A 65,140-nucleotide genomic window follows, 5' to 3' on the forward strand; every position below is an offset into this window, starting at 1 on the left:
CGCTATGAATAAATGACACCAACAAAGAGGTTCCTCGAGTCACAGGAAAGAGAGTTTTTTTCCTTCCTCACAGTCAGCTTTTAGAAGCAGAGTGAAATGATTTTTCCTTGATTTTGCCATAGCTGAGTGATCCTTGCCTGCTCAAACCACAATTAACCTGTCACTTTCAACCTTCCATGCAATACAAGCATGGGCTGCTAGAATGTATGGGGAAGGTGGTCAGAGCAAATTCCCTGAGGAGGGGACATTTCATCTGAGACCAAAGTTCGCTGGCAGTAGCTGGTGAAGGAAGGTAGCACAGAAGAACTTACCATCTGGTTAGGCACGGAAAGGTAAAAAGCAACTCGAGGCAGGATATGCTCAGGGATGTATGAATATGTTAGGGACTAAGTCCTGGAATTTGGGGGTAGGGGTGATTTCTAAAAAGCTTATGTTGATCTCTAAGAAGGAGAAGACTTTGAAGCTTTTACCCCAATTTTCATGTAATTGACTTTTATCGCATTCATGTCTCAGACCCAAAGTTACCTCCCCAGAGCAGCCTTCCCTGACCACCCTGTGCCATTCTTTGTCCCTTTACCATGCTTTATTTTCCATATTCCCCACTACAATGTAAGTTCCTAGAGCAGAGGGTCTGTGTTTTGATCATCACTGGATCCTCAGCACCTAGAAGGGTCCTCAGCCCATAGTAGGCACTCATTAGTGTTTGTTGAATGGACAGAAGGGGGTGGGGGCTGAATGTATTTGGAAGATGGAAATCCAGGTGACAGAAATGGCATGAGCAAAGGAATGAGGCTGGCTGAAAGCAGGCCATACTGATGGGAGGGAGTGGTTCATGTGAGTGAACAATGGGAGAGTGAGTGGTTGTTTATGAGGTAGTATGGGGCTAGATCATCGAAAACTTTAAACAGCCAGCTGCAGAGTTGCTAGAATTGGAGTTGCTAGAGTTGCAGGAGGTGTGGGCTGGGCCTGGCCCAGGCTTGTGCCAGTGAGAATGAGAAGGTGAGGAGATGTTATATAGAAGCCATCGGCAGGCTGTGGTGAGTGACAGGATGGGGAAAAAGGGAGCATCCAAAGAAGTGGTCCAGCTGTGGAACCTCCAAGAATGTCGGTGCTTCTGACAGTATCAGCAAAGTCAGAGTAGAAACCGATTTTGGAGGCAGGCAGGTGGGCTCTGTGTGAGCTAGGTGCAGCCGAGGGAACGGCAGGACATCCCAGAGAGGCCCACTGCCCTAGGCGCTGCCACATGGATGCTCCCAGAAGAGGCGAGGGCCTGTTTCCAGCCTGCCCTGAGAGCTGACTCATGAAGCCGCTGGTTCCCACTACACTCTCTCAACAGCGCCACAGGTACAGCAACCACGGGTTCACCTGGGCCTCGCCCCTGCCCCAACTACATTCTGTTTAAAGTCCTCTTGCTCAGTTCTTGTGCAAACCCTCCTCCCATCCCGATGAGGTACATGTCATGCCTAGCTAAGAGCTGATAGCCAGGCATACCAGGCCTTGACCCCATCCTTGTCGTCAATCCAAGGTGTGACCAGCTGCTCACCACCCAGGTCTTGTCTTTCCCACAGTGCCGACCATCTAGGGAAATAACGTTTTGTGCCCTTACCTCTGTCTGGATAAATGCCAGTACTCATTTAGACGGACAGAGAATTCCCTTCAAGAACCAGATCAAAGTGTAAGCACTGAAAAGTACAAGTTGTCAGGGCACCTGAGTGGCTTATGTCGGTAAAGTGTCCAACTCTTGATTTTGGCTCAGATCGTGATCTCATGGTTTGTGGGATCAAGCCCTGCGTAGGGCTCTGTTCTGACAGCATGGAGCCTGCTTAAGATTCTCTCTCTCCCTCTCTCTCTGCCCCTTCCCCACTCTTGCATGCTCTCTCAAGATAAACATTAAAACATTTAAAAAAAAAAAAAAAAAAGGAAAGCACAAGGTACCTTTAGACCCACTACCTTTATGCCAATGTCCTGTCTTGGTCATCATCTCCTTCCCTCTGTAGCAGCTCACCCAGGACTCGTCTCTAGGGTTTCCCCCACTTCCTCCCTTTTATAAGAGTCTCTGTTTAGAGAGTGATCCTATGGGCAAAGGATGGTTTTTAGAGGAAGACAGACTTGGATTATATCTAGGGTCTACTACCATCAATTGGGGGACCTTGGACAATGTACTTAATCTCTCTGAGCCTCATTTCCTCATCTGTCAAATGCAGAAAATGCCATCTCAAAGGACTGGTACGAGCACTGACCAAGCATCAGTCAATGATCTTCATCACAGAGTGCTGAACACAGTGCCAGACACCCATGGGGACGTTCCAGAAAAGTTCATTTCTCTTGTGTGTTTCCTTCTTCTGGGAAAGGATTTGGCTGAGTATGGTCTAATTCGTACTAAGGTGTTAATAGCTGAAAAAGCTGAACATTCTTGTACCCTAAGGAAGAGATCATGGTGAGATTTTAGGCACAATCAAGAATCTCTAAAACTTGTAAGAGCTGGACAGCTATGGGGCAGCCTCCAAGGCCCCTCAGACTCCTATACAGTGGCACCAGCACACTTGGCCATTCCAGGGACACTTTTCTTTTTTTTTTCCCTTTTAGGCAAACTATGGACACATACCTCTCTTTTCTTTTTTCCCTGACAAAGCCATAAATGATCTGAGTAGTATTCTCATAGCATGGCCCTCCATTTTACCTGAGATGCTTTTTAAATGTACACATCATCAAGCTTCATCCAAAACCCACTGAATCTGGCTCTCTCTGAGGGTGGGATTTGGGAATCTGCTTTGTAAGTAATCTCCCCATTGATCCACTTATATCCTTGTGCCCGAGAACCACTGGTCTAGAACCTTAAAGGGGATAGTTTTATTGAGGTTCCAGAGCAAATAAAGCAAATAAATGAATGTAAAGTGAGTAAAAGTGACCGAGTTTAGGGCTTTGGCTGCCTTAGGATTCTCAACAGAGATACCTGCATGTCCAGATGGGGTCCATCTGGCTGGGAAGACCTTCCCTCCTCTCAGATCCTCAGCTGGATCTTCAGCTTTTTCCACCTTGATTCCAGGCACCTCTAAAACTCCAGTTTGGGCTGACCCTGTGGATCCTGTCCCAGATGGATTCCCCTGCTGGAGGCAGGAACCTCTCTATCTGGCCCCCAAAGATGTGGCCTACTTCATGGTCTCATGAGACTGGACCCAGGCCTCCACCTTGATGATGCGGCTTTTGGTCCATAATCTTTCCTTCTTCTAAGCACTTTGCATCCTTTCCTTCTCCCTCATTTCTCTATCTAGATCACAAATGTGCTAACATGTGCAACTGTGCATGCACATGTGCACATGTACACGCACGCACGCACACACACGCACCGATACCATTATCCACAGGGTGCAAAGCCTCCGTAATTGAATGAGACCAATGCCTGGCATAAAGTAGGTGCCTAATAAATGCCAGTTCTCTTCCTCTGACCCCTCTCTCTCTTCCAGCTGCTCCATTCTGTGGTAGACTGTCCGGAAAAATGGGAGGGAGTTCGAGAGGGGATATGTTATGACTACATTCCAAAATCTGATCAGCGCGTGGGGCTGGCTGCTGGGTTTCCATGCCTGCATACCAATGAAGCTGCATCTGGAGCAGAATAGTTTGTGACCATAAACCATGACCTTCATTATCCACGGAGGCGGCCAGCAGTGGCAGTCCCTGTAGAAATCGTTCCCATCCCAATTGCGAGGGTGGCAGAGGCGACAAGACTATGCCATTCGTCTCAGCAGCGCTAACAAATGTTTTCTATAGTGCTGTGCAAAATACACTCTTCCGCTATTCTTTCTGGCTAGGATGGGCTTTTTTTTCCAATTAAAAATTAAAATAGATGCTGAATTTATATTCATTTCTTGGGTTTGCAATTCACGCTCCATTTCTCATAAGCAGACTGCATTATCATGGAGCTCATCTGCTTATATCACCTCTTGGAAACAACCTCTTAAATCTCTGCTTGGTTAAAGATGGTTCTCTTGTGACACAGTACCAAAGGGCAGAGACACATGGAATCAAGTCAACAGAGAACGACACAAGGCCATGCAGCCTGACCCCTTCCCAGGAAAGAATTCCCCCCAGAGCCACCCCCATGGGTCATCTTGCCTCTTCCTCAACAGCTTTAGGGTTGGGAGTCACAAGGGTGGCAACTTGAACACTTTGAAAGTCCTTCCTTATAAGTAACTACAATTTGCATCCCCGTGATCTTCACTCCCTGTTCTTAGTTTTGCCCTTTGGGCCATACGAATAAAATCCTCTGCAAGAGAATTCTTTGAACACATGAAGACAATTCTCTTGCCCTGTTATGGGCTGAATGGTGTCATCCAAAGAAAGGTATTGAAGTCTAATCCCCAGTATTCAGAATATGACCTTAATTGGAAATACAGTTGCCGTGGATGTAATTAGTTAAAATGAGGTCCTACGAGAGTAGGGTGGGCCTTAATCAAATATCACTGGTGTCCTTGTAAGACACACAGACACATAAAAGGAGAACACCACATGAAGACGGAGGCAGAGATTGGGATGAGGTAGCCATAAGCTGGGGAATGCCAGGTGTGGGGGCAGCACACCAGAAGCTGGTAAAGACAGAAAAGGCTCCTCCCTAGAGACTTCAGAGGGAGCACGGTGCTGTGAACACCTTGATTTTGGACTCTGGACTCTAAAACAGTGTGAGAATAGATTTCTGTTGGGTTAAGCCACCTAGTTTGTGGTATTTTGTTATGGCAGCCTTAGAGAACTCCTCTACCCTCTGAGACTGAACACACCCAGTTCCTTCCATTGTTTCTCATGTCATATGATCTCCATCCTTTCCCACACCTTGCTCCACTGATCATATTTCTTGTTCTAAGCCAATTACTCTCAAGGTGGTCTGAGTAGCCCATCTTGTACTGAGACCATGGCCTTCCACATTTCTGGATTCTGTGCCTCAGAGCACAGTGGCTTTCTTGGCACCTTTTTTTTTTTTTTAGCATTTCAAATTCCTACTGAGTATATGGTCAACTAAGACCCATGATTCTTCTCCAGGTGAACTGCTGCTAACTCTTGTCTCTCAACTGGTATGACAGTTTTGTTAAAATCTCTTATAATATTGATGATTGCTCTGTCTTCTTCAGATATTTTAAATCTTGAGTCAATTCACCGATGCATTCAATTCTTCCCAGCTCCATTCTTGTTTTATCTATTTCCCCCAGAAATCCCTTTGCGTTTTCACTCAATTATTAATCATATTAAGCTGAGGACAGAGAACTCTGACATTCCATCAGAGGCTTCTCTGCAGACTTGCTGTGAATCCATACATTTGCTCACTCAGTAAATATTTACCGAGTTCCTAGTGCATGCCAGATATTATTCTAGGCACTGAGGATTTGGTGATGAAGAAGACAAATCTTAGTTTTCATGGAGCTTCAATTTCCATCCTTCTACTTTTAGGGATATATCTGACCATTCGTGGAATGTATTGATATCTGGGTTCCAGCAGATCCTCTTTTTAAAATGTCAGTTTCAAACCTCCTAAGCCAGGGTCCTGGAGAAATACTATTCCTGAATGGAGGATCAAATGTCGTTCTTTCCAGCAAGCAAGAAATTTTTGCTTGTTCTTCTTTGTGACCAGGAGTTTCTGTCTCATTTTGCCACTTTTCTCTCCTTCAGACCTGCTAACGGGTAGAGCAGCATAGGGTTTGGATGGGAGGCATGGGGAAGGGCTGAGCTCCAAATAGGCAAGTGGAGACAGGAATTGGGAAAGAACCAAGTGCCCTGACTTTGGATCCTGAAGACAGGAAGCAAGATCAGCCAGAGATTTGTGCAATGGAGAAAATCGGAGTAGGGAGAGAACGCAGAGTCAGGGTCAATGAGGAAGAGTAAAGGAAGGAGGTGGTATCTAGCTTGAAGAAGGGAAGACTTGGAGGATATGGGACCTGTATCCAGATATTATGCATTTCTTTCCCTAACATCTGACCAGTTGCAAAGCAAGAGAATAGGAGTGTGCTGGTTGTGTTGGTGGCAAGGAACCTAGATGTACTTAGCTGGGTTTATGCCCAGATGCGGGCGACTCTAAGACTTTAACAGCAACCTTACTGTAGAGTGTCTGGCTCTCTAGTGGTGTCAGGGCTGCTGTTGCCTCTGGCATTGATCTCTTTTCCATAGCATCTGCACTTTGCTTTACACGTCATTCTCCTTTCTCTTCCTATTCCCAGCTGACTAATTATCTTTGCATTTTCCCCACTCAAATTCTGGAAGGAAAGTATCTGACAGTCCTAGTGAATTACCACCAATCCTATTGAACAGAGCTTTTCACACCCAGCTACTTTTTGGTAACTGAGCAGCCTCTGGATGGGCTCATCTTGGCCCAGGTGTCCACTCTGGTCCAGTTAGTTGCTGGTCTTTGCTAAAGGGCCAGTTTGCTGAGTTTCCCTTCCAAAGGGAGGGTGGGTGTTGTGGTCATCATGGTTGCCACGTAGTTTTCCATGTCCAGTGAATTATATTTCCTAAACATCTCCATTCTGTTTCCACGTTTTGCCTATTTCACCATAATTTGGATGGGCCTGTCAAAGATCCCTTCTTTTTTACTTTTAAATGTTTATTTATTTTTTTGAGAGAGAGAGAGAGAAAGACAGAGCTCTAGCTGGGGAGGGGCAGAGAGAGACACACAAATCTGAAGCAGGCTCCAGGCTCTGAGCTGTCAGCACAGAGACTGATGAGGGGCTCAGACCCATGAACCATGGGATCATGACCTGAGCTGAAGTTGGACACTTAACTGACCAAGCCACCCAAACACCCCTCAAAGATGCTTCTAACCTTAGTCTTGCTTCATTCCCCATATTGCTGTCACTATGATCTTTCTTTCTTTTTTTAAAAATATAATTTATTGTCAAATTGGCTTCCATACAAAACCTAGTACTCATCCCAACAAGTGCCTTCCTTAATGCCTATCACCCACTTTCCCCCTCCCTCCCACTCCCCATCAACCCTCAGTTTGCTCTCTGTATTTAAGAGTCCCTTATGGTTTGCCTCCCTCCCTCTCTGTTTGTAACTTTTTTCCCCTCCCCCCCCCCACGTCTTCTGTTAAGTTTCTCAAGAGCCACCTATCAGTGAAAACATATGGTATCTGTCTTTATCTGACTGACTTATTTCACTTAGCATAATACCCTCCAGCTCCATCCACATTGCTGCAACTGACAGGATTTCATTCTTTCTCATTGCCAAGTAGTATTCCATTGTATATATAAACCACATCTTGTTTATCCATTCATCAGTTGATGGACATTTAGGCTCTTTCCATAATTTGGCCATTGTTGAAAGTGCTGCTATAAACATTGGGGTACATGTGCCCCTATGCGTCAGCACTCCTGTATCCCTTGGGTAAATTCCTAGCAGTGCTATTTCTGGGTCATAGGATAGTTCTATTTTTAATTCTTTGAGGAACCTCCACACTGTTTTCCAGAGCGGCTGTACCAGTTTGCATTCCCACCAACAGTGCAAGAGGGTTCCCGTTTCTCCACATCCTCTCCAGCATCTATAGTCTCCTGATTTGTTCATTTTAGCCACTCAGACTGGCATGAGGTGGTATCTCAGTGTGGCTTTGATTTGTATTTCCCTGGTGAGGAGTGACGTTGAGCTTGAGCATCGTTTCATGTGTCTGCTGGCCATCTGGATGTCTTCTTTGGAAAAGTGTCTATTCATGTCTTCTGCCCATTTCTTCACTGGATTATTTGTTTTTCAGGTGTGGAGTTTGGTGAGTTCTTTATAGATTTTGGATACTAGCCCTTTATCTGATATGTCATTTGCAAATATCTTTTCCCATTCCATCGGTTGCCTTTTAGTTTTGTTGATTGTTTCCTTTGCAGTGCAGAAGCTTTTTATCTTCATGAGGTCCCAATAGTTCATTTTTGCTTTTAATTCCCTTGCCTTTGGAGATGTGTCAAGTAAGAAATTGCTGCAGCTGAGGCCAAAGAGGTTGTTGCCTGCTTTCTCCTCTAGGGTTTTGATGGTTTCCTGTCTCACATTCAGGACCTTTTCCATTTTGAGTTTATTTTTGCAAATGGTGTAAGAAAGTGGTCTGTTTTCATTCTTCTGCATGTTGCTCTCCAGTTCTCCCAGCACGATTTGCTAAAGAGACTGTAATCTTTCTAAAATTTTTTTAAATGTTTATTTATTTTTGAGAGACAGAAACAGAGTGTGAGCAGGGGTGGGGCAGAGAGAGAGGGAGACACAGAATCCAAAGCAGGCTCCAAGTTCTGAGCTGCCAGCACGGAGCCTGATGTGGGGCTCGAACTCACAAGCTATGAGATCATGACCTGAGCTGAAGTCAGATGCTTAACCAACTGAACCACCCAGGCACCCCTAGAGACTGTAATCTTTCTAAACACACAAGTTAATATCACTCCCCTGCCTAAAGTCTTTCAAAAACTTTCCATCATTTTGTAAGGAAAAAAGGAAACCTCCTTTGCTTACCAATTTCATCTCCGCGTCCCATCTCAGCTCATCTCCCTGCCCCGTTTGTTCTTTATACTCCATCAAGACCCAGCATGCGTTTTATTTCTCCAAGTCCCTGTGATGTTCCCTCCCTCCCTGAGTGTAAGGAAAACCCTTATTTATGTTCAAAACACATTGTAGAGATCACCTTCTCTGGGAAGTCTGCTTTGGCAACCACCTCTGCTTCTGCCTCAGAGCTAATCACTTTCTCCTCTGTGCATTGTACACGACTGTATTGTTGTACTTATCATGCTGTATTAGAATTTCTTTTTAAACATTTCTTTCTCTCCTACAAATTTGCATGCACCCTCAGAACAGGAGCTATTTGTTATGCATATTTACATCTCCAGCATTTACCGCCAGTGCCTCAATAAATGTTGAATAAATGAATGAATGAGGAAATGATTGAGAGGAAGGTAAACTCACCTGGTATCTGCCAAGCACTGTGCTAAGTGTTTTACATGCACTATCTCATTTAATTCTCAAGGTGGGATGATCAGGAAAAGGAGGGCCTCAGGGAGATCCAGTACCTTTCCCAAGGTCAAGGAGCTGATAAATGGTGGGACTGGGATTTGAGCCCAGGTTTGTCTGATTCCAAAGCCTTCACTGTTTTCACTGCATTAGCAGAGGAAGAAAGGTCTACAGAGACAGATTCTAGCTTAAAAAAAAAGAAAGAAAGAAACTTTTTTTTTTTTTAAAGGATTGGAACCATCCAATGTGGAAATGGGCCAGCTCCACAGTTCCCATGTCAACAGAATGGGAACAGCTGACTCACAGGAGACAGGTCCCAGGATATTGATAAAGTGTAATTTTCGAAAGGTTAAAAAACATCACTCTCGTACCAATATAAAATGAACATATGTCAAAGATTTTATTCTACTCATTAATTAATAAGAGAACCAGTCTAATTAACATTGGAACTGGCTTCAAGAACATTAAGAAGGTAGATATTTGTAGGAAATGCTGAGGGAAGTTTGCTGGGCTGGATCCAAAACTGATTAGTGTCTAATAGGGTCATAAATGTAAACTTTAGGGGTATCTTTTTCACTGGATAGAAATTATTTATACCACTAGTGGTCAAAATCAACAAGTTAATATGTAACTTTACTAAATCTGAGATTTTAAATCAATAGTAAATAGTGAGTTGAACCAAATACAATCCCCTAGATATTTCCTGGGTGCCCTTGACCCCTCTGTGACTTTGAAAGGGCATGCCACCCACCCTTTGTCTCCAAGTTTTGGATAATTTTTCTGACAGCTGTACTGTTCAGCCCCAGGGCCTCACCCAAGGCAGGCTGCTTTGGGGCCCGGCTGGGGATGGGATGGGAGACGGCCAGTGTGCCAAGAGAATCCTGGGTCCTTTCTCATCACATGGTGGGAATCTCTCCTCCCGCCTTCGTGGGGAGCCAAAAGGAAGGAGACTAGGCTTCGGCCAGAAGGGCTCCATGTGCTGCAGGCTGGGGTTGCTGTGATTAACCCCAGTTAGAGCACCTCCACTGGTGGGAGGTCTAAGTTACAGCCTCATCAAATTTTTAAGTTTTTATTTTGAAAATATCCCAACAGACACACACATGCAGTTGGATCTAACCCACGCCCTCATTTTCCTCAGGGTGGAGCAGATTAAAGAAAATCTGACATGTTATCACCCTCCTAAATTCCTTTATGTTGCACCTCCCCACATAAAAAATAAAAGGAAAAAAAAAAAGGAGAGGTATGTTCTTATGCCACATTGTCATTATCACATTTAACAAAATTAACAATTTCTTACTGTTATCTAATCCATAGTTAACATTCATATCTCTTTGACTGCCTAAAAAGCGCATTTTTATAGCCCTGACCACTAATATTTATTGGCTACCTCATCTGGACCAGGCTTTGTGCTAAGTGCCAGGCCCACAGGGAAGGATGCTATGGACAGGATCCTGCCTTGGTGGGGCTTGCATTCTCATGGTCCAGAGGGTGTGAAGGCTGAGCTCCCCATCTTGGAGCTGGGTCTGGCTCCATGAACTTCCTTGGGTCTGGGTGACTCCCATGGTGGTTGAGCACTCCAAACCAAAACAATCAAGCCTCGTTTGCTGGTTCAGTTTGGATGAGGAGGTAGCTGGAACAGGCTTGGGCTCTAGCTTCTAGGAGATGGATTGCAGAAGCCAGAGGCTGAGGACAATAGCATCCCTTAAGGAGAGGGAAGGGCTTTGGGCATTGTGAGACAGTATTGGCTTGCTTCCGGAAGGCCAGGGGAGAAGAATGACCCACTAGAAGAGGAATGGAAAGAAGGGCACATACAGCATGTAGAGGAGCAGAGAGCCGAGCAGTATGGCATGAATGGGAGCAGTTATGGTCTAATTTGTTTTGACCTATGGTCGACACCCTTACATTTTTCTCTAATAAGGCTCATCTAGACATGTTTGGCTTGGTGGTTCGGCCTGTGAAAATCACTCCGAATTTTGATCCTGCCAGCCCCCCTTCCCAGTTTCCCGACATCTGGTTATGTGATAATTGTGCCTTCTGTGTCCTCATTCAAGTCTGTGATGAAAATGTTGAAGAGGACAGGACAGAGAATAGAGCCCTGTGTCATCTCTCGGAGAAATTCCTCTTGGTTGACAGCAGACTTTTAATCTAGGCATTACAAACGGACATTCTTTGGACCTGCAGATGTGTCTGGGGTCATATTGGAGCCACAGATGTGTCTTGTTGGTTATGCCCAGTGTTTGTTTTTTAACTGGAATGTGCTTGCAACATTTTAAAATGGCACATCCAGATTTTTACCTTCTTTGAAAAGCCAGGGCTCTGGCTCCAACTTGCTCGAGTCTCCTCATGGCCACAGGACACTACAGCGAGGTGCTGGTGGCTTCTCCCTTTGGGCTGACTTCCTCTTTGCTGGAGTCCTCGCCACTCTCTCCACTCATGTATAGGCATCAGAGACCCTCTTCGCTTCATTAAATGATGTGTTTTGGTTATGTTGATCTACTAACCATGAACCAGGTTCACTCACTCATTCTTCAGCTTTCATCTCACCAGCTGGTCCACAGGGTCTTGTGAGACACCTAGTCAGCATCTTCTGGAAGCTCAGTTACACACTGTCTACTTGATTTCCCTGATCTGCAGATTTAATAACCCATGAAAAAGGGAAAGGATGTGAGTTGACATAGCCTGTTCTTGGTAAGCCTGCACTGGCTCCTGGCAGTCACTGCTTCATTTTTAAGTGTTTAATAATTGATCAGGAATTATTCCCAAGGAAGAATAGAAGGCGAGCTGCAGCTTGGGGGTTGGGGCTGCAGCAAACTACTCCCCCCAAAGATGATCATGCTGCTGAGAAAAAGGCAAGAGCTTTAGATCTAAAAAACAAGCCAACATTTGAGTTTGGTTCAGGCACCTATGAGATAGATGTGTGTCTTCCTTCCTCTCTCTGGGCTTCAGTCTCATCCACAAACTGGAGCTGACTTGTTCAATGAGGCTTCAAGCCATGCAATGAAGGGAATGTTTCTCAGCTAAAAAGATACCCGGCTGGAGAGGGGTAGACACCCTGGGGATGAAACTAAACTGCCTGGAAGTTTCAGAGCAGGATCATCTGCTTTGTGGGTGTCTTGGATCAGCTATACCAGATGATGATGATGCCCCCATGAAATCTCAGAGCCTGCAGGTGAAACTGAGGCTCAGGGAGGGGAAGTGACTTCTAAAATTTCAAAGTGAAAACTGGTGGCAGAATGGAGATTTTTAACCCAGGTCACCCAGATTCCAGTGAAAGATTCCATCCACTATACCAGTGTATTTCAAACTTTTCTGATTCTGGCTCAGACTAAGAAATACATTATAATTCCTGTCTGGAACATAGTCAAACACATATATGGTGTGTTTGGATAAAACATATTTGTAACAAAATATTCATAACACAGTACCTATTTCTACATGCAATAAGCTCTACATATTCTATTTATTCTATTTCATCCCATCCTAGTTCATTTAAAAACAAAAGTTCTGGTTGACACCTGAATTTTTTTTTGCTTTGCTCATTGTAAAGTAGCGGTTGGCAATCTATAGTTTGTGGTCCAAATCCTACCTACCTGTTTTTGTGAATGAAATTTTATTGGTACATAGCCACATCCGTCATTTACTATTGTCTATGGCTGCTTTTGCGCTACAAGAGAGGAAGTGAGTACTTGCAACTGAATTGCCGTGAATCTCAAAGCCAACAATACTCATAATCTGGCCATTTACAGAAAGAGTTTGGGAACCCCTGTAGTAACCTCACTTTGAGCCAGGCTGAAGCTTTTCAAACCACTTTCGTGAATAAAGTGTGACAATGGGTGGAAAGGAGAGAGGAAAGGGAAGGAAAGGGAGGGAAAGGTCTGTGGGCCCTGAGCAACTTGTGCTTTCAGAGTTTCTGGCGACAGGACAGGAGGAGCCTAGGATTCTCAATGCCATTTGCTGGCCTGTCCGTAACCTGGAGGCTTCTACAGCCCCAGTTTTGGGTTCATGGCCCCTTGGGGGAAGGGCCACCGAATACAGTTCTTCTTTATGCTGTGGGGCAGGGGGAAGGCGGAAGGAGCAGGACCGCACCTGGTTTCCAGGCCCAGATCTAGCAGCTGGGGCCCACAGAGAGGTCAGTAAGTCACTGTTCAGCAGGTCTTGCTTTGGATGCTCCTGCCTCTAGAGTTCTTAGTGGAAACGCTACGGTTTTTAGCTTCATTGGCCCCCACTTTGACAGGTGCTGGGTTGTCACCAAGTCTTTGGGCAGCCAGTCCCCCTGGCCTGCTGCCGTGCTGATACATGACAAGTGGGAGCTGCCATTTTGTATGCAGTGCAGAGACCTGGAGCCCTTCCTTGGCACCATGGAGACGTGATGATGCCTTTCTCAAATGAAACATGACAAGTAGCACCTCAGGAACTGGGGTTAGGATTGGTTACTAAGAATAAGCGAGACAGATTTTTTTGTTGTTGTTAATTAGGAACAAATGTTCATATGCCCCTTGTTCAGCTCATAGAGACAGTGGTGTTGAAACTTTTTGCGAGGTGACACAGTTCTGTTTCAGGATCATGTGTCTTTGTGCAGGACCACTTATGGAAATATATTCACTCTGTTCCTATTCTGTATATATTACCCAAACAGACTGCATAGTTCAATAACGTGTATACTTAGTGCATATATCCATGTGTGGTTGCATTTACCTATACAAAGCGTAGGTCATACATACAGATCACTAATATTAGTGATCACTAATCACTAATACAGCACAGAAATACATTTGGCAAGTGATTGAAGTATGCTACCATTAGATGGCCTGTTGCCAAGGCTTTTTGCTCATTTATTTTTAATAACAACGATAATAACAGCAACCATTTATCAAGTACCCACTATGTGCCAGGCTCTATATTAGGTGCTACAATACATCCTCTTATTTCCCCAAGCAATACTTTCAAAATAGACCTATTCATCTCCATTTATCTCAGAGCCGTGACCAGAGTTGCCCAAGGTCACAAAGACTACAACATGAACACAGTCTCTGTCCTCATGGAGTTTATATTCCAGGAGGAATGCATAATTATAAGGTGAAATAATGGTCAGGAAGAAAACATATAAGGCTCTATCCAAACATATACCAGGGCGTTATGCTATGGACCAGCACTATCCAATATAAATATAATGTGAGACACAAATACAAGCCACGTACATAACTTTTAAATTTCCTGGTAGCCACATTAGCAAAGGTAAAAAAAAAAAAAGTGAAATTATACTATAATATTTTCCTTAACCCAATATATCTAAAATATGATTTAAACATGTAATCAGTATTAAAAATTATCAATAAGATATTTTACATTCCTGTTTTTGTACCAAGTTTTCAAAAATTTGGCATGTATTTCACACTTATGCCACATCTCAATTTGGACTAGCCATTTTTCGAAGGCTCGGTAGCCACAGGTGGCTAGTGGCCACTGTATCATCACAACTCCAGACCAGGGGGTCAAGAAAAGCCTCCCTAAGAGGGGGCTGGTTAGCTGAGAGTTGAAGGATGAGCAAGGGTTAGGGAGATAAAAGGGGTCATGTCACGAGAAGGGTTCACAGGAAGGGGCCAGTCCATGCCTGAAGGCAGGGTACATTTGAACTGAAAGATAGTGTGGTTGGTCTTCGTGAGTCGGGAAGAGCCTGGTAGTCCAAGTTTAAAAATATGGCTTTTTAGGGGTGCCTGGGTGGCTCTGACAGCTCAGCTGGGTGTCTGACAGCTCAGAGCCTGGAGCCTGCTTCGGATTCTGTGTCTCCCTCTCTCTGCTCCTCCCCTGCTCACTCTCTCTCTCAAAAATGAACAAACATTTAAAAAAAATTTTTTTAATATGGCTGTTTATCTAAAGAATGGGAGACACTGAAGAATTTTAAGCTCAACATTTGATACATGGGAATGAGCCTCATGAATGCCTTGGGGCCTCACGAGGAGTGTCACTTCCTTTTCCCTGGGTTGTTGCTGAGGCCATGGTCTTCCTGCAGGTTCCAAGCTGCTCTGACTCACAGAATGGAGAGGTAGAACTCTGCCCTGATGTGTCATGTCCAGCTAGGGCTGCTAGTGTGTGGCCCATAGACAGCTGTGTCCTGGGACAATGATCCACAAATGAGTGGTAGAGGCATACTTCTCTCTTCTGAGAGAAGGTCTTGCAGTAAGGTCTCCTCCCATGCTGCAAGGACAGCCCTGGAACTGCTCTGGTTTGGAGGTGACAGAGCCATGCATTCTGGGAGAGGCCCATCCCATGATGTCTCTGGACTCCTGCCAAAGCTTTCTCCTGTCGCATGAGGCTTGGGCTCCTGCTGCTCAGTTGTCCCACCTCTCTCGGCCTCTTTACTTCTGCCTGGCATCTTCCTGCTCCTGTTCTGTTGAAGGCAGGCCTGGGAAGAGGGAAGGTGGGCTGATAGAGGCATCCCTAGTGCTTGGGCTGTTCCCTTCCTCTCTGGGAAGCCTTCCTCACCCTCCAGTCCTGAGCTGGGGCAAGGGACCAAGAGGGGAGCTGATGGAAGGTTTTTGGTACAGGCTTCAAATACACGAAGAGATGCCTTAGAAATCAGGCAGTCAACCCATTCCAGGTCAAGGCAGAACCAAGACTGAGGTGTATGAGTGCAGAAAGACAGATTTGTTTTCATAAAAGGAAGTGCCACCCTGTAATCTGAGCTGTCAGGTATGTGTGACTGCCAGGCAGTAAGGATGAGAAGATCTAAGGAGATTTCAGAGAGCATCTTGGACAGGGGCCCAAAAATCCCAGGCCCTAGGCTAGGGCTGATCCATGGTCAATTTCTACTGGTCTCTGGTGAAACAGAGAAAGTGTAGAAATTTTCCATAGAACTCAATTTTCAAATGCTGAGATTATATTCTTTACTTTTTTGGTATTAAAAAACAGTCTCTTGTTACAGCCTCTCGATACAGATTATTGTTATTTTTTATTGTCTCTTATTTGGTTGCCAACATTATAAAGTCTCTAAAAGAGTATTTTTGAAACTGTAATAGCCCATGATATCCAAATGCCTGGAATCATTGATCTACTATAACTGTCCTCTTTTTCCCAGAAAAATCGAAACCATGAGAATGCCCTCCACATCATTCAGCCAGCACCATGTACAAGGGAAGCCCCAACACTTCTCACCACTTGTGTCTTGGTCTTGAGCTCTGAACCCTAGCTTTGTGTCTTGTTGACCTGTGGTTGGATGGGGACATTGTCTAAGAAATGCCAAGCTCCTATTCCTAACTTTGGAGGGGCCTAGCTACTGAGCATACCAAGACCTCATCAACAGAGACCAAAGGAGGCTGACAGGTAGATAGCACTGGTGGGTTTGAGAACTGGAACATGGCCTGGCTGTGAGTCTGGTGGATATTCTATTGCCCAAAGGCCAAAGGTTTTCCATGCTTGTATATATACAACAGACATCCATGCCAGGGACATGGGGCTGGGCAAGTTGTTGGGCAAGGTAGTGGTCACCCAAGTGGTAGAGGTCATGAGAGTAGAGGGGCAATGCTATTCTCAGGAAACATTCCAGCTATAGGAGGCTCCCAGGAAGAAGCAGAACATCTGGATGTAGAGAACAGCCCCTGGGGAGGGAGTAGTGAGAGAAGCAAGGGTCAGGGTCCCACCAAGTGGGATAAGGTTGAGGACAGAGTTCAAGTCCAGCATAGAAATCAAGTGCTAGGCAAAGAAACTGGATAAGAGCCCGGATGTAAGGACTGAGCCCACCTGTGGTGAAGGGGAAGTTCAGAGGAAGAGAAAGAGCGTGTTATGGTCAGCAGGTGCCTGGGAGTCAGGGTGCTGCTGCTTTGCCCTCATGATCTTCTCGAGGACCTTTGTTGGGGAAGTTGAGGTCACTGAAGTCTTCCTGTGCTGCTCAGGTTGGCTGCAGAAGTGGATTGGGCATGGTTCACAGGCAGAGGTCTAGCATCTGGAGCTTTGAAAGGAGGGGAAGACCAGAGTTTCTGCTGTAGAAAACAGTTCCCACAGTGTGTTCCCTATAATACTAGTGGGCAAAGAAATTTGGTCAAATCTGCATACTCTGTCCTCTTTTTGGAGATTCATAGCCTACACAAATGTATTCAGGGCCCTGAGGAATCCTGTGGGAAATAGCTAACTTTGCTAAATCCAGCATTCCCAAAATGATCAGAGCATAGAGCCATATGTTAGGCCCAAGCCTATTAACCTTCCTCAACATGAGTGTTGACAGAACACCTGGCAAGAGATGCTATTCCAGTTACTTTAGGTTGGACCTTGAGGCCAACCAAATCCCTCATGCTCTGAGGGGTGTGTGTGTGTGTGTGTGTGTGTATGTGTGTGTGTGCATGCATGAGTGTGTGTACATGCATACTAGAGAGAAAGAGACAGAGAGGGGGAATCTCCAAACCAACCATGGGAAAATTGTGCATTAACACCACCACCTTCTGCCTGAACTGGTCACCTTAATGGGCTCTGACAAGAACACTCAGTCTTTGCTTCAGGCCTCTTCATTTTATTCTCAGGGAGGCTCTGGTTGACTCACTTTGACAGCAAAAATATGAGAAATTTTTGGGACAGAAATCTATCATGGGACAGATTTCCCATGATAATGCCTTGACTCCTCCCCTGCCCTCCCAGTGTCAGGGCAGTTATATTTCAAATTGTTTTTTCACGGTATTTATTACCAGCAGGTGCACTTGGCTAAGCATGGCAACAGCCTCCATCTGCATGCAGAGGGGGTGAGCTGTGCCCAGGAAGGCCTTCAGTGTTAGAACAAAACCTTGAACTGCTCTCCGCTCACAAGAAGAGTGTTTACCTCGCATGGGAGGTCTGACCAACCAGAAGTGACCTGGTTTCCTGGAGCCTCACTTTGGAGGAGGTAGCATGGCCTAGTGGCTTAGAGTCTATGTGCTGGTGCCCAACTGCCTGCATTTGAATTGTGGCTCCAACACCACCAGCTGTTTGACCTTGGGCAAGTGATTTAACCACTCTCAGCCCTACTTTCCTAATCTTAAGTAGCATCTACCTCCTCAGGCTGTCGTGAAGAGTAAATATATGTAAAACTCTTAAATCACAGATAAGGGTGCAATAAATGCTGGCTATTATCACTACTTCTTAGTAACATCTTCCTTTTAGTTTTGGATTCAGAAGTAGGGTTGGGGGGGTTAGCTGTTTGCCTTGAATGCTTGGCTCAGATATAGATATAAATTCCATCTTTGGTTTTAAAGAGTCTACTAAGGAAGGACAGCAGGGAAATAAACACTAAGACTACTGGCAGAAGCATCACAATCCAAAGCACACACACAACATTTACCTTCCTCCTCGAGACTTAATATGTGGATTAAACAAGATAGTGTATGCGTAGTGCTTAGCACAGTGCATTTGCAGAGTGATCTATTAACACGCTCCCAGTGCCACCAGTGGTGCGAGAGTCAGGGGAGAAATTTGCAGAGTGTTTCTGTATTTTCTAGTTTAATTCTCCCTGGAATAAGGCATTTTGATGGAGGATCAGGGGCTCCGGATATGGTCAACACCCATCTTCTCAATAGATCTACTTGTCTCATTAATGTATAATGTATCATGTATACACGGAGGAAGTCATGAGAAGTTTGGCTGTGGTCAGGGGCTGCAGGAAAGAATGGAGAAAAGGACCACAGATGACATAACCTTTGTTCGCTGCCTGACCCTTCGAATGGTGCCTGAGTCCCTAAGGTTAGGAAGGTGAGGATCAGAAGCTAAAAGAACTAACCAACTTTTATGAGACACTTTGGAGAGCTGTAGGCACAAGCAGAAACACTTTGGAGTCCCAGGAAAAAGCCAAGCACAGATGCGGGAACCTGCCATTCTCTCCAACCCTGCATGGCACCCCACACTGTCCTGGGTCCCCTGGGGCACTGAGAAATGACACCCTAGAAGCACATAGTGGACACTGTGTGATGATGGGAGGAGATATTTTTTCAGGTCTCTGTGAGTCTACTTGAGTTCTACAAGTAACCAGGAGGGCAACTTCTCTAGCAGAGGTAGCAAATCCACAACCGTCCTTCTGCCACTCTTTTTCCTCTGTCCTCAGAGCCAGGGCAGACATCACTAATCCATCACAACCTTCTTCTGATAAGTTCAGATGCAGCCTCAGAATTTTTCTGACTTAGTGTCAAGAACCCCAACCAAGCATTCAAATGTTGGAGAGATGAAAGGTTATGCAGTCTTTGGCCTGTGTCAAATCCGTGCTTCTGGGCAGAGCCTTCAAGGCCCATGACCTGGTGTCCAAGCCTCCTCTCCCAGCCACTTATCTCCTGAATACTCTGTGACTTTGACCACATTGTCCCACCTTACCCCCACTTCTTCTTCCTCCAATCAGAAATTCTCTCTACATCCTCTCAACCTACATATAGTCAATGCATCCTTCAAGATCCCTCCTCTGCAATGTTTTCTTGGGATCATCCCAGGGACTTCCAATAGCTCTGAAGACCTAAGCCACTCAGTCTTCACTGTTGGCAGGATTTATGCCAAATAGTACTAAAACAATGGAGGGAGGGGCGTAGCCCATTGCTATGGACTAAACTGTGTCCCCTGAAAATCCATAGGTTAAAGTCTTAACTCTCCACCCCCCAATCTGACTGTACTGGAGACAGGGCTTTTAAGGAGGGGATTAAGGGTAAATGAAGTCATAGAGTGGAGCCCTGATCTGATAGAACTGATTCTCTCATAAGAGAAAGACACCAGAGAGCTCAGTCACTCCATCATGTAAGGACACAGTAAAAAAGTAGGTGTTTAGAAGTCAGGAAGACAATCTTCCCCACAAACCAAACCCTGCCAGATCTTAGACTTTCCAGCATCCAGAACTGTGTGAAAATAAATTTCTGTTATTTAAGCCACCCAGTACATAGTATTTTGTTAAGGCAGCCCAAGCAGGCCAATACACTCATGTTCATTGAATCATTAACATGTAGGGCCCTGTAGTCTGCATGAGGAGTACACAAATAAGAAAGGCATAGTACCTGACTTCAAAGACCTCATTGTCTTTTCTAACAGGGGCAGGTAGAGACAAACGTGACCAGAGGCTAAGGGACACTTTGATAAATATTTTGGTAAAAGCAAGCAAAATGCTCTGTGGGGAATGGTAGCATATAGCATAGTGGTTGGGAAATCACATGGACCTTGGTTTGAAATCTGCCTTTACAGTATGACCTCAGTCAAGTTACTTATCCTCTTCGAACCTCAGCTTCCTCATTGTAAAATAGAGATAATAATTCTGAATCATAGCATGATTATGAGGATTGAGTAAAGTTAAGCAGATAAGATACTTAGTAGAGACACATGGACAGAACTGACAGTTATTTAAAATATCACCGCTAATAGCACATGTAAAAGGCATCCAAGTCATATTGCTGGAAAGATAGTCCAAAAATCTTCTCAGAGGAGATAATACTAGAATTGAGTTATTTAGGATGAGTAGCAGTTAACCAGAAAAAAGATGTGAAAGACATTCTAGGTAAAAAGAACAGAATTACTGGGGACAGGAAATAGCAAGCTACATCTGAGGGACTTCCAATAGATTGATAGAACCTGATGAATTCTGTGCAGGGGCTGTGGTAGGAAAGCACAGAGAGTGGCGGGGGATGCAGAGCAAGAAAGGTGGTCAGAATCTATGAAGGCAGAGTTTAAACTTTGTTCTGAAAACTCTGGGGAGCCATTGAAGAATGTCGAACAGTAGGGCTGGAATCATTATTGGATTTATATTTTTGAAAGCTCACTCTGGCAATAATGTGGAATGAATTGGAGAGCAATTGATGGCAGAGAGATTGGCAGAGAGATTTATGTGGATATTTTAGTGATCAGAGGAGAAGGGACAAGGGTCTGAATGAAGACAACAGCATTGGAGACGGAGAGAAGTTGACAGATCCAAGAGACTGGGAGATGAGGTGGGGAGAAGTGTGAGGAGTGAGCAGCCAGCAAGAAGAGAAAGAAGGAGAAAATGGACAGAACTGACTTCCAAGTTTCTCTCTTTGCCTCAGGATGGATGGCAGTCTCATTCTTTGAGATTGGAAAAGGCTCAGAAGTGAGACCAGGAAAGATGGAGGTGGGACACAAGCTTTTGGTGTCTCTGGGTCATCTGTATTGAAAGGTCCTTCAGTAAGGAGTTGAATATAGAATTCTGAAGAAAGGCAAAAAGATCTGGCCTGGAGAAATAGATTTGGGTTTATCTTCATACTGGAAATTGAAGCCCAAGTTTGAATGAGGTCCTTTAGGAAAGAAGTGTGTAAAGCAGAAGGCAAAAAAAAAAAAAAAAAAAAAAAAAAAAAAAAAAAGAATGTGGTGAACAGAGACATTTCAGGGAAAGAGGACCAATCAGAGCCAGTGAAATGGTGATAGAGTGATCAAAGGGTTGGGCAGAGGGACTGGTGCCACTCCATCAAATAGGAAAAAGAGCTTTAGGAAGGAGGACATGCCAGCTCTACAAATGCCACAGAGAGGCCAGACAAGGTGAGGCGTGCTGGATCTGACAATCAGTCACTGATGGCCTCGGGGGAATTGTTCAAAGCTGAGGAGCGAACGGGAATTGAAAAAGCCTGCCTGTTAAGTGAGGGCTAAGGAAAGGAGGTTACCTCAGGAAGTCTACAAGGCTACGACAGGCACTCCTTTCAAAAAAGGAAGAGACTTGTGCACATTTATAATTTGTGGGGCAGGAACCCATGGAGAGGAAAGGTTGAAGTTAGGGGGAAGAGAAGGTGTGATCGATGGGACCACACTCCTACAGGGACCTGCCCTACCTGGGAAGGGTGTGCAGACCTGGGTTGCAAGTCTAACTTTAGACAGAAGGAGGGACACTCTTTCATTGTGGAAGTGGGGGAAGAAGAATGAGATACATTCAGAGGCAGGTAAGTTTGAAAGGGACCAGAAAGGGAGTTGTCTGCATGGCTTGGCTTCCTCCGTAGGGTAAGAGGGGAGTTACCTGATGAGATGAGGAGCTTGGAAAGATGAGGAGCAGTTTGGAACAGTGGCTGGAATTGGGGAAAAAGATGCTGGGGGTGTGTAGAAGATTTCTCAGCAGCCCAGAAGCCTTAACATATGTCATAGGATCGGGGTGCCTGGGTGGCTCAGTTGGTTGGGCGTCCGACTTCGACTCAGGTCCTGATCTCATGTTTTGCAGGCCCGAGCCCTGTGTCGGGCTCTGTGCTGACAGCTCAGAGCCTAGAGCCTGTTTCGGATGCTGTGTCTCCCTCTCTCTCTGCCCTTCCCCTGCTCATGCTCTGTCTCTCTGTCAAAAATAAATAAACATTAAAAAAAATTAAGAAAAAACCATATGTCATAGGATCTATGCAGGGCAGGAGAGCTGAGCACAATGAAGACCGAAAGATTAAGGTGCTGTTGATTAAGGAAAAAGAGAGGACTCTACAAGAGGACAGATGGATGGGCAATCATGGCTGGTCTCCATTAGATATGCACCGGGCATAAGAGAATGAGAGATTTACATGTTGGTATTTGAAAATGGTCAGGGAGCAGGACAGGATGGAAAGATTAGAGAGATGGACGAATTCAAGTTTCCAGATGTGCTCATGGATGTCTGTAGTGGCTAATGTAAGTGACCAGGAGGTTTCTGGATTAAAAAGGGTGCCCTACATGTCTCATTTGGTTGAGTGTCCAACTCTTGATTTGGGTTCAGGTCATCATCTCGTAGTTTGTGAGTTTGGGCCCCAGGTCAGGTTCTGCGCTCACAGCTTGGGATTCTCTCTCTCTCCCTTTCTCTGTCTCTCCCACATGTGTGCGCACTCTTTCTCTCCCTCTCTCTCTCTAAATAAATAAATAAACATTAAAAAAAGGGGGCCAGGAATTGTGAGGGTCAGGGTCTTATATGGGTCTTCTGTATCAGTGATTCTCAAATTTTAAGATGATGCCTATAGCTTACTAAGGGATTTTGTTAAAATGCAGATTCTGATTCAAGAAGTCTGGGTTGGGCCAGAGTTCTTCATCTCAATAAACATCCCCAATGATGCTGATCCTCCTGGTCCACAGACCACACTTTGTAGCACAGTGTCGAAACGGACATTGGAATGGTCCAGGATGAAGAGAGGTCTAGGGGTGGAGAGGAAGTCCTTGCCTGCGGCCTTCCAATCAGGAATGCTCCCAAAACAGAAGAGAGGAGTAGAGCAGAGGAGTGTGAGGGGAGCCTGCTCTGCCTGGCATGTCCCACAGCAGCCTCCCTGCAATAAGAGAGAAGGCTGCTAATTGGCTAGAAACACTTGATATTAATTAACTCAATAGAATCGTTCCCTTGAAGCCTGTTTTGCATAATTAATGAATGCTTAGCTATAAGCTGATGAAAACACTGAAGCCAAAGTGTTACAATTTTCTGATCAGCTAAGCAGAAACACCGCAATCCATACGGTTTGTGGACACAGCGAAAAGCTTAACTTGTGCTAATTACTGAGATTGGCTAAAGAGCCCTTGGCTTTGCCACATCTTAATGGGGGAGGCAGGGCTAAACTAGGACACGTGGGCACCACAGGCAGGCCGATAATTTGATACCTCTTCAATGAAATATTCTTTAAATATTTGTTCAACATTTACTTAGAGGAGAAGCTGAGTGCAGCCTTGAGGGAAAGCAGAGTTGGAAAGTGCTGGGCCAGGTGCAGTTTTTCCTTTGTTGTCTCCAGCAATTCAGCTCTGGCCCAAACTTTTATCACATTCTCAGCAAAACAAGACTGTAGTTACAGGCCCATCCTCCCTAGAAAGTAGGTTTGCTTTCACCTCTAAAGATTACTGGAAATGTTCATGGGGAGTTCTACCTTTCATGCCAAGTTGTTCATTGAAGGACTCTCTTTGAGAGGTCTTTCAATAATTTTTTTTTTTTTTTGGTACTTTGTTACATTTCTGGAGAAGTTGAGCTTCACTTTTCTTTTTTTTTTTAAATTTTTTTCAACGTTTTTTATTTATTTTTGGGACAGAGAGAGACAGAGCATGAACGGGGGAGGGGCAGAGAGAGAGGGAGACACAGAATCGGAAACAGGCTCCAGGCTCCGAGCCATCAGCCCAGAGCCTGACGCGGGGCTCGAACTCACGGACCGTGAGATCGTGACCTGGCTGAAGTCGGACGCTTAACCGACTGCGCCACCCAGGCGCCCCGAGCTTCACTTTTCAAATGGCACTGTGGGCAACTGCTCAGATGGCAGTGTCTTTGTTTGGCTCTTGGGGATGGTGCTGGGATATGTCAGAATCCTTAGCATTCGACCAGAGCAGAAGTCAGTGGGGAGAGCTGGCTCACTTCTACCACGTATGAAGAGTTACCTTGCTATGGGTAGGATACTTAACCTCTCTGAGCAATGTGGATCAGAATACTTAATACCGTTAAAATGGCAATATTCCAAAATTGGTCTACTGATTCCATACAATCCCTATAATCCTAACTTTCTTCTTTGCAGAAACTGCCAGGCTGATCCTAAAATGATTATGGAAATTTAAGGAGCCATGGATATCGAAAACAATCTTAAAAAGGAATGAAGTTGTAGGACTCACATTTCCCAATTTCAAAACTTACTACAAAGATATAGCATAGTATTGGCATAAAGATAGACATATAGATCAACGGAATAAAACTGGGAGTCCAGAAATGACCCCTGTTGTAATCAAACCCATGTCCGATCTGTTCACTGCATGACAGGCCAAAAAGTCGAGAGATAAGGTGTGGGGGCAAAGGAAAGTGACTTTGAGGCAGCAGGCTAACCATGAAGATGGTGGACTAATGTCCCCCCAAAATCATCCTGACATCTCAGCGCAGGCAGGTGTTTGTAATGGGTGAGAAATGGGAAGGTGGGGGACGGTGTGTGGATAAGTAACAGGCTATAGCAATCAGTCAGATGTCTTCAGCCGACATGCAGGATATGCTGATTAGTTTACCTTGTGCAAGGTGTTCTGTATCTTAGTTCCGTGCTCCCACTAAAAGTCAACTAATTCCCCAATGGGCTTATAATGCACAAACAGGTCTCATGTAGAATAACAAAGGAGGAAGAAGTGTTCGAGGCAGAATGAATTCAAGATGGAGTTCGTCTACCTATGTCATGACAGTTATGATCAACAGATTTTTGACAGGGGTGTCAAAACAATTCAATGGGGGAGAGAACAGTCTTGTAACCAAATGGTGTTGGGACAACCAGATATCCAGATGCAAAAAAAAAAAAAAAAAAAAAAAAAAATTAGGTTGGGGCTCTACCTCATAATGGATCAAAGACCTAAATGTAAGAACTATAAACTCTTAGAAGAAAACATTCACCCCAATGTTTCATGACCATGGATTAGGCCATGGATTCTTAGAAAGGACAGGCAACAAAAGAAAAAAGAAATAAACTGGGCTTCACCAAAATTAAAAACTTCTCTGCTTCAAAGACACCATCAATAAAGTAGGAGACAACCCACAAAATGGGGTAAAATATTTGTAGATCATATATCTGACAAGAGATTTGTATCTAGAATAAAGACCTCTTACAACTCAATAACACAAACACCTGATTAAAAAACGGACAAGGGATTTGAATAGACATTTTTCTAAAGGAGATACATAAATAGCCAATAAGCATGTGAAAAAATTCTTTACATCATCAGTCATCAGGAGAATGCAAGTCAAAACAAGACTGGATAGTACTTCACTCCCCCCACTGCCGAGGATGGCTGTAATAAAAAAGATAGTTCATAACCAATGTTGAGGAGGAGACAGAACCCTCACACACTCTGGTGGGAATATTGAAAGGTGCAGCCACTTTATAGAATAGTCTGTCAGTTCTTCAAAAGGTGAAGAAACATAGTGTTATACAACCCAGAAATGCCACTCTTAGGTTTACATCAAAAGCAATGAAAAGATATGTCCACAAAAACTTGTGCACAAATGTTCATAGCAGCATTCCTCGTAATAGCAAAGAAGTGAAAGCAATTCAAATGTGCATCAACTGATGAGTGAATAAATAAACTGGTATATCTGTGCAATTCGACATTATTCAGCCATAAAAAGGAATGAAGTACTGATACGGGGTACAACATGGATAAACCTTGAAAACATTGTAAGTCAAAGAAGCCAGACACAAACGGCCATATTATTCCATTTATATGAAATGTCAGAACAGGCAAATTCATAGAGACAGAGAGATTAGTGGTCACCAAGAGATAGGGGTTGGGAGGAACAGGAAGCAAGTGCTAATGGGTATGGAGTTTCTTTCTGGGGTTATAAAAATATTCTAAAAGGGCACAAATCTGTGACCACACTAAAACCCATGGAGGGGCAGCTGGGTGGCTCAGTCGGTTAAGCGTCTGACTCTTGATTTCAGCTCAGGTCATGATCTAGCAGTTGGTGAGTTCGAGCCCTGTGTAGGGCTCTGTGCTGACACTGTGGAACCAGCTTGGGATTCCCTCTCTCTCTCTCTCTCTCTCTCTCTCTCTCTTCCTCAGCTCCTCCCCTGTTTGTGTTCTCTCTTTATATCAAAATAAATAAATAAACTTAAAAAAATAAAAACCATGGAATTGTTCACCTTAAATGGGCAAATTTTATAGTATGTGAATTATATCTCAATAAAGCTCTTACACACACACACACACACACACACACACACACACATTATCTCACAGTTTTCTGTGTGTGAAGCGTTCAGGCACAACTTAGCTGAGCCTTTCCCCTAGGATCTCACAACATTGCAACCAAGATGTCATCTAGGGCTAGGTTTTCATCAGAGCTTTGACAAGGGAGGGAACCATTTCTAAGCTCCCTCAGGGTTTTGGCAGAATTTATTTCCTTGTGATTGCTGGATTCACAGCAGCCTGCTTCTCCAAAGCCAGCAATGGACACAGAGACTCCAGCAAGATGGCTGCTATGTAAACATGTAAACAGAATTAGGTACATCTCATCTCTGCTACATTCTGTTGGTTAGAAGCAAGTCACAGTTTCCACCTTTCAAGGGGAAGAAAATTGTGCAAATGTGAATAGGAGGCAATGATCAGGACCATCTTAAAGTGTGTCCATAACAGTAATATTCTCAGGGACAATTTTTATAATTAGGTAAAATAGTTTTCAGTGGCATTTTTGGTTCTAATTTTTGGTGGGGGGGGTGATTTTTGACTGCTATTCTGGAATAATTTTCAAAATTTCTTATATATAATTATTAATATTAATTGCCATCACTAATTGAGTGTTTCCTTAGTGCCTGACACTATACTAGGCACTTTTTTTTTTAATTTTTTGTTAACGTTTATTTATTTTTGAGACAGAGAGAGACAGAGCATGAACGGGGGAGGGGCAGAGAGAGAGGGAGACACAGAATCGGAAGCAGGCTCCAGGCTCTGAGCCATCAGCCCAGAGCCCGACGCGGGGCTCGAACTCCTGGATCGTGAGATCATGACCTGAGCTGAAGTCAGACGCTTAACCGACTGAGCCACCCAGGCGCCCCTATACTAGGCACTTTTGACATATTATTTTATTTCATACTTAAAAAAGGAAGTATTATTGTATAGCATTATATAGTATTGTAATAATATTGCATAGTATTATTATGCAAGGAAGTTATGATTCCTCAGTTTACAGATAAAGAAATAAAGGCTATTAGAGACTATTACTCCCGAGGCCACACAGCTAATAAATAAAGGAGGTGGGATTTGAACCCAGGCCTTTCTGAGTCCAAAGCCTACCATGCCTGTAGGCACTATCCTATACTGGTCAGGTGTGTGTGTGTGTGTGTGTGTGTGTGTGTGTGTGTGTACATTTACGTGTATGTGTGTGGTGTATGTTTTAGGCACTATCAATATTTTTATTAGAATTTCCATAGAGGTGGGTATGAGTATAACATTAGACACCTTGGTGCACAATACTGGCTTTTTAGTCATATATGGTACACCTAGTATGCACCAGGCATTTTATTAGGCACTGGTGATATAAGGCAATCTAAACAGAAATAGTCTACTAACTCCTTCTGTGACAACAGATATGCTGGGCCTACTTTGCTTAATACATTTTGCGGCTGTTATTTGATGCATATGCATATAGAATTCTTACAGCTTCCTATTGGATAGACTCTTCTATCATTATGAAATCTCTATTTCTAGTAATGTTTATTGACTTAATATATACTTAGGTATAGCTACCCCAGTCTCTCTTTGACTAATATTTTCACGGTGTATCTTTTTCCACCCTTTTACTTTCATCCATTCTGTAATCTTCTATCTAGGATTATAAACCAAAGGCCTGCAGGGTTGGCCACAATCCTTCCATCTTTGGAAGAAAGGATTAACCAGAAATAGAGGAGTCCTCACAAGATGTGAAGCTCAACTCTGAATCATATGATATCTTATTCTCATTAAGGTGATCTGCCAGAAGCAAAAATAAGTACTCTCTGCAGTAAAATACCAGAGCCACAAATGATCTCTACATTTTGTCATACATAATGTACGGCATGCAACAGAAAATAATCAGGCATGCGAGAAGATCAAGTTTGTTCAAAAACACAAGGGGAGAAAAACAGACAAAAAAATCATATTCACTAAAGATCTTGACATTACAGTTGTCCCACTCAGATTTTAACTAATTAATCATTTTAAAGATTAAATATCTAGATAGGAACATTTGGCAGAAAACTAGAAAGTATTGAAAAGAATTGAATGGAAATTCTGGAACTGAAAACTTCTTCTCAGAAGAGTGTGAACTCTATTTTTTTTTTTTTTTTTTGTCATGCTAGCTCTGTGATTTCCGAAAACCTTGCTCTGTTTCTCAGTCTTTCCATCAATGCTCTTGCTTTTGGAACTGTACCTTGCCTGTAGGGAAACCCAAATGCTGGGCTAAACTCTCTTGTATAGCCTCAGTAGCTTTCCTATGCTCAAACACATTTTCACAATATTTTGTTTAGATTGTATAACTGTTTTGAGAGAGAGACTTGGGTGGAAACAATCATTGCCAGAAGCAGAACCCACGACAGAGTTTCTCAGGATATTCTTCTGGGCTTAATTTATTGTGCAAAGGAAAGCTGCAGTCTCAGAATTTAAAGGAAGACTTTCTGTTTCCTCCAGAAGAAAGGAGGAAAGTGCTTAGCAACCAGAAGCTGGCTGACCACCACATCCTCGTTCTCTAGCCCTTGAAAATCACAGGCTTCCTTTCGTAAACAAATATAACATAAGATCATTTCTGACAATTGCCTTGTGGTCAGCAAGGGAGGAACTGGGCTTTGACCCTTAGGTAGGAAATGTCTATGATACTCATGGGAATTGAGGGGGGACTAGTGGGCCTACATTAGGGAATTTCAAGAAGGATTTGTAAGAGATGCTGATAATATAACACGCATTTTAGAGATGTCAGTCCTCATGCTGAGGGTTTAACTTTCTGACTGACAATTTATATGTTACATATTCTCTCTCTGCAGGTACAGCGCTGATCTCTTCAGCCCTTGGTTCTAGCTCATACTGCTTCAGCTGAGGAAAGAGACTGAGAGGGTTGTACTTTCCATTATTTGGTAGAAAGAAGGCATTTACCACTTTACTTGAGTTGCCTTTCAAAAAGGACTGGATATCTTCTAGAAGAGAGCTGGTCTCCTTACTGGGAAAGTCCCCTATCTAAACAATTGCTTTGGCTGGCATTTATGCTTTCCTTGGGGCTGCTGATAATTCCTAAGTCGTGTGCTAATGTGTGGAGAACTTCTAAAGTGGCTGTCACCTTGAGTGGTATAATTATAGGCAGTGTATGAACCCTTGATAAGAAAATGGAGAAGAAAAAAAATCATCAAGATTAAAAATAAAAAACACCTGAAGATAATGAAGGTGGTAATGAATTCATTTTCCAGGGGTGAGGAAAAAAGGAATAGAAAAAGTTTCACGGTGAATCTAGGGGTAGTTTGTTGTTTTCCTTGTGGCCCTAACAGTCAGGACAGCAATGGTTAGCATCACAAGAAGCTGCGTGAAGAAGCCTGGGCTTTAGAGGAGAAAGAAGGAAGGTCACATTGCAGTTCTATCATTAGTTAAGCATATATTCTGAAAATAGTATTCACCTCTTTGAGCTTCATCTGGAAAATGGCAATGATCATTCTTGCTTCACTGGCATGGTGTGAGGATGAAATGTGGAAACCACTGTGAAAGGAACACTTAGCACCATCAGATAGAAAAAAGAGAAAAGTCTGGTTTGGCAGTGTGCTTAAATATGTAGATTTTGGAGCCAGACAGGCCTGGGTTCAAATCCCACTTTCTTTCTTTCATTCATTCATTCATTCATTCATTCATTCATTCATGTTTAGTTTTGAGAGAAAGAGAGTGGGGGAGGGGCAGAGAGAGAATGGGGGACAGAGGATCCCAGGCAGGCTCTGGGCTGACAGCAGAGAGCCTGATGCAGGGCTTGAGCTCACAAACCATGAGATCATGACCGAGCCAAAGTCAAGAGTCAGACACTCAACTAACTGAGCCACTCAGCTGCCCCTATTTGCAAGGAACGTTTAATGTGTTCAGCCCTAAACTAATCACCAGCAGTGGGAATGAGACCACTGATTTGTCTGAGACAATCAAGATTCACCTCCTGGATGTGGGAGTAGAGCCCTCCCCACCTAGAGCTGGTGGCTGCCTGGAGAAGAGGGGGGTGTATGGACAAAATCAGGATAAAGTTTGGAGGAAGGAAGGAAGGAAAATAGTATTGAAAATGCTTTTGATTTCTTCTTAAACTTAGGAGTTGTTTAAACTTAAAGAAACTTAAATTTTAAAACGGTCACAGATTTTGCTTTGTTTCCACTTTAGTTTTGAATTGTGGATAATATGATTTTATGTTTTTACTTTTAAGAACTTTTCAGGGGCGCCTGGGTGGCTCAGTCAGTTAAGCGTCCGACTTCAGCTCAGGTCATGATCTCACGGTCCGTGAGTTTGAGCCCCGTGTCGGGCTCTGTGCTGACAGCTCAGAGCCTGGAGCCGGTTTCCGATTCTGTGTCTCCCTCTCTCTCTGACCCTCCCCTGTTCATGCTCTGTCTCTCTCTGTCTCAAAAATAAATAAACATTTAAAAAAAAATAACTTTTCAGTTTTTTCTTGTATACTATATACAGAATTTTTGCATTTTATGGCCACATGAAAAGAAAGAGTAGTTTTTGTTCTTAGGTTGATATTGTTAATCATGTCATTCAGCTTTTCTGTATCTTTATCTTTTATTACCTTGATCTTTTTCTAAACTATTTTGGAATAATTTTAGATTTACAGAAAAGTTTGTGAACATAGTACATATTGGTGCCAGATATCCTTCACCTGGCTTCTCTTAATGTTAGTTAATATAACTACAGTATGTTTATAAACACTAAGAAATTAACATTGGCACAATTCTATTATCTCAACTACAGACTTTGTTCTGATTTTACCAGTTTTCCTACTAATGTTGAACTTGATTTTTAAAAACCAAGATGCATTAAAAAGTCCCACTGACTTCTTTCTCTTTGCTTTTCCAGCAATGTTTGGCTTCATTTATTTTAATTCTATGTAGTTTACCGTATATAGCTGCAAGGCAGTTTTATGTTAATGGGGATCTAACCCTTCATAACTATAATGTGATTTTTTAAATCCCATTTAATGCTTTCTTTGCATTCAGCATTTTTGAGGAAGACAAACCCTGATTTCTTTAAATTTGCCTCCTACTCTTTTCCCCATTCTTTTACTTTCAGCTTATGAGTAAATTTGTTTGGGTATGTATCAGTCAGGGTCCTAGAAGGATAGTACCATGCTCAAACTGGGTAATTTGATGTAAATTTTATACAGGGACCATTTGCAGAGGCGTGAAAAGGTATGTGGAGAAACCACTAGGGACGGTGTGGTACCCTGGGACTTTATGATGCATTACCATCTCTGCATCAGTTACCAGAACCTAGAGAGAAGGGGCTGCCTGACAGGAGCTGTGCCTTTGGTGGTAGGAGGCAGCTAGCCATTAGTAAGTTTCCATGCGGGAACCAGGGAAATAAATGCCCTGACCCCACTCTCCTCCCTCTGTCAGAGGACCTGTTGCCACTTCCTAGGACCAAACCCAACTGGAAGCCAGAGAGCAAGGCAATGTAGTGATACGGTGGTGTTGCTTGGCCTCCGGGCTAACAAAGCAATGGAGAATAGCAGAGAGTGGGTTCAGAGGGCAAATGAAAGATACCTAGCGTGAGAAGTGTTGTTTCTATACGGAATGGTTATAACTAGGTTTTGCTTATTGGACCAATCTGAGAATTCTTTTTATGCCTTAGGTTATTTTATTATTATTATTTTTGCATTAACACTTATTGTCATAACGGATGTGTTTAGCTTTATTTCTGTCATCTAATTTTTATTTTCTACCTTGCAAATTCTTCCCAATTCCTAGTTTTCTATCATTTGCTATTGTTGTCAGTTTGTTCTTTTCTATTTTCCGTTTTGTTGCCTTGAAATGTATACAGCCTGTTTTCAGCTCTACTGCTCATTAAGTCTGCAAGTGCACTTAAATACTACAGTTAAACACACTTTTAGTCTCTGATTATCAACTCCATAGATGAAGAAATAGCTACGGATAGCCCCACCTTCCATGAAAGATAAGAAAATTAGTGTATGCACTCTCCTCACCCCTCCCCACTCCCCAGATTTTGTTGGTAGGGTCTGTGGTGTTTGTTCCAGTTTATGATATGTTTTCTTTCCCTGATTTTTACTTATTTTATTTTAAGAATTATAAATGTCACCTTCTGTTTTGTGATTGTGATTGCTTTAGTTACTGAGACCTAAAGGCTTACCTGTATTAATTGCTCTGGAGAATTGTGCTGATTTGGGGCCAGATTCCATCCCATGGCTGCTCTTCAGTCCATAGTTTGTTCTGTCTGTGTTGGGGTGAGCTGGCCGTGTTTATGTAAAATCCTAGAGGTTTCTGGCTTTGGATTCCCTTTTGTCAGTTATCCTTAGAGGTACATTCTCTTGTTTCTCTCCTACCCTGTGCTCAGGAAATTATCTGCATCCCAGAAAGGGAGCACTAGGTGTGGTATTCCATGGCATTCCCTTCTGGCCACTTTTAGCCCCGATTTCCATTACTCCAAATTAGGTATGGAAAGGTGGATATTTCTATATAGATATTAAAGAATGTTTTCTTTTTCTTTAAAATGTTTATTTTTGAGGGGGTGGGGGAAGGGCAGAGAGAGAGGGAGACAGAGGATCTGAAGCGAGTTCTGTTCTGACAGTAGAGAGCCTGAAGCAGGGCTTGAACTCACAAACTGTGAGATCACACTCTGAGCCAAAGTGGGATGCTTAACCAGCTGAGCCACCCAGGTGCCCCAGGAATATTTTCGTTTTAGTATCCATGTCTCTGTTTTGCACTCTGTGTCAATTCCTGGAGTTAAATACTTTTAATCTCAGTTTCAAGATGAGATTTTTTTTTTTTAATTTGTGGTGTGAGATTGGGATCGTTCTGTAGTTTCACTCTTGATGTATATTTGCTACTTACTTCTTTTTGTTCACTTCTGTAGGTTTGGGAAAATAAAGTTTTATAAATCTGCTCATATACTTTATTTTTTTAAATAAAAACCATTCACATTTAAATCTTTAATTTCTCTTATACCTGTTTTTCTATATGGTATAAGGTAAAGACTTGACTTCATTTTGGCCCAATGGTTCATGTTTTGTACCAAACAGTTTGGTATCATTCAATAGAAAGATTATATTTCTCACATCATTTGAAAAACTACCTTTATTGTGAACTAAATTCTCATCTATACTTAGGTGTCATTTGAGGTTTCTATTCCACTGATCTTGTCTTACTATTTTGTCATTGCTTACTTACACCCCCTTCTGCCCACAACCCCAAACCCATTCACTGTGTTTTGGGTGTGACAGTCCTGGCCAATAGCCACCCTTGAATCCAATGCTTTCTTTATTTTCCCTGCTCCTTAAAAGCATGGTGTGTACTCTCCTTCCCTATATGGTTGCATCTGCCTCTCACTCAGAGATACTTCTGAGAGGTTCTCTCACCCAGTTTGTATCTCCATGGGGAGAGAGATGGCTTCTAAGACCTGAGAAATCTATAACCATCCACAGTCCTGGACTCAATAGATGAAAGAGCTTTGCAGGGTGTGGATGTGCTGCCTTCTCCACCCCATCCTTCCTCAGACCTCCACTATGGCCACCGGAAGACCTTTTGCCTTCAGGACAATCTCATCTCATCACCAGCAAGGGCTTTCATCTAGCAACCACTCTGTAGAGCTTTGAGACTGCATACCATTGAGCTTCTAAGCTATTTAATGAGTCTGTCTTTCCCAAAATCATGAATATAGAGACAACTCTGCAAGCCCCCCAGAAGAATAAAGAACTGAAGATACATTTTGGTAAATGTCACTGTTCAGAACTGCACAACGACCCTCAGAGTCTTTAAACAATTGCAACTTTTCGGGAATTCTGGACCTACTAGAGGGGAGACATTGACAGGAATATCATTTTTCCTGTTTTGTTTAAAAAAGGCAATTTTAGGGAAAATTGAAATTTATGACACAGTTACTTTTTTAGCACTCTGTAAATCTAAAGCCATCTTGATAGCTGCAGAACATAAAAATGTATTATGGATAACTTGGTTTGCTCATAAAAATGATCATATTTGGCATATTAAATGTCAAAGTATGGTTTATGGCAACAGCAATTATACATTTACTAATTGAATCGACATTCAAATACAACTTGATTGTAACAGACAGAATGACGACACATGGAGTTCAAGAACAGAGCACCTCAGAGTGCCCACGAAAATAGCACATTTCTTCATGCTCCTTTAGGGGATTTCATAGTCGCTGAACCATGTTGGAGCCTGTCAAGAATTTCAGTCAGAACTTCCAGAACTGGTGCTCTTTTCTTCCTCTTTATCACAAAAGGCAGGGTTATACAGAGGTAAAGACCATGGACTCTAGAACCAGACTGCTGGGGTCTGAATCCCAGCTCTGTGCTTACTAGCTGAGTGACCTTGTTCAAGTCTCTTAATCTCTCTGTGCTTCAGTTTCCTCAACTATAAAAAAAAAATACGATGAGAGATTTCTTCATAATATTGTTGTAAGGATTAAATGTGTTTGAAAGATACATAAAATTAAAAGTAAAGAAGTGAGAAAATGGATTAAAGTGCGCTAAGATCCTTATATTGATTAGGAAGAGAGTAAAAAAATATCAATTAACATTACACTTTGGTGATTCAAGAATTGATGCGTCTGACAACAGCCTCAGAGTCTGAGAAGTAAGGAGGGATGCCCAGGTCCAACTCCGTCCAGTTATCCTCTAAACAGGGCACTCCTTGTTTCTGGTCAGGAAATCTGATCACCATCAAGATGTCACTGGTCTCTAATTTAATTTATACATTCATTGTGATCCAAATGAAATACTAAGAAAGTTTTTTGCCCCTGGAGGTAGACAAGTTGATATTCAAGTTCACAGAAAAATGAACATATAAGAATAACTAGGGAAAATACTGAAAAGCAAGAACTGAGATATAACTAGCCTTCCCAGTTATTAAAACATACTAAGAATGCTCTATAACCAAGATGCTCTGGTATTGGCACATGAATAGACAAAAAGATTATTGAACTGGAACACGAATTCAAGAAACAGATCCAAGTACATATGGGAATCATGCATATAACATCTCAAATCACTGGGACAAAGAATAACTTTTTCGTAAATCGTGTGGGAAAATGAGACATTTGTCAACAAAGGAAGTTATATTCTTCTTTTACACCATATGAGAATAAGCTTGAAATGGATCAGGTATCTAAATATGCAAAATTAAACTGTAAGTAGTGAAAGAAAACATGGGTGAAGTCCTCTATAGCCTGAGTGTAGGGAAGGTTTTCAAGCTATGACTCAAACTCCAGACGCAATAAAGGAAAACATCAGTAAGTATGAGTGCAAAAAAAAAAAAAAAAAAAAAAAAAAAAAAAAAAAAAAAAAAGAAAATTCAAAAACCCCACTTTATAATGGCAAAAAATGACATAAAAGTCAAAAGACAAATGACAAGTTGGGAGAAAATATTTGCAACATATATCACAGATGTGGGGTGATATCCCTAATATATAGAGAATTTTTTTTTAACTGGGTCAGATGGGTGGGTAAGATCTCTAAAATCTCCAAAAGAATCCCTAAAACTACAAGAATTCCTAAAAACTACAAATAGGAGGGGAGCCTGGGTGGCTCAGTTGGTGAACATCAACTCCTGATTTTGGCTTAGGTCATGATCCCAGGGCTGTAGGATCTAGCCCTGATCTGATAGTAAAATGACAAAACCCATGAGCAACCAATTTGTAAGAATATATTAAGATGGCCCTGGTATTTATGAAAATATGCTCAACTTCACTCACAAATAAGAGAAATGCAAATTTAGGGGCACCTGGGTGGCTCAATCAGGCTTAAGCATCTAACTTTTGATTTTGGCTCAGGTCGTGATCTCAGGGTCATGAGATGGAGCCCAGGGATGGATCCATGCTGAGCATGGACACTGCTTAAGATTCTCTCCCCCTCTCTCTGCCCCTCCCCAGCTCATGTGCGCTCATGTTCTAAAATTAAAATTAAATAAAATCCAAAAAAATAAAAATAAAAGAGAAATGCAAGTCTAAACTAAAGTAAGGTATTACATTTCATCCATCAGATTGGTAAACATTCAAAAGCTTGAAAATATACCTAGTTGGTGAGGTTGCAAGATAATGAGGAGTCTCACACAGTATTAGTGGGGATGAAAATGGGTACAATCTCCACGGAGGGGTATTTGGAAATATCTAACACAACTACATATTCACTAAGTCTTAGACCCAGCAATCCTATCTCTAGGAATTTACCCTGAAAATACCAATATGAACTGTAACGATATGCACAAGGTTTTTCACTGCTGCATTTTTAAATAATGGCACATATTGCAAAGTACTTAAATGCTCAAATATAGGAGATTGGTTTAAAAAAAACATGGCACATATACACATTGGAGTACCATTGAACTGTAAAAAAAGAATGAAGATTATCTCTATGAACTGATAGGGAGTAATTTCCAGGACATATTGTTGAGTGACAAAAAGCAAATTGCAAAACAGTATGTACAGCATGCCATCTTTTGTGTAAGAAAGAAGGGGAAATAATGAAACATATGTATATCTGCTTACTTTTGCCAAAAGAGACAGAAATAAATTTGATTACTTACAAAGATGAGGGGGAATGGGATCAATAGGGCAAGGGAAAGACTGTCATTTCTTTGTACATGCCTTTTTGCCTGTTTTTGGCTTTTGGAAGCATGTTAACATTCTGCATACTCAGAAGAGCAAAATTAAATCATCAGGGATGGGGAAATTAACTACAACTGAATGCAAACAGAAATAAGTGAACCCAATTGTATTTTGAATTAATAACATAACCATATTAAAGGGAAAAGAATTAAGTAATCCAAAATAACTCTTTTTTAATGTTTATTTATGTTTGAGAGAGAGAGAGAGAGACAGAGAGAGAGACAGAGAGAGAGACAGAGAGAGAGACAGAGCATGAGTGGGGGAGGAGCAGAGAGACGGGGAGACACAGAAGCCAAAGCAGGCTCCAGGCTCTGACCTGTCAGCACAGAGCCTGACTGCGGGGTTTGAACCCATGAACCACAAGATCATGACCTGGGCGGAAGTCGGATGCTTAACCGACCGAGCCACCCAGGCACCCTTTCAAAATAACTTTTGAGCACAGCTCTGACTACTATATATCCTCCATCTAGGGGAATAAAGGAACTACAAATGTTTTTAACGGTATGGGTAAAACTATTTTGAAGCTATTTTAAGTACATTGTAGAAAATGAATCGTAACTAGGTTGATGTTTTTGGGAGCTAGGACTTTACAATGTGGAAGAGTGAAATCTCAGTGTTAAAGAAGGGAAAGTGAGGAGGAACTCTGTAGGGTTGGATTGGAATTGTAAATACTAATAGGAACTCATAATGTGTTATATGTGCATATTCCCCAGCTCTGTATATTGAAAGGATCTAGAAGCAATAATACTTCAATAGCACCGAGTATACCTACTGCCAAAGTCCTGGTTTCTAAATATCATTCCTCACTAAGAGGAAACCAGGTACCTTTTGAGAAACAGCTAATTCCAAGGCCGCATCAAGAAAGTACAAGATAGACCTGGAACATCTCTTTGTGCCAGAAAATTAAAAACAGTGTTTAAAAAAATGAGGGGAACATGTCAACAAAGATATAGAAACCACCATGAAAGGGGACCCACTGGCCAAATTGATGATAATTTAAGTATCAAAAAAAATAAGGGCATTAATGGATTGTAACCCATTGAACAGGGATCATGAGTTCACATAGTAGATGCATAGATACACGTTAGATGGCTAGATGGATGAGACGAGAGGTCTAATAATAGAATACTAACTGGAAAATGTACGACAGTATGGAGGTAAAAGTTATCATTTTAGAGTCATCAGAGTAGACAGCTTGTGAAAGCAGAAAGAGTTAGGGGTCCCCAGAGAAAGAAAGATGAGACAAAGTTTTTGTGGCAAAAGAGAAATTATTTTAGGGCCCCAGTTATTTTCCCTGATCTGTGCCCTCCTGGCTCTACTTGGCCTAGCACACTGCTTGCAGAACTTCCTGGGAGGATCAGAACTACGAAGAAATGCAAAAAACTCAATAGTTAAGGATTTTAAGGGGAGGCAAAAACCAACAGTCTCTACCAGGCCAGGAAACAGCCTAACCATATCAGAGATGGTAATGTGGGACCCAAGGAATTTAACAAAAATCCCCTACCCCTGGACAAGCAGAGCAAAACTAACTCCATTTTGTGCTATACCCATCATCTCATGTATAACCCCCACATGACCTACTTATTGCTTAAGACACTCCCCCACCCTAGTCAAGCTGCTGAGCACACCCTTACTGGAAACCGGCTCATATAGGAATGCGGAACCCCTAACCGCCAAAGAATGTAAACCCCGCCTTTTGCCCGCCAAACTTGCGTACCAATTCTGACCAGAGTGATAGGCTGGTTCAAACAGTTACTATAGGGTAAATTGTAATTCAATCGGCCACCTGCGTGTGGACTGACATGACTATGCAACTTTCTGTGTGTGTTACAATCTCATTGGCCACTGGCCCCCATGAAACTGCTACGCCTCTTAACCTAGGGGTCCAAGTCCCTGCTCCGCTGTGTCGGGTATACTTGGGCCCAAGCTCGAGCTTGCAAATAAACCCTCGTGCGTTTGCATCGGTATCGGCTCCTTGGTGGTCTCTCGGATTCGAAATTGGGGGCATTACAGGTAAATCAATGGTAAAACTCCCAGAGCTATTTCAAAAGTAAAGATTGACCTAATATACATTCCTGAGTTGTTTTTGTAGGATTGAAACCATGCCCCATAGGGTTAATGAGGTTGAAACTAGCAGAAAGTTTAAAGCCTGTTTTTCAGAGAAAGGTTGCTCCCCAATCAGTTACTGTTTCTTTTCAGGCCACACTAACAAATCCACCAGCTGTCTCTGCAGAAGCCTGGACTCAGGGTCAGCTGATACAGCTCCAGCCTAAGAGTCAGCAAGGCCCTGTATTCCTCACCTGAGATAAGGAGTCCAAGACTCCATCCAGTTCATAGTGACTCTCAGAGCCCTCCCCTGATTTCACAGTTACCTCTGCTTCATTATAATGTCACAGTCTTGGTGTCTGGAGGAACACAAGCTTCATTAACATAACCTAGCATGCGTATATAGGCATGTTTACAAAGTACACCTGCATAACCTTGTACCGCCTCTATAGGGAATGGGAAAGATCCCCCTTCTGAATATTTGTCCTAAACTCTATATAAAAGGAACCTGCTCACCCCTGCTGGGGGTTCACAGCTTTACAAGTTATTCCCATGATCTCCTTATTTGCTGCAAATAGTTTCCTTTGTATTACAACACAGCCTCCACCTGTCACTCACCAAGGAGCAAACTCTCAACTCATATTCGTTCAGGTACAGTTGGATCAGGCACAAATCATCAACAGATATTAAATCAAAGACAGAAGTTTGATAAGGAGCAGGATGTTTTGGTGGTTTCTGACGTGGGGGAACAAAGGCAGAAGAAAAAAAATTAAATTTCCTTACAACTTACAGCCCATTGACAGACAAGTCCTTGAGACAGGCAGAGTGACATTCTTCTCTGAGCTCAGATGCCTCAATGTTGACACTTTGCTAAGGGCAAAAGGCAATCTTAGCCCAACCCCTCAAGGTCCTGTAAGACTACTTTACCATATAAAAATTCCTTTGAAAACTTCTTTTATCTCTACCCCCCAAGGTATATGTTGGCAATCAGCCTCCAAGTGGGCACTAGCCCACTGATATACATATGAAGGGTCTCATGACTGAGTTTTTACTAAACATTAATAAATGACCTTTTCCTAATAGCAGTTGGCCCCTCAAGGTCTTGGAAACCTTGTTTCCAAAATTCCTTAGAGAGGTGTGCTATCCCTACCCCCCTCCCAACTTAAAGGTATATAATCAGTCACCTGTCACAACCTCAGGGCAGCTCTTTCTGGGTTCTGTCCCTGTGGTTTAATAAAACCACCTTTTTGCACCGAAGATGTCTCAAGAATTCTTTCTTAGCCGTCGGCTCCGGACCCCAACACTTTAAACTACATCCGTCTCAAAATGTCTCCTCACAGATCTAGATAGAATGTCTAGACAGGGCGTTTTAGAACCCAAACTGTAATATCTGAAATTTAAATCTTAATGCATGGGCTTAATAGCAAATTGAACACAGCAAAAGAGAGATCATTAGACAATTTCAAACCTTGGCACAGAGAAAAATATTAAAACACAGAAAGTGTAGAAGTAAAAGAATGGAAAAAGATTTATCATCTAAACACTAACAAAAAAACTTCCATAATTATATTAATATCAGGCAAAATAGACTTCAAAACAAAAAGCAATGTAAGAGAAAGAGGGACATTTCAGAATGATAAGACATTTAATTCAACTCTAAGATATAGCAATTAAAAATGTTAATTTTACTTTACAAACCCTCAAAATGTATAAAGATTAACAAATCCACACTTGCATTGGAAAATTTTAACACACTGCTCTCAATAAGAAAGGCAAAAGAAACAAAAAACAGGTAAAGAAATAAATGTTTGAACAGTATAATTAGCAAACAACCTCATAAACATTTTGAAAATACTCCACCCAACACATTAAGACTACACGCTTTTCTTTTTAAGTATACATGGGATATTTATTTTAATTGACGTTATGCTGGGTTATAAAAAAAAGTCTCAACATATTTCAATGAATTGATATCACACAAATTCTGTCTGTAATGCAATTGAACCTGAAATCAATAACAAAGTAGTGATAAATTCTCCATATGTTAAAAAAATTAGAAATACATTTTAAAATAGCCCATGCGTCAAGTAAGAAGTCACAAAGGACATTAGGAATTTGTTTGAACTGAGTGATATGAAATACCGAAAGTTTTGCGTGTAGGTAGGTAAAGAAGGTATCTTTATACTATGATAATACAAAGTAATACATCAAGTATCTTTATCAAGAAGTTAGACAAAGAACAGCACATGAATAGCAAAGAAAGCAAAAGTAAGTGAATGATAAATATGAGCAGAAATTAATGAAACAACAGTAAAAAATACCATGGAGAACATCAACAAAACCCAAAGTTGGTCCTTGGAAAAGATTAATAACCTGATACACATGTGCTGAGTATATCAAGAAGAAAAGAGAGATGGCACATGTCCAAAGCTAGGGATGAAAAAGGCAACATTGCTAGATTCTGCTGATACTAAAAATAAGATATTAATGGCCTATTATTAATAACATAGCCTAGGTTTAGATTAGATGGGCAGTATTCTGGAACAATGCAACTTAGCAGAAGATCTTCATAAGCTTTGGTGTATGGAAAGATTTCTTAGGGTATAAAAAAAGTGCTAACTATACAGGAAAATATTAGTGAAGTTTACTACATTGAAATTCAGAACTTGTCTGTTCATCCAATAACTCCATTGGAAAGGTAAAAATTCAGCCGAGGGTAGGAGAAAATATTTGCTCTGCATATGATAGACAAAGAGCTGATACTAGGAATACAAAAAGAATTTGTGCAAATCGATAAGGAAAAGTCAAACAACCAAATAGGAAAACAGGCAGAAGACTTGAGTAGCCACTCCACAAATGAAGCTATCTAAATAACCAGCAAACACATGAAAAGATGTTGGAGCCCATTACTAATCAAGGAATGTAAATTAAAAACACGAGATACCACCACACTCCAACAGAATGAATACATTTAAAAACAATATTTATTTTGAGAGGGGGGAAGGGGCAGAGGGAGAGAGAAAAAGAGTCCCAAGTTGGCTCAGCCCGGAGCTCAGTGGAGCCCAATGGAGTCCAGTGGAGCCCAATGAGATGCGGGGCTCGATCCCATAACCATGAGACTGATGAGGGAGCATAAGGCAAGATGAGGGCAAAGCACAGGCTAACAACACCCCACTCCCCCTCCCCCCAAGGTGGGATATATGTGACATTCCTCAGGCCTTCCTGGGTGCCCAAGAACAAAGGAAGGGGAAAAAAAAAAACACAAAAAACAATGGTTACTGATAGAGATCACAATCCTGCAGGATATGAGTCTCCATCAGTTTACAAATGTCTTAATAAATTACTAGAAAAGGCAATCTCAACAGCCTCAGTCCTCAGTCTCAATAGCCTAACCTCCAGAAACCTATACACTCAATAACCTGGAGCCCTAACACCACCTTCCCCTCCATAGTGATGTGGGGAACAAAGGCAAGAAGAAAGTGTAAATAACATTACATTTCTTTATAACCTGCAGCCCACTGACAAATATTTGAGATAGGCAGAGTAAAACATTCCTCCAATAAACTCCCAACTGTCTTGCCTTAATGTTAAAACCTTACTAGAGGGAAAACAGCCTTAGTTGTACAATAACAAGGCCTCCAGTATCTTATGAGCCCTCTTTAGCATATGAAAGTCCTTTTGGAAACCTCCCTTTGGCCTTTACCTCCCCCAACTCCATGGATATAACCTCTCACTCTTCACAACCCCAGTGCAGCTCTTTCTGCCCACGGGTCCTGTACCATGCTTTAATAAAATCACCTTGTTGCACCAAAGACATCCCTAGAATTCTTTCTCAGCTGTTGGCTAGAGACCCTACCACCACTCCATGACCTGAGCTGACCATCAAGCCATGACCTAAGCTGAAATCAAGAGTTGGATACTTAACTGACTGAGCCACTCAGGCACCCCCAGAATGAATATATTTTAAGTCTGGTCCTACCAAGTGCTGGAATGGATGTGGAACAGTTGGAACTCAGCACACATTACTGGCAGAAGTGTAAATTCACCTGGTGCCGGAGTGGCTCAGTTGGTTAAGTGTCTGACTCTTGATTTCAGCTCAGGTCATGAACTCCCGGTTTGTGGGATCGAGTCCCGTGTGTGTGTGTGTGTGTGGGAGGGCTGACAGCAAGGAGCCCGATTGCGATTCTCTCTCTCTCTCTCTCTCTCTCTCTCTCTCTCTCTGCCCCTCCCCCACTGTGTCTCTCTGAAAATAAATAAACTTTTTTAAAAAGTGTAAATTCACACAACTGCGGTGGAAGAGTGATCATTACATTTTAAAGTTGAACATATACATACCCTATGAGCCAACAATTCCATCCCCAGATTTATAGCCAACAGAAATTCACGTACATTTGTGATGTGGGGAACAAAGGCAAAAAGGAAATGTAGATAAAATTAGGTTTCCTTAGAGCCTGCAGCTCTTTGACAAATACTTGAGGCTGGCAGAGTAGTACTTTCCTACGGGAACTCCCAACTGTTTTAATGTTAATTAAATGGATGGAAAAACAACCTTAACCACAACAGCTATGGCCTCCAGTGGGAGTCTTCTTCATCATATGAAAGTCCTTTTGGAAACTTCTCTTGGTCTTTATTCCCCCCTCCCCCCCCCCAACTCCAAGTTGGTCCTCAGCTGGTCCTCACAATCCCAGGGCAGCTCTTTCTGCCTGTCGGTCTTGTCCCCGAGCTTTAATAAAGCCACCTTTTTGTACTGAAGACGTCTCAAGAATTCTTTCTTGGCCGTCGGCTCCAAGCCCCAAAATTTTGTGTACTAAGAGGTTTATATAAGAATATGCCTTGCTGCATTATTCACCGTTTGTCTCTGGCATTAATTTTAGGAGGCTAGAGTTTGGGAACAGGAGCCCTTTAAACAGTTTGTATTGTAAAAACGCCTTCCCCACCCCCTCCCTTTTTTCCCCTTCAGGCTCAGGTGATTGTGGGCTGTGTTTACATTTCAAAGACAGGAGAAAAACGTTTAACTTCAAGAGACCCAGAAAGAATGTAAGCTCCTCTAAGAAGGACTTCGGTTTCCTAAGGCCAATCATTTGCAAGCCTTTTGAGATAACTATGGAAAGTTTGGGGGTTGGTGAAGGAATCAGTGAAGGCGGAATGGTCTCTAGAGCAGCAAGTCAAGTTTTGTTGAGATTGTAAGATAAGGAAAGCTGCTCTCAATTCTTCAAAGAATTGGGTTGGAACTTAAATGACATCATGGTTTCATATCTTCAATTTACTTCTTTCCCTCTGGTTACATAGTTTTAATTAGGGGAGAAGGCCTTAAAAAATTGCCATCAGGCTCTGAATTATCAGCTTCCAGTTGGGCCAACTTTGACTATGGAGCTACTTCAAAAAACTTCTTGTCAGTTTCCAGCTGGGACAGAGAGTAAATATTTTTGGCGGTGTTAAATAACAATCCCTTGGGGTAGGATGGGTGGGTCCAAGGAATAACAATTCCTTGGGGTAGGAAGGGTCCTTCCTTTCGTAGGAAGGTGCGAAAGACAGCTTCCCAAGGTGCAGGGTTACTCGGGGAGATATCCAAAAGAAAGAAGAACCACCTCTGTGTCCCAGGCAGACAAGTGAAAAAGACAAACAGGAAGACAATAGCTATTTCTTTTCAGCTCCCAGGGTCTCAAACGCCTGCTGCTCCAAACAGTTCAGATGCCACAGTGGCACATTTTGGGGAGGCTTGCTCCAAACTCTCTTGGTCTTGCCTTAGAAATTTTAAAGAAATTTCACAATCCAGAAGCTAAGTTCAATTTTTAGTGTGCTCTTTTGCTAAAGCTAGAGAGGAAGAGGGGGAGGGGGAGAAACTGCAGGGGAAGGGAAGAGAAGGAGCAGGAAAAGGTTGAGAGGCTCAGGGGAAGGAAGGGCAGGTGGGGCAGGAGAGGCGGAGGAGGAGTTTGTGAAGCCGATTTCTCTGATTTTGAAAGCCTCGAGAAAAAGATCGGAAGTCGCTTTTGAAGGTTTTGAGTTAACTACGTGAAGGGTTGAATTTCTTTTGGAGGCCTCCAGATGCCAATTAAAATTAGCTTCCCACTCATTTTGTTCAGTTTTATAATATTTTTTCCTCTCCCAACTGTGCAGGCAAGTAAACTAATTTTGGGATATCAAAAGTGGCCCAACTTAGCCAATGAGGTTTGTTTTCTTCCTTCCTTCCCTCCTTCCTTGAGTGTGTGAGTGGGGGAGGGGCAGCGGGAGTGAGAGAGTTTTAAGCAGGCTCTATGCTCATCTTGGAACCCAATGAGGGACATGACCTCATGATCGTGAGATCATGACCTGAACTGAAACGGAGAGTCCCATGCTCAACTGACTGAGCCACCAGGTGCCCCAACCAATGAAGTTTTAAATTATTCCTGGTAATGTGAGTCTAATGGAACAAAAACATATGAAGACATATATATATATATATATATATATATATATATATAAATGTAAATATATATTTATTTACTTATTTTTGAGACAGAGAAACAGCACACGTGGGGAGGGGCAGAGAGAGAAGGAGACAGAATCCAAAGCAGGCTCCAGGCTCTGAGCTGCCAGTCCAGAGCCTAATGCGGGGCTCGAACCCACAAACCATGAGATCATGACCCCAGCCGAAGTCGGACGCTTACCCAACTGAGCCACCCAGGCACCCCCCCATATATTTTTTTAAACATAGATCCTGCTGACGTTCCCAAAAGAGGTTGATGACTTAAGGCTATTCAAAAGGATATATTTCCCTATGATTTGGAAAGGTTTTAGATTGAAAGAAAACTTGGCCACCTGAAAATAAGTTGAGCACCCACCAGTAAATATCCTTAAACATGAATCCGGACGCCTGGGCAGCAAATTCCCTTAAACCTGAATCCAGAGGGCAAATTCTCCAGACCTGAATCCAGAGGGCAAATTCCTCCCCTCCAACAGAGCAAGGACAGGACCAGTTATTTTGCCCAAATAAAGTCTGATCTGAACCTCAACTAAAAGAGATAGGAGGTTCGGATCCAGGAGAACTCACCGCCAGAACCCCGAGGCTCCTCACAGTGGGAACACTTGGAGAACCGTGGGTCAGATTCGCCATCGGAGCGTCTGCTGCTGGGCCCTGTGGGGGCAGGTGTCTGTTGTTCTGATCCCGCAGGCTAGGCCAACAATTGTCAACCAAGAAAGAATTTACTGAAATTTTAAGCAAACAGGCATTTATCCAGGCAATTAGAATTACAGTTGAGGAGGCACAGAGTCAGGGAGAAAGGAACCTGACTTGCGTTGGAAGGAGACAAAGAGGGGCAGAGTTAGAAAGGTGAAAGGTCATGAGTTCTCATTCCGGTCTTCCAGGCAAAACAGGGGTTGAAATCACGTTAGCTGGGACTGGTTGGGTAATTTGCAAATGAGGGATTGAAACTTGTCAAATTGAGTTGGCTCCTTTTGATGGATACAAATGGTTCCTGGGTTTTGGTGAGGAGTTAAGTCCAGGCTGAGGGTTTGCAGCTGGCAAAAGGTTCAGGGCGCCTCTGACAGGACATGCATAAATTCCTCCTCCCCATGGCCTCCTGGCCCTGTTTTAAAAGAGTCTCTCCTAGCTAGGCTTGCCGGCTCCCTTTTGAAAATCTGTTGTGATTGGAACAAAGTCAGACCTGCTTATTTAGTTTACTACTGTCCATGGCTGCTTTCACAGCACGGTAGCAGAATTAAGTAGTTGCTAAAGGGACCATCAGCTAAGTGAAATATTTACAATCTGGCTTTTTGTGGAAAATGTTTGCTGACCTCTGACCTAAAACTTCACCTGAGAATTAATTTCACAGGTGTTCCTTTGTGACAAATCACTGCCCTCCATTTTTTTCTTTTTCTTTGCTGTGCATTTTTGTTTTATGAGAGGTTGGGGTTTTTTTCGTTGTTTTTTTTTTGTTTTGTTTTTTTTGGTATATATGTTCTATTTCACAATAAAATATTTTAAATCTATCCTTGAGTTCAAGCAGAGAACACCGGAGCTGTTCTGGAGATATACGTACTGGGCGGTAGGCCATCTTACATACAATTTGTTCCCCCATCTGAACAAATTTACACTTCATGGGTTTTCAGGGTTGCACAACAAAGCCAAAACAGGAATGTCCCCTTTTTAAAGATGGAGAAATTAAGGCTCAGAGATTGTTTTTCCAGGATTTCAAAGCTTGAGGGGGAAGATGGGACTTGTACCCATTCTGTCTCACCGTAACCCATGATCTTTCCATTATACCATGGAGGTTGTCTGCTGGTTATTGTTAGAAATGAAACCAATAGAGAAAGAAGGAGAAACATCCTGATCCTCAAGCATTTTAAGGGTTTAGATCCAGCCCCTAAATTAAGCCAGTATGTATTTCTCTAGAACACAGAAAAAGAATGCTTAACCGAATAATGTTTTTAGTCTTTTAAATAAAGTGCTTTACCAAAAGACTATCCAGGAGGGGGAAAAAGAACAGGGCTCTGGAAACTTCTAGTTCTGGTGACTTCCAACAGTTACACAGGGGAACCCATCTTCAAACACAGGGTTGGTTCCAAACCTCACAGAGACCTGCAGGTGACTGATGGCTTTAATCAGCGCCCCTCCAAACATTTCTGCCAGCCAGCCATTAAAATGAAATGACAGGACTGTCCAACCACTCCTTTCCTGTGGGCACGTTATGCTCTGTTTTCTCTGCAATATGCCCAGAGTCACAAATGAAATAGTCCCCTTTCCCCAGCAACAACAGTTAAAGCAGAGGTAGATGCCTTCTTGACATCTGCTCTGCCTTCGCCAAACTTTGGAAGCCTCCCATCAACAGTTAACGAAGTATAAATAATGGGGCAGATTAACCTCCTATTATTACAATTGTTCATTCAACTCTTTACACTAAGAGCCATTACATGGATATTAGATGTGAGGGAAATGCTATTTATAGCTGCTGGTCCAGCACCCAGTGGATGTTCCTAGATTCATTTATGCATTTTGCTAATGGAAACCCTCAACATGTTAGGTTATTCTTTCAGGTTCTTTAATCTGGAAGTGACCTTAAATCATCCAGGTCATCACAGTGGCATTTTCTTTTCCATCATACTTGAGATCATTTATGTAACAGGCAGGGTTGTGCCCAACACTCTTGCTAGCCCTCAAGACACCAGGGGCACCGTGCTCTAACGTGCTTGATTTGGGCACCAGACATACCTGGGTTCAAATCCTAGCTCTTCCTCTTGCTGGGGGGTGGGGGAGGGCAACATTATAAAAGTTGTTTAATCTCCCAAAATTTTGAGTTCTTTCTGTATAAAATGCACAGTTGTCAGGATGCAGTGGGATGATAGATACAAAATATTGAACAGGTTATCGGGCCAGTAGGAGGTAAGGGCAGTCATCAGTACAGTTATTTAGTTCCTGGTATCCATTGGTATTGTCTAATGAAACCCTAATTTCATTTAAAGACTGGACAGACTGGAAGGGGGCCAGGTGCAATGTTGGGGCAGGGGTTATGGAACCTATTGGAAATGGCAGGCATCAGGATGGACTGGGGCCATTTTATTATGGGATGGCTTGGGGAGAAGAAATCTGTCCCTGCTCAAAGTCTCTCCTCCAGTTTAACATCTTTGCCTGTTAGCTTCAGGCCTGTCCCTACTTTTGGACCCAGTTTACCTGAATCTCTGGTGTCCATTCCACATTTCAGCTCCTGGCTAATAGCACATTTACTCTCTTGTGACCTGGCCCATGGGATCAACCATCTAATACAGGAGATGGTTAAAATGGGTTCCATTGCCAGGTGATTTGTTTAAACCAATGAATCTAAACCAATTTAGACCACTTTTAATAGTTTAAAAGTTTTATTTTTTTCACTTTTTTGATCGTGGTAAAATATGCATAATATAAAATTTAGCATTCTAACCATTTTGAAGTGTATAGTCCAGTGGCATAAAGAACATTCCTATTGTTGTGCAACCACCACCTCTGTCCCTCTTCAGCACATTTTTTATCTTCCCAAACTGAAATTCTGCACCTATGAAACACCACTCCCTAGTCCGCCCTTCCCCAGCCCCTGGCAACCACCATTTTACTTTCTGTCTCCGTGAATTTTAATATGAGGCACCCTAGATACCTCATATAAGTGGAATCATGCAGCATTAGTCTTTTTATGACTGGCTTATTTTCCTCGGCATCGTGTCCTCAAGATTCATCCGTGTGATGTGTCAGAACAGAGCCCAACTTGACCTAGGCATCCTTGAGCAATTTCCTTAACTGCTGGAGTTTTCACGTCTGTAAAATGGGAGCTACAATAGATTTGTCGGCCCCTGGCTCGCAGTAAGTGCTCAGTACTTGCAGTCTACCTCTGTCGTGTTCCTCTCTGATCTGCTTTCCCGGGCTCTTTCTGAAGATCTTTTGCCCTGCTCAGCATGGTGCTCCTGGGCCATCATAGCACCTGACACGTGGTTGGCTCTCCATACACATCAGTGGCATGAGTATCTGAATGAAACTTATTCTCTCCCCAGGTCTGGTCCCAAAGGATTGGATGAGGGACACACTCTCTAAGATATGTCAGGGAGAATAATAGGGACCTGTTGAGGACATAGTTAGTTCAGCTCCCAACAGTTTTCAATATGGTACCTAAACCCCAGGGGGAATGAGTTAGTGGGGATGAAATAGAAAGCAACATTGTCTACATCTTGAAGTTGACAGGCCCAGTGCAGAGTTTAAGATCTCATTTTGCTACTTGCTGGGAGTACAACCTGGACCACGGATTTCCTCTTGACAGCTCAGTTTCCCCATCTCTCGGTGAGGGCCACAATCCCCCCTTCCCAGGACCACCAACAGAACTGGATGAGATCACTGTGGGAAGACCTGCTATACTCTATCCCCTCTGCACCAACCCCTTCCGTGAGGAGCGGGGAGTAGCCTTGCACAGAAGGGTCTCAGCTGCCAGGGGAGCGGCACATTATTTGCAGTGTGGATTCAATTTCCTCCTGCCTCTTCTTTTTGTCACAAACATAATAAAAGTGAAAGAGACAGATGGCAAGACTTGATTCACTTTTACCAAATGTTTTTAGGGTGTGAATATAAAACTGAAATCGAGGGGAACGAGAGGGAGGTTTGGCCTCCAAGAGAAGGCAGAGCCAGGGGCTGAAGACCCATGGATCAGACAGTGCCCTCCACGCTGACCACGCTGGGAACTCTAATGTTGGTGAGAAGAGATGGGGTGTGGAGGGGCTGATGCCTGCACACGGCACCTTCCCAAGGGACCCGAGAAGGCAGAACACAGGTCACTTACTGGCCACTTGGCTCTGGATCAGATGAAGTGATGCTGTTTTTTTCCCCAGAACAGTGAGGGCAACATTCTGCAGCCTGTTCAAGGGCAGTGCGGCACCTGACCTGAGCCTGGGTTCCTTTTCTTCACTATGGGGTACTGTCCTGTACACTTGCCTCTATTTCTTGGCATCCCTGGCCTCTACCCATTACATGCTAGTGGCACCCTCCCTCCCTCCCCAACCGTTAAGCCAAAGCTGTCTGCAGACGTTAGTAAGGGAGGACAAAACTGGGGCACAAAACTGCCCCCTGTCCAGAACCACTGGGTTAGGCCTGTCAGGGGGGCCGGCCCAGGCCTGCCCTTCTCCTGGGGTGGGTAAGTCAGGAGGTCACAGGCAGAGTTATCTGACAGTCCCATGCTGGATACCTTTGGTTCTGTCTCCGGCCTTCCCCACCCAAATCAAGGGGCTCCCCTGCCCTCTGGCTTCTGCTTGGCTTTGGCCCCTGGGGAATGAGGAAGGGATCGGAGGAACGGAGGAGCCTGGGGTTGGGGTTTCTGTTCCCTCACTCCTTCTCTGCAGGGTGTCACGGGCTGCCTGCCTCCCTTGCAAAAAGCCTCAGCTGCCCCTCCAGGCCCCTCCAGGTTCTTGTCGCTTATTCACACTTAACCCCACCAGGCCAGGGGTGACAACAGTCCCGTCTCCCCTCTCCCCACAAAGGGGGCTTACAGGTACAAGGGGACTATGACCTAGGGAGTCTGGCTTCCAAGGGATGAAGGTGCTGGATCTCTCCCAAAGATGTTGTGTCATCAGGTGGCTCTTCAAAGATGTCCCTAGATCACAGCAGTGTGTCGTAGGAAGGGGCACAAAGCCTGTGTAGGCTCTTCTCTCACGCCTGGGGACTCTGTCCTGGAAGGACTGGGCTCTGCATCTTTCAGCCCAGAGCCTCCTTGCCACAGTTCCAGAACACATTCCCCCCGAGGCTTTCCACTCCTTGGCTGACTGATGCCATGAAGAAAGAGAACATTCCAGAGCAGAGAAGTCTTTCCCTGCAGCAGTTGCCAAACAGGCTCCTGTCCAAGATGCCTCCCTGCTGCCTGCCAGCCAGCTGTATTTCAAAGGTCACAGTTTCCTCCCAGCGGTTTTCTGTAGAGCTGAAGTCTCTAGGACCCCGAGATAAATTAAAATATTGATTGATTCTTAATATTCTCTCAAATCTCTCAAAATCTCTGGGTCTCATATAAATCAATGTGCCAGTTCCAGTGACTTATTCAATAATCTGTAAAGTATCCTGGTAATTACTTTTGGGTCCCCCCCATGGCAGGGGCAGGCCACCTTTCCATCATTTTTAGGGCCCTGGGTACAATAGCCTACCAGGGGACTCTTCTTTCTTATTTTAATTACTGAGTCTCTTCGACACAGTGCCTGTACAGCAGAAGGGAGCTCACATATTGGAATGAATTTGTTGGGCAGACCCGGGTCCGGAACTCACAAACTCTGTGCCTCTTTGCTGTCTTGTCTGGCCCCACACTGCCAGCCCCCACCCCCCTGCTCCACCCTCTGCCCTTAGCTTTTTGGCCATAATCAGAAATTCATTTAATAGCACCTCATTCCCCAGATTAAATAAAGAGCCTGTCTTATTAAGGACAAGCTGTCTGAAGGCCACCAGCACATGGGCACTTCCGATGCTGCCCGAGGGGGCCACCTGGGTTTGGGTGTGGAGGTGGGACAGGGAGGCGGAGCGGGGAGACGGGCCATCTGCCTCCCAGAACAGCGCTTGCTTCCTCTGCTGTAACAAAATGACTTCAGCTCATTAGGGACCAACGCGGCTGTCCAAGAGGGTGGGCTGCTCCTAACAAAGCTGGAGATGCTGCTTTGTGCCGAATCCTTTCCATCTGGCCCCAGCTACTTCGGAGCCTCGTATTCTGTCCCAACATCCTCCCGGGCTAACCTGCAGCCAGATGGACCACCAGCCATCCCTGCTATGCACTTTGCTCTTTCGCCGTTCCTCCCTCCGTGAAAATATTCTTCTGTCTGGGATGCTTTCCTCCTCTTTTCTCCACCAGACAAACTCCTGGTCATTCCTCAAAACCTAGTTCAGATGTGAACTCTGAGGGGAAGCCCTGTGCCCACACCACACCCTGCAGTTTTCCTCTGGAACTGGGGATCCAGTTAAGCCTCAGAGGTATTTTCAGACATGGCTGCAGGGCTGGCTTAGAATAAAGCTCTCACGGTGTGCTACAAGACACTAGGTTATCTGCCTCCCACTGCCTCTGAGCTCACATCCTACACTTTGCAGTGCTCACTGGGCTCCATCACACTGGCCGCCCTCCTGTGGTCCAGATGCCGGGCATGGTCCCCCCTCAGGGTCCTTGCATTTGCTGTTCCCTCTGCCTGGGATGCCCTTCGCCACCAGCCTGCAGGTCACAGTCCCTCACTTCTTGCTAAGTCTCTGCTCACATGTCGTCTGTCCACAGAGTCCTTCCCTGGCCACTGTATTCAAAACAGCCCCTTTTTCGTCTCCTTAATCTTATTTATTGCTCATCAAAACACCACCCGGTGTTATACAATGCATCGACTTATTTATTGTCTATGTTTCAGACTAAATTGGCAGGTCCATGAGGGCAAGGATGTTTGTCTGTTTCTTCATTGCCATATCCTCCAGAACCTAAACAGTGCCTAACATGGTAGGAAAATCAGCATAGATGTTTACATTAGGAAATGAATGAATGAACGGTGAAACTTCATTTGTGGGAGTTGATTTGCTAGCTGGCCCATCCCCTGGACAGATATCCCAGCCCCCGGAGGGAGAGAGACTGCAGGCGCGCTCTGAAGGAGCTGTTCTCGCAGAGTGGTCATGGAGGTCACTCATGTTAGATCCCCAGCTGAGCATGTGCAACAGTGTCAGGGAGCGGGGCCTTCTGCCTGCTTCTGCCTGGGACCCAGCAGTGCTCAGGCATGCGGCAAGCTTCAGGGCCACCATGGGGGCACTCCAGGAGACCTGGCAGGAAGTGGAGAATGGGGAAGGCCACTTGGAACTCACAGGGGTGTCCGCTGGGGCCCCAGGGCTGCAGTCTTGTGTGGGCAGAAGGAAGTAATGAGACAGTGCGATCTGAGGTATTGCTTTTACTGGGACCTTATTCATACCCACAGGCTGGAAGAAGGGTTTATCGTTTTGTTGACCAGTTTGCCTCGGGTTACAAACTGAGATTTCATACCGAGACTTGCATGTACCTGTTCGAAGTGGCTTCAGGCTTGGTCATCGTCATGGAAAAACACTCTCCAGCCAAACTCCTCAGGCCTTCTGGGAATTTGGATTTAACATTCAAGCTTATTTTCTTTAAACTGCTGAGCAGGGAATAAGTCTTTGATGTGCCTGTACCAGCCCAGGCAGGTGGGGCTATTGAACCTTGGCCACCGGTGGCCACTCATCTGTTTAATCCATGGGTGGGGTGCTGCCCAGTCATACGTGGTGAGTGATTATTCTTCTGCTCCCCAGACAAAGGGGATATGAAGACCCTTTAGAGAACATAAGTTTGTTTGCCCAACATCCTTTCCCTGGGTGAAGCATCCTTCCCTGACTCAAGGTGGCTCAGTGGGCGCTGTGAGTCATGGTACCTTTCCCCACCCCAATGACCACACTATGATTTGAGGTACCTCATTACCCAGCAGGGTCGTTTGTCCAGCGGTGGGCACACTGTTTTCAGGATCCACCATCTCCCCTGAGCTAGCTCTGAGGACAATGACTTGAGTCTCCCAGCAGCCATTTTCCCACCAAGTGGAGCATGTCAGCTCACAGAATAAAGTCACTACCTAGATGGAAGCCAGGCTGAAAGAAAGAGGGAGAGGCAGAGCCTCGCCGATGCCATTTGAACTTGGTTCTGGGCAAGCCTAAGTCAGTTTCACCCTGGGCTTGTTCAGTAATATCCAATAAATCCCCTTGCGGTGTGGCTAATTTGAGCTAGATTTCTGTCATTTACAACCAAAATGTCCTGAACAATACAGGTCAGTTCTTCTCTTCTGCAAACCACATGACCTGAGAGCTGGAAGAGAAAATTGGGAAAATTCATGGGATCCTCTCCCCAGGACCCCCGCTGGCCCCTCGCCCTCTGCTGCTAAATGCACCTGTGCACTGGCAGTCACCGCAGAGCAGTGGGGCCGGGGCTGGAGCTCCAGCTGGTAGCGCGGTGCACGGATATTTAGCACCAGCTTCCCTGCCCTTTCTTCAGCTGGCAATGTGGGTCTTTTTTTCTGTCCTACAGATCCAAAGTCCCAAGAGATGGGATAGAGAGAGTCATCATAACCACATCCCTCACCCCCCAGGCAGGAACTTAGGGCTCAAGACAAAATGTCTAAATTCTGTGTCACTTGAAAGGATTGGGAGCCGGTCGGCATGTGGGTCTCTGCTTGGCTGCAGCCAGAGCACGGAATTTGTCAGGACAGTGGGTGTCACAGGAAGGTGGAGCTTAGAGCCACACAGAAAGCCCAGGTCCAAGGGGAGGGGCTTAAGTGACTAATCTGAAGAGGGTGGAAGAAATGTCAAAACCTGGGAGTAGGTGCAGAAATCTAGGAACCAGGGAGATGAGAGCAGGCATCATGGGCACAGAGGAAGTGAAGAGGCGGTGGGACAATCAACTGCAACATATACAGGTGCCTTTTGTGGATCCTCAAAAGTGCCATCAATGGGTGGGACCGACTTAATTCAGACGGTTAACTTCTATGGGAAGCAACCACTTCTTTCCTAGTCTTGCCTTTACATAATTGTATTAGGACAATCTTTGTTCTTCTTTCTCTAAGCTAGTGAGAGATAATTATTAGGAAAAAAAATTTTTTTTTTTTCTCAAGAGAAGTCATATCTGAATTTGTCTGCCTTTTTCCATTTTCCCCTATGGCAACCACATTCCTCTTACTCTGCACTTCCTTTGAGGAGACCTTGTCAAGGACCTTCCTTTCACCCACCCTGGAGCATGCCTCGGCCCGGAGCAGAGACTTAGGAATGTGGAGTTCTAGCCCTTTGCCTCTCATGGACCAGTTGTGTGACTTTGACTGTGTCACTCACCCACTATGTGTAGTTTAAGTCATTTTTAAGGACCTCCCAGCTCCGCTATTCTGGGATGCTGCATCTACCTCCTTTACCAATTAATCTCTAAACCACACCCCATCCAGAAATGCCATTCCAAATTCTCACTGGTAAGCAGGTGTCTGCCCACAGACCCCGCTCCCCAGATGCTACAGGCAATTTGGGAACTATATTTTTAAAATCGCCACAGATGGGAAGACTAAACCGAAATGAGACTTATTTGAAAATGCTGCTTTTAGCATTTTAGCCCCATCTCTTCATCCCTCATTGCATTCAGCTTTTTGGATGGCCGCCCCAAATAGCCCATGATCTTTCCGATTGCTCAACAAAGTCTCTTGGAGAAGAGCCTGCTGGCTCCATGGCCCCTCCTCCCTGCCACCCGACAATTCTCATTCTAGTCCATTGCAGGGCTATTAAGATCCTATATGATCAATGTTACGGCCTCTTTAACAGTCTCTGTTATCTGCATAAACATGGGCAGATTTGCTTTTTCATCGTGCCCTAGAGGTCTATAACAGCTTCTATTATCTTCCCTGCCATATCTGTCTGTAACTTTAATCTAGGTTCTTGGCTCTATGGGTTCATTTGCATATGCCATCTTTTTATCCACACAGTAATGCTCTTCCTGCCTCTGTATTGCATTTTCCTTTCCTGGAAACAATCTATCTTCAGGTAATATCCCTAGAATTGGGGCCACTTTCAACTCTAACAAGCTAGGACTTGTCCCAGGAGCTGGTCTTGTCCCTGGGGCAGTATGGCAGTAGGCAAGCCTCAGGTTGGCAGGATAGCGAGTTGAGAGCTGGGCCAGGAAGCAGACACAGACCAGGATGAAGGTGTGGGCAGCTCAGGAGCCAGGGTGGATGGAATTAAGGCATGAGGGGCTTCCTGGGAATTGGGAGCCAGGAATTGAGAGGGGAAAGTCTGAGGTGAGGGTCTTGGGAGTTGGCTTGAATTCAGAAGCTGGAGACTTATAACCAGGTCAGCTAAGCCCGAAGCTTCATTGGGAGCCCAGGCAATGTGACAGCCCTGGACCCAAAGAGACTTCTGCTGGGGACCTTCATGCGACTCTGGAACCAGTCTACTTTGGCTTAAATTCTGGCTACCCCATCACAGCTGAGTGACTTGTAACAAATTATGTAGCGTCTCCTCACCTCAGTTTCCCCATCTGTAAATTGGATGACTGTAATAGTATCTTCTTTATAGAGTTATTTAAATGAGTTAACATTTGGACAGTTCTTGGAAGTGGCACTTGGCCCATAGTGGCATTGGATTCAACAATTTTCTTGAAATGTTTAAAGAAATTAAAGAAACGAGTTTACTTTGCACATGGAGAATTCTGCCCCAAGGGTATGTACCTTCTGATGCTACTGTGGGGATATGTTTCCCACCCAGGGAAGGCTTGGCTTTGGTGTGCCACTTGTAACTCCCGCTGTCTCCATGTGCTTATTGGTGGGATAATTAGACAAGTATCCATTTGTATTTCTAAGTTCCCCTGAAAACATAGAACATAAATATGGTTTAGTTCTGCAATAAGTGTGTGTTATGGCACTAGTCAGCCCTTGGTTCAAATCCCCAGTCTTCTATTCAGTCATCATGTGACACCTGGCAAGTTTTAACCCTTTTTTTTTTTTTTAAGTTTAGTTATTCATTTTGAGAGAGAGACAGAGAGAGGTGGGGGGAGGGGCAGAGAAAGAGAGACAGGGAGAGAGAGAATCCCAAGCAGACTTTTCACTGTCAGCACAGAGCCCAATGTGGGGCTTGAACTCACAAACTGTGAGACCATGACCTGAGCTGAAATCAAGAGCGGGACCCTTAACCGACTGAGCTACCCGGTGGCTCATTTACACAATGAGCCAATTGTTTCTGCATTGACACAACAGAGGGACCAATATCTACCTCACAGAATGAATTCAAAGTTTAAGAAAAAGGGTGTAAAGCATGTGTCTCAATGCTTTTTTCCTCCCAGAAAGCTCCCTTGTCAGCCAGGGCTGCAGTCTCATCTCATGGCTCTAGTGGGGTGGGGCAGGGGATTGGCTTCCAAGCCGATTCCCATGCTGTTGGCAAGATCCAGTTCCCTATGGGCTGGTGGACTGAGGGTTATCAGCTGTCTGTTGGACAGAAGTCACTCTCACTTCCTTGCCACATGGGTCTGTCCATAGGACAGCTCACAACATGGCAGCTGGCTGTCTTCAGAGTGAGCAAGCAGGAGAGCAACAGAGAGTGAGTGAGATGGAAGCCAGACTCTTTTTATAACTAATATGAGAAGTGATACCCATCACTGCTCTTTAGCAACAACCCTCAGAGGTGGGGGCTGGAGTTATACAAGGGTGTGAATACCAGGAGGTGGGGATCACTGCATGTCTCGGTGGCTGCCTCCCACACTCTGAAACTGCTTCTCCCCACCCCCCAACAGACGTCCCTACACTTCCCCTCTCCAAAGGCACCATTAGCCACAACCTCTGAGTCATTTTTCACTTTACCCCCTCCCCACCCTCAACCAGAGCCCAATCCCACATGCACTGGAGACTTTCAGTCTCTAAGCAAGAGATTTAATGTAATGGAGGCTCTTAATATAGTAATTTCACTTTCTCACTTGAAGATTTCTCTTTTTTTCCCCCGGGATCCTTTTAAGGTTTCCATTTCTTTAAACAGAGACAGGGTGGCTTTCCCCCTCCACCCATCTCCAAGAAACTATAGTAGCTAAATTCTGTCTCAAACATGTGCTTTACTACAGGATACTAGAGTTCTTCCTTTATCTTGAATTCAGAAAACTTCTAACTCCAGTACTGTTTAAACACTGCCTTTGGCATGGCTCAGATGGCAGGGAGTGTTGGCTTCTGTGGGGACGGATTAGCCCTGCCGTTCACTGCAAAGCTGAGACACATCTGCTTAGGGTTTGCTGATTTCTTCCACTAGGACTCATGTCGGGCTTCAGTAGCCGTCAGGCTGAAAAGGGAAGAGCAAAGACAGGCTGAGATGGTAAAGCTGATAGCAAAGTGGGAGCAGCCTTGAGAAGAGGCGAAGTGAAGGATGGAGGCAGATACAGGATGCCTGTAAGCAGTTAGTCTTGGGGCTCAGCCGGGAATCCCAGAGCTATCTGTGCCACAGCCCTAAAATCTAAGCCAGGGGCTAGAGTTCAAAAGAGGTCAGAAGCAGTAGTAAAAATCAGTAGCCGAAATAATCCTAGAGACTTAATAAAGTATTACGAGGTAAGTACTAGAGTTAATGGGAACTGGAGATTCAGAGAGGTATAGCGGTTTGTTCAAGGTCACACAGCCTTGAAGTGCCATCATATCCCCCAACCCCCTTTCCCCAGGCTGGGCCCCGGCCCTGGAAGGGGGAACCAGGTGAGTCCAACCTCTTCACTGCCCATGTGTGAAAACAGACCCAGCGAGGAAAGAGACCTGCCTAAGGTCATGTAGCAAGGCAACGGCCCGGAGTTCTCTTCTGTATGCTACACTCTATTATGATGCCTGCATTTTCACTTTAACAGACTGAATCCAATCCAACAGCTTTTCTGGAGCTACCGCCCCTGCCCCTGGTGTTCTTATTTCGGTGCTCCCAGCCTTCATCACCATGGATGCCTCTCGTGTCATTTTCCCCTTCAGGCTCCATGCTTTGGAAAGTTTTATCTACCATACACTCTTCCCTTGCAGATAATAATAAATTTGTTTTCACAGATTTATTCACCAAAACCATATGTGTCTGCCAATCAGAGCTTCTGATCCATAAGAGATCATCACAGTTGGTATAAATATTGAGTTGATATAAATTGAAGCTTGTAGCTTCATTTAGTTTGGAGAGGAGGTGACTGAGAAAAGCATGTGCAAATTGCATGAGGCACTTTAGAATTTTTAAAATAGCACACAGAGCTCTGCGACGGCTACAAGTGTGGAGGTAGGACAGGGCCCTGAGACCCCAGTGGACAGTGGAGTTCCTGGATCCCTGTGCTAGAAGGTGCCTAAAGGCAAAAGGTCCTCCAGCCAGACACCGAGCCACCCATCCCTGGGTTCCAGGTGCCCGTGGGAGCACTGGGGCAGGACCAGATGGCTTCTCATTTAAGGGGAAATGGGCAGGTCTCTCCATCCACGGCCCCTCTTAACATTAGTGCTCTATTCTTTTGATTCTTGAAGCAGATACACTTGGGAAGGCAGGCAAGTGGGCACAAGTTAAACTGCGATGAGCTGTTTACTCCAAGTTACCACCCAAGTCCTTTGTAGGCCTGACAGTTCACCAGATGATCTAGGGTCCCAACAAAGCCTCTGAGGGTCTCTGGGAATGGTCCCCAGTTCTCCTGACCCGTCTCTGTGGGCATGACGTATCCAGGCCTAACAAAGGGCTAGACGACCAGGTCAGCTGCTGGTACCTCCACTCGGCACCCCTTTCCTAGGCTGGACGTGCTGACATCACAGAGCAGCCTCAGCTGGAGGGTCAGGGCCTGATGTGAGATGGAGACACTGTGATTTCCAAACCACACCTGGTTATTCCTCATGTGCTAGCCACAGGGCACACAGCTTCCAAACCTTGTGGCAGCCTAGGGGTTTATCCAGCTTGCCTCCAAGATGCTGTTGGCAGGAGTGTAGGCCTGGGGCTGGGCTCAAATAAGGGGCAGAAAACTGATCTCCATGGAGGTGGGAAAGCTAGAGGTGCCAGGGAGCCCAACGTTGTCTCCACTGCAGCCCTGTGGCTAAGGCCCTTTTCCTGCCCAATCTGTAGACTTTCTATTGCTCTCCCCACACCCTCCCGGGATCTTCATAGTGGATCTTGGGCATCATGAGGCAGTCAGACCCTCCAGGAAGGAGGACATAGCCCATGGAGCTAGGTGCGAATGAGATGAAATCGGCCATGACCCTGCCTCGAGGGACCCTCTGTGAGGGGCTGCACATTCTGAAGCTAGAAACCACATTATCTTTTTTTTTTTTTTTTCTGACAAAAAAGGTAGGATATGGCAGATAAACTTTGCCTTCTTAGGTAGATATATCTATTATATAAATATACATTTAAAAATACATGTTTTAGTTATTTAATCTTTCTTTTTTTTTTTTTTTTTTTTTGAGAGAGAGAGAGACAGAATGTGAGCAGGGGAGGGTCAGAGAGAGAGAGGGAGACACAAAATCCAAACCAGGCTCCAGGCCCTGAGTTGTCAGCACAGAGCCCAACACAGGGCTTGAACTCACAAAATGTGAGATCATGACCTGAGCTGAAGTCAACTGCTTGACAAACTGAGCCACCCAGGCACCCCTTTTAGTCTTTATTAAGGGAATCATAAGGGAACGTATGATCCTTTAAAATAAGATTTAAATTAAAACACTTTTTAAAAAATTTATTTTTTATTAAAAAAAATTTTTTTTTACATTTATTTATTTTTGAGAGACAGAGCACAAGTGGGGAAGGGGCGGAGAGAGAATGAGACACAGAATCTGAAGTGGGCTCCAGGCTGCAAGCTGTCAGCACAGACCCCAACACAAGGCTCAAACTCACAAACCATGAGAGCATGACCTGAGCCGAAGTCGGACGCCTAACTGACTGAGCCACCCAGGCGCCCCAAAAATTTATTTAAAAAAATATTTATTTTGAGAGAGAGAGAGAGAGAGAGAGAGAGTATGTGTGTGTGTGAGCGGGGGAGGGGCAGAGAGAGATAGGGAGAGGGAGAGAATCCCAAGCAGGCCTCATGCTGTCAGGAGCCCAGTGTGGGGCTCGATCTCATGAACTATACCCTGAGATCATGGCTTGAGCTGAAATCAAGAGTCAGATGTTTAACGGACTGAGTCACCAATGTGCCCCTAAATTAAAATACTTTAAAGGTTTTTATTTAATAGTAGTGACTGGGAAACTTAATTGAGGATTCAGGTTAAGGTGATGGAACAATTTTGAGACAAGTCATTGAAAATCCATAACAAGACGGAATAATGAGTAAAAAACAAAATCCTTGCCTTTTAACAAACACCATAGAAAAGCACCAGTTTATTTCTAGATAGTCTGGTCTGAGATTCTTAATTGTTTTTTAAAAGGTAGCATATTATACCAGGAAAACATAAATAACTAAAAAATAATGGTAATAAATACAACAAACCCTTATAGGAAAGAGCCTTGATCCAAACTGAATTGTCAGGGAGCCTTCAGACTGAGCTTGTTACATGCATTTTTCCAGCAGTTTTAAATGAGGTCAGGCTCCAGTGGGCCTGGAGACCTGTTTTGAGGGATATATCAACACCTATCAAGCCGTGAATCCTGTGCCTTTACACCTCTAATTGTTTGGGTTTCTTCCAGTCCCAAAGGCAGTAATTCAAATGTCTTTGACTTCTTAAGCCATCCTGATTTCCAGATTTCCACTGCATCTCTTTTTATAAAGCCTAGAACCTGAAATTGCCTTCAACAGATTTTTCTTTTCTTTAAACTCCTAAAAATACTGTTTCTGGGCAAGCAGTGAGACTGTGCCCTCGTTCAAACCAATCTGCAGGGCCAAGGTCAAGGTGGGTGATGCAGGAGGAATGGTCACCTTTGACATGCGGAGGACTACCATCAGAGCTGGCATTAGGGGACGGTGGGTCAGGATCAAAGGACCCCATAGAAAGGAGCCCCAGGTCTGTAGCTCTAAAGCTTCTGGCAATTCAAGCTGCCGTATTAAAGTTTGTGTAAAGAGGTCAGAAAGGGCCTTTCTTCTCTTAAAACCTCAAGATTGCTTTCTAAACTTCTGTGTCACCTGGGAGGTGTCCTCAAGTGACTCCCACAAATAGCCCAGACCCATTCTTTCCTCAGTAACATTTTCCTCACTTTGAGTTGATTGACAGCAGTCTTGTTGCCCTGGACACAGCTGATTGGACAAGAGGGAAGCCACACCCCCAGGTGTGCGCCATTAGCATGACTGTGCAATAGGAATCCTGCCTATTGGATAGTGATGAACCAACTCAATCAAACCTTCACTTATGGAAAGAGTATAAATGCAAGATACACACAAGGGAGTGGGGTTTGCTTGAACTCAAGTTACATGCTGGGTGACAATGAGCTGCAGTTCTGGCTGTCTACCAGAAGTGCCGGTCCCAGGTCCACGCAGGGTGAGGAAGGAGGACGTCCCATGATTCCAGGCTGTGTTAGTTTCCTGTTGCTGCTGTAACTAATTAGCACAAAATTAGTGGCTTAAAACAACACAAATATGGGTTTTGGAGGTTAGAAGTCTAAAATCAAAATGTCAACAGGGGTATGTTCTTTCTGGAGGCTTCAGTAGAGAATTTAGATCCTTACCTTTTTTAGCTGAGGCCATTTGCACTCTTCAGCTTGTGGCCCTTCCTTGAATCACTCCAATCTCTTGTTTCTGTGTCACATCTCCTCCTACTGTGTTTTCTACCCTTCTGACCCCCTTTTATAAAGACTCTTGTGATGCCATTTGGCCCATCTGGATAACCCAGCACGATCTTCCCATCTCAAGATTCTTAACTTCATCACATCTGCAAAGTCCCTTTTGCCATAGAAGGTAACATTCACAGGATTAGGATGTGGAGATCTTTGGGGGGCCATTGTTCAGCTACCATACCTGTTTTGTATATTCTTTCAATAAGTCTGAATTTCTTGTAATCATCTACACAACTCTATACATTTGGGCTTCAATATCCACCCTGCTCACAGTCCCTGGCAGGGATAACGGAAGTATTATGTGATTCCACCTTCCTTGGCAATAAATAGTTGGTGAATAGCTGATCTATTTTCTGGTTGGTGACGTATTGGGTAATGACCCATTGACTTACCATTGCCAGCCAGTGACTCATTGACTTCTAGAGAATCTGGATGAGATTGCACAGGAATAGTGGCCAATTGACGGAGGGCCGTTTAAACTAAAAGTCATCTAGAATCAGGATTGATGGCTGATTGATGCACACGGTGGTGGAGGGCATGCACAGTGTGTGTAAGCAGAGGAAGATGGTTGATCAAGAGAAGAATTGAATGGAAACAGAATTAGAGAGATCATATGACCTGACAGAGACTGAGATGTCCTCAGGCCTGGGCCCTGTGGGGGTCTGGCTGTGCTTTCTACCCTGTCTCTTTAGTCTAACGTCCCTCTGTGTCACTGCAATAAACTGCCTCTCTGTTCTTAAGCCACAGTGGCACTTGATTCTTTGCAATGAAAACAGCTCCAATAAGAAGACTCTTTTTTGCTTGACTTCTTAAAAAGGTGACTCACGCAACCCTTTAAACCAAAGACCCTGTGTTCAAGAGGGGTTGTCGAGAATTCAAGAAGAGCAATGAGGAGGTGGAGTATTGCCCCTGTGGCCTCCTTATATCCCCTGGTGGGATGCCCTGGTGGTCCTCACTATGCCCTGGTGGTCCTCACTTCCCCACAGCTAGAACTAGAGAAGCTCTGAGGGAAGACCGCGGTTCTCCCACCCTGAACAGGATGAGGGGTTACTTGACAATTTTTTCAGGGTTGGGTTGCTGAGGAAAACAAAACAAAACAAAACAAAACTATTCTCACATTCCTACCCTTACCATATTACCTCAGTCCACAGATCTGGATTTGATTTCTGCCTCAGTTTCCCTGCACTGAACTCCATTTCCTCACCCTGAATTCTCCCCATCCTACTCTTTCCCTGGGTTGGCTGTCCCTTGGTTTACCCCCAGAAAGTGGTTGAGGCCAAGCTGTGACTGAGCCATCACTCAGAACCATATTACCGAAGCACCTTCTGCTGTCTGGACTCACACCCGCCAGGTACTGGCACCTGCTTCTGCCACGCCCAAGCCGGCCTGTCCTCTGGACATCACGACGTGTGCCTTCCAACCTCTCAGAACCCCGCTGCCTCTGTCCCTACCTCCCCAGGATATAGAGTACTTCAGAAAGCACCTGGAAATCCCAGAACCGTGGACTAATGAGATGATTTTTGTTCAGCGGCATGTGTTCTGTGCAACAAAGTATTAATAGGGTCTCTGCTGCCTCCATGGCTTTAGTTGTCAGGGAAAAATTGAAGACCAAAACTGCTGAGGAGCTGACTGGTGATTTAATTTTCTCTAATTTTTCTACCTCTAGGGAAACTGTCAACTTAATTAGAAGCCAGACCTCTCAACTCTGCTGCAAAGTGTGAGTGGTTGCCCTGGGTTTGCAGGCCCACTGGCTCAGCTGGGAGGTCTCAGACACTGGGTCCTGTGGGACAAAGCCACTGGGGGGAGAGGGTCCTGAGACAGTTGCCCCTGCTGCCCGGCACGTTGCAGGGAAATCCTGCTTTGACAGTCCTGCTAGGATTGAATCCGCTCTCAGGTCACCCTGTCAGAAGCTGTTCCTCCTGGGTCTGTTTCCCTCCCGCCAGCAGCTGTTTCTACTGTGGAGCTGGCATTCTCCTTAATTCTTGGGGTACCAGACAAGACCTGGGTGTACAGAGAGAACCCCAAGGTGCAATACATTTGTTTCCTAAGCCCTGGACATAGCGCTAAAAGGCTGGCAGTAGGCTCTGCAGCCTGAGACAGGGTTCAGTCTGCAGCATTTCCCAAGCTTATTTGGTCTTGCAACACTCCGGTTTTAGAGCACTGATTAACATCTCCCTCAAATAGTGTTCAGTGGAACACGTGTTAAGAAAATGTTATTCTATTATAAGATTTATCACACTGTATTGCAATGATTTATTTGCATGT

The 65,140-nt window shown here is 44.0% G+C and overlaps 1 long non-coding RNA gene across 2 annotated transcripts; it reads left to right on the plus strand.

The window, feature by feature from the left end:
* Window positions 1-847: 847 nt before the first annotated feature.
* LOC122231143 lies at window positions 848-29,724 on the plus strand. 2 transcript variants are annotated; one of them, XR_006208300.1, is made up of 3 exons: window positions 848-1,344; window positions 2,205-2,437; window positions 29,322-29,724. It is a non-coding gene; the product is annotated as an uncharacterized LOC122231143 (long non-coding RNA). The 2 variants fall into 2 exon arrangements; XR_006208299.1 differs by lacking the exon at window positions 29,322-29,724 and adding an exon at window positions 3,465-3,835 and having other exon boundaries at window positions 851-1,344.
* The last annotated feature ends 35,416 nt before the right edge of the window (window positions 29,725-65,140 follow it).

This window comes from Panthera tigris, chromosome D1 (genome assembly GCF_018350195.1).
Source record: "Panthera tigris isolate Pti1 chromosome D1, P.tigris_Pti1_mat1.1, whole genome shotgun sequence".
Lineage (NCBI taxonomy): Eukaryota > Metazoa > Chordata > Mammalia > Carnivora > Felidae > Panthera > Panthera tigris.